At 33.4% G+C, this 72,089-nt stretch overlaps 3 protein-coding genes and 1 long non-coding RNA gene across 5 annotated transcripts; 3 read left to right on the plus strand and 1 right to left on the minus strand.

Moving 5' to 3' along the window:
* The first annotated feature begins 7,721 nt into the window (after positions 1-7,721).
* LOC129893797 (mitochondrial phosphate carrier protein 3, mitochondrial-like) lies at positions 7,722-10,258 on the plus strand. Its single transcript, XM_055969194.1, has 6 exons — positions 7,722-8,126; positions 8,414-8,775; positions 8,875-8,918; positions 9,343-9,557; positions 9,652-9,776; positions 9,892-10,258. The coding sequence occupies exons 1-6, from the start codon at positions 7,851-7,853 to the stop codon at positions 9,929-9,931; spliced, it is 1,062 nt and encodes a 353-aa protein (XP_055825169.1). The 5' UTR covers positions 7,722-7,850; the 3' UTR covers positions 9,932-10,258.
* Positions 10,259-10,260: 2 nt separating this feature from the next.
* On the minus strand, positions 10,261-38,311 carry LOC129893796 (uncharacterized). The gene is made up of 14 exons (XM_055969193.1): positions 38,201-38,311; positions 38,043-38,100; positions 37,857-37,958; positions 33,357-33,454; positions 16,032-16,115; positions 15,798-15,931; positions 15,496-15,568; positions 15,357-15,402; positions 15,005-15,114; positions 14,714-14,821; positions 14,582-14,641; positions 13,565-13,626; positions 10,724-11,033; positions 10,261-10,593 (listed from the first exon to the last, which is right to left on the minus strand). The coding sequence occupies exons 1-14, from the start codon at positions 38,270-38,272 to the stop codon at positions 10,384-10,386; spliced, it is 1,527 nt and encodes a 508-aa protein (XP_055825168.1). The 5' UTR covers positions 38,273-38,311; the 3' UTR covers positions 10,261-10,383.
* A 1,626-nt stretch (positions 38,312-39,937) lies between these two features.
* LOC129896039 (uncharacterized) lies at positions 39,938-44,139 on the plus strand. The gene is made up of 4 exons (XR_008767903.1): positions 39,938-40,007; positions 43,051-43,088; positions 43,795-43,864; positions 44,044-44,139. It is a non-coding gene; the product is annotated as an uncharacterized LOC129896039 (long non-coding RNA).
* A 20,340-nt stretch (positions 44,140-64,479) lies between these two features.
* Positions 64,480-67,388, plus strand: LOC129894969 (transcription factor BC1-like). Of its 2 annotated transcripts, none has more exons than XM_055970573.1 (8): positions 64,480-64,990; positions 65,101-65,256; positions 65,500-65,565; positions 65,720-65,788; positions 65,889-65,978; positions 66,163-66,330; positions 66,804-66,840; positions 66,959-67,388. In XM_055970573.1, exons 1-8 carry the CDS (start codon positions 64,574-64,576, stop codon positions 66,985-66,987), a joined length of 1,032 nt encoding a protein of 343 aa, XP_055826548.1. In that variant the 5' UTR covers positions 64,480-64,573; the 3' UTR covers positions 66,988-67,388. The 2 variants fall into 2 exon arrangements, with proteins under 2 accessions (XP_055826548.1, XP_055826547.1); XM_055970572.1 differs by having other exon boundaries at positions 64,482-64,990; positions 66,706-66,840.
* The last annotated feature ends 4,701 nt before the right edge of the window (positions 67,389-72,089 follow it).

Below are 72,089 nucleotides of genomic sequence, written 5' to 3' on the forward strand. Positions count from 1 at the left end.
TTTTATCAATCATTATGCACATATTTAGTATCTTATTATTTTCTTAAAATACAATGCAATTACAATTAAAAGTTGTAGACAATTAGATTTGTAGTTGTTTTCTAATTCTTAATTTGTCTAATCCATTCAATTAGTATCAATTATATTTTAACATTGAGTTTGTATGTTTGACTTCAATTCTTCGAGGGATCTTGTTAACATTTCAAGCTCAAACTAATTAAATCATCAAATATTTAAATTTAAAAGAGATGTTTACTTAACTTTGAATGTCTTTTAAAGCATATAATCACTACAATATTGATGATTTAGACATATTTTTTGTACTTAAAAGTAGTACAAAATATTAGAACTCTTAATTCTGTTTTAAAATACTTCTATTAATTCTAGAATAATTTTGATAGCTTATGTAACAATTGATTCTATTAAAAAAGTTTTCAAGATTATAATCAACAAAAAATTACCTAAGATATAATCTTTTGTTATGATATATAACGTACAATATTCTATACATATTTATTCATATCTTATGATTTATCATAAAAAATATATTTGAAAATTTATCAAATAAACATAAGATCTCTTTTTTTAAAATTTGACTTTAGGTCTTTCATCGAGCAATCGCGACCTCAATTTGCGATTACTGTGCATTACTGAATTTCTTTTTTTTTTTAGGAAGGATCCCCATCCCCGCAGGCCCCTCTCTGATAAGGAAGGAAACGAAATAATCTCAATTTTACGACAAATTCGGTCCGATGGTTTGTCATTTTGTGGACATTAAATTATATGATAAGTTAAAATTGTTGCATATCTAATGTTAGTCATTTGTATCGATAGACTCTTTCAAATTAATAAAATGTTCCGCCATTTAGTTTAGTATGTTAACCTTGATTTTTATTGTCAAAAACTTATTGATAAATATAAAGATACGAGTATTTAATTCAAAGTTTAAAATATTAGGTAAAATTAAAATGTAACCTTGAAAAGAAGATTTAGAGCTTATTTGGATCGACTTAAAAATGACTTTTAAGTTAAAAATATATTTTAAGTCAAAAAGAAAAAGACAGAGGGACCAATTTTTAATTTTTGACTTCTTTTTGTAAGTAGTTACTTATTTTAAGCACTTTTTGATTTGTCAAATACTTCTAAAAGTTAAAAGGAAATACATAATCTTTAAATAAATTAAATGAAAAAAGAATAAATATATTCTGAAACTAAGATAAATGATATTTAAATACCCTCCGTTATACTTTAAGGTCGTATATAACCTTACTGTTTAATTTTTAGAATGTATATACCCTTTGAATTAATGGAGAGAAACGTGTCATGATCTCAACGCCTACCTAAAATTAAATTATTTTTCACCCACAATTAAAATAACAAATTTTCACCCAAAAATGTCAAATAATTAATACATTGAAATAATAACTTTTTTTTTTATAACAATTGCAACATTTTCTTATTATATAAGAGAGAGTTTGAGGCTGAAGAAAGCGTGTCTTTGTCGATTTGTCTGCTTCTACAAAGGTATTTTTCAAAAAGTAAAAAATAAAAGTGTTTCTTTTGTTCTACTTTAATTTAATCAGGTATAATATTTTTAAAATTATGGAACCCATTTTAGCTATGCACTTTTAGTTTAAATTCATATCCTTTAGTTATAACTTTATTACTTTAAATGTCGCCAATATTTGTATACATTTTGTAACTATTTTGAGTAAAAAATCAAAGGTTGATGAAGAAAAATATTTAATCATTCATCGGAATGAGCCTCTTCACATTAAATTTGCTAGAAAAAAATAATAATTTGTTGTCGCACATATACATATATAATTTATTTTAGGATAAAAGTGTAAAATAACTTAATCTATACCACTTAAAATTTATTAATATTAATAAGATTTATCAAATATTTATTTTACACCTAATAATATGATTTAATATCATTTAATTAACTCCACTTGAAAATTAAATTTGTGAATATAGATTTTTCGTAACTACTTCTTTTGACATAAATGGAAATTTGTGAACATAGATTTTTCGTAACTAGTTCTTTTGACATAAATGGTAGTGTTCAAGGTGGTTATAAAATGTTTTTTTCTGCAGAATTAAAAATTACTCCATCACTTAGAGATTAAAAAGTAGTAAATAATTGAGATAATCTTACCAAATCACGCTATTAAATATATGCCATTTAAACATTAAAAAATAATAGTATTTAATAGTAAAGGTAAAATAAATACATAATGATAAATTATTTATTGATTTTATAGTAACTTATGATATTTAACAAAAAAGTTAAATTTTGGAAAGAAGACGTTACGCATTCTTGTCTCATTATACAAGAGAACTACTCCCTCCGTTTAGATTTCATTGTCAAATTTTGATTTAACATACCACACAATTATTAAAAAATAATAGTTAGTATGGTGAGTTTACTATTTTACTCTTATTAATTGATAGTGTCTCAAACATATTTACTCATTAGATTTTTCAAAGATATTAACTCGGTGTAAATAAATTGAATGTATAATAGGAAGAAGAAAAATTATATTTTCTTGATTTGTCAAAAAGTAGAAATCAAATTATGAAATATTTGACAAGTAAAAATAAAGGAGTTAATAGTTAAAAGCCCACTTAAACTTGATACATTTTATTAAATGCATACCTAAACTATGAGAAGTCTTAAGTACCCCCTCAAATATGGATTCTTGGAATTCTTGTAATACCTCAAATTTTTTTAAGCTAAGACCGAGTCATTCTTCATATGTGTATAGGGTTGAACCCGATTAATTCTACTTGTATATATGCTTTAGGATCAATTGCTAAGTATTTAAAGTCTATTAGAGGTGAATTAGAGTCATAAGGAACATCTAGTACTAAGTTGAGTTCAAAGATCCTTTACCGATTAAGTTTTCGTATAAGATCATATAAGAGTCAACTTCAAATGACCATATCCTCAGCATATTAAGAGTTAGGTGGCTCATCTTATCAAATTAAATATCTACGTGTCCTCTTTCCAACACTACCAAGTTTATCTCATTTGAAGTTCAGAGTAGAAAGTTATGGTTATTTTATTGAATCATGTCCGGACAAGACAATTAGGCGAGCTCACTAGCCAATTGTCACGACTCCGATCCGCCGTGACTGACACCCACAATAACACTCCAGTGGGAGAATCATTTGTACAACTCAACTTATCAAACTTAAGAGAAAACACTTAAAAACTTGCGGAAGCTGGAATAAAGCCAGAAATAATAATAAATTCCCATAAATTCAGCCAACAATTTTAATAACAGATGAAATATGGAAACATCCTATGAACTGAAAGTCTTCCGTACAAAAACTCTAACTAATAGTCAATATAGAAGGAAACACTCCCCAAAACCAAGTCATAATACTAAAATGGTGCCTCGAAAAGGGACTAGAACATAGAAGAGTCCATGGCAGCTTGAAATAAACAACTCACCCTTGAACTCGAACAAACCCACTCTTCTAACCGAGGTCTCTCTGCATCCGGATGAATTGTCTTGTACTCAATAAAAGGCAGAGCAAAAATAGTATCAATACACAAAAACAATGGTGTACTGATAGGGTCACGCGGTTAGCTAGTAAGAGGATCATAGACAAGTAAATTCCACACAACAGGCATATACATATACAGAATAAGTCAACTAATCTCAAGTTCAACTATATTCAGCAATATCACAACTCAATATCTTCCACATTTTATAATTTCACACAAGGGTCCTCTCAAGGGACCTACAAACAATCAACTTTGTGTCGGAACGTGACCCCAGATCCAAATATGTGTTAAAACGTGACACCCGATCTAATATATGTCGTAACGTGACACCTAATCCAAGCATACCACAATCATCAATACATTCAGTATTTACAGTATTTATATCACCAAAATTAGGTTCATCACAAAAATAGGCCAATAAGTGATCATTTCACACATAATCTAGCTTGTTTCCCTATTCATATACATACGTGCATATCATGAAGCAATTTAACAAGTATATGAAACACATACGGGAAACTAGACCATCACGTACCTCAAATTCAAGCTTCAATAATCTTATAATGCAATAGTCTTCCTTTTTCGAGTTTGTTCTTCTCGTTCTTGGTCTAGAAACAGTAAATATACATAAAGAATCAACACAATGACCTAACTATCATGAAAAATAACATAATTCTCATCATAGGCCTAACCCATGGTCCTAACCTAACCCTAGGGTTATTTCCCACTATTAGTTTTCAATTCAAACCCTCCCCAATGATTACCAACCATAGCTCTAGGTTATAGGAATCAAAGAATGAATTTAGGGAGTAAAATCCTTATCTTAAGCATAGAAATCGATGAAAAATTGTTAGAACTCACCCTAGGTCACCTCCTGAAGTCTTACGAACTATTTTTGTAGAAAAAGACCATTCTGACGGGACCATCTCGCTCTGGCGACCGCTCTGGCGGGACCATCTCACTCTGGTGGGACCGTATAGCTCTGGAGGGCCGCTATGGTGGGTTGCATGGAAACAGAGACCTCATAATTTGAGATCCAGGCCTCCATTTCACAACATACCCCTTCCCAAGACGTATTAAGATATACCCTTTACACTAAATTTAATTTTGAGAGTTTTACTCTCCTGAATGCGATTTTGCAAATTCATAAATGCTCTGTATCATCTTGAATATCAGACTATCCAATCAAATTAGAGATTTGACCTCTCATCATTCATATGATCACCCTAGACTTCAGCTGACTCAAAATTCGTCCAAGTCTGATATAGGCTAAGTTTTTCTGAAGTTATTACCCAAAATTTTTTGGCCCAAAATTCTTCTCCATTGGCCTATTCCTAACGATGGGGACATATCATTACAATAGATGTCAATTTACCCATCACTCATCCCGAGTAACTAACTAGGAAAAATACGGCTAAAGTAGAGATAGGGTAGTACTTGTTTTGGCGAACAATTGAGGATACTTGTCTCATATGTCTTTTTTAGTCTCCCAAGTAACTCCTTCTACCAAACGATGTTTCCATTGCACTTTAACCATATTAATCTCTTTAGTCCTCAACTTTTGCACATCACGATCAAGGATTGCAATTGGCTCCTCCTCATACTAGAGTTTCTTGTCTAACAACACCGAATTCTATTTAATAATGTAGTCTCCATCTCTATGGTACTTTTTCAGCATGAAAATAGTGAACACCGGGTGTACCCCATACAATCTAGGTGGTAAGGCCAATCTTTACGCCACTGACCCTATACAGTCAAGAATTTTCAAAAGAGCCTATACAGCGATGACTGAGTTTGTCCTTCTTGCCAAACCTCATTACCCCTTTAATGAGTGACACTTTTAGAAGTACTTGCTCACCAGTATCGAATGTCATATCCCTTACTTTTTGGTCAATATACTCTTTCTGGCGACTTTGAGCCGCTAAAGCTTAGCTTGGATGCTTCGTACCTTATTCTGAGCATCCCTCACTAAGTTTACCTCCAATGACTCCACTTCCCCAACTTCAAACTACCTTATGGAAGACCTGCATCCCCTCCCATACAAGGCTTAGAATGGTGACATGGCAATACTGGAGTGGTAGCTATTGTTGTGGGAGAATTCACACAAGGGAAAAAATTTATCCCAACGTTCCCCAAAGTCTATCATACATGCCCTTAATATATCTTCCAGCACTTGGATAATCCTTCATGACTGCCCGTCTGTCTGTGGATAGAAAGATGTGTTGAAAGTGAGTTAAGTATCCAACTCTTCATGCAACTTACCCCAAAATTTGGAAGTGAATTGCGTACCATGATCTGAAATGATAGAAAGGGGCACCTCATGCATTCTTACTATCTCCTTCATATAAATCCTGGCCAATTGTTATGCATTATAGTCCACTCTAACCGGGATAAAGTGTGTTGACTTTGTTAACATGTCAAGCACCACCCCAAATTGAGTCATACTTTCCCAAAGTCTTAGAAAGTCCCACCACGAAGTCCATGGCTATTCTCTCCCACTTTCATTCAGGAATGGACATTCTTTGAAGCAAACCTACAGGTCTTTGGTGCTCACATTTCACCTATTGAAAGTTTTGACACTTGGCTACATATTCAGCTAGGTCTTTTTTCATACTAGGCCACCAATATAACTATTTCAAGTCCTGATACATCCTAGTCACTCGTGAACCATAGATTCAGACAAAATCTTCTGAATTAGTCCATCTATCCGGGGAACACACATCCTTCCCCAAAAGTGAAACACCCCACTTGCATCAAGTGTTGAGTCTTGAGCCTTTTCCACCAACAATTTTCCTCTAATTTCATTTAAGTTAACATCTTCAAACTGCTTGGTCTTGATCTCTTCTATAAAAATAGGCCTTAGATCAACTCCGGCCATTATCCCACATTTCTCTGAGATGCCTAGCCTCATAAACCTAGCTTCCAAGGCCTGAATTTCTCTAGCCAGGGACCGCTTAAGGGCTCCCAAATAAGCTAGACTGCTCATGCTCACCGCTTTCTGGCTAAATGCGTCTGCTACCACATTAGCCTTACTTGGATGGTACTGTTGGGAGCGTCATGTACGAATGAGCCTTGTAGTGAATGATCCGAATTTAATCGAGGCTCCACGAGCTTCGAACACCAGATGAGAAAAAAATTCAATTATACTGAAACAAAGTTGAAACACGCAATTGTCAATAGTGTGGGAAAGACCTATGAATCAGTATTAGTGCTCCCTTCATTTTATTTATTTGATCCATGTTAACTTGATATATTCTTTAAAATAACTTTAATTATATATGTATTTTATTAGTGATGTTTTGAAATTTTAAATTTAATTACTACTACTTTGTATAGTTATTTAATTCTAAGAATAAATTTAAGAAACTGAATGGAATAAGTAAAATAAAATATCTATTTTTTTTTTTTTAATATAAGAATTAAAAGTAAAATGAAATAGAGGATACCAAAGTTAGGACGGAGTCTGGAGGAAGGAGAAAAGAAGTTTCGAAGCTGAAAAATTGATTAATTAGTCATTGGTCAAAATGGGTCCGCGCATACCGGTTGGAAATTGGAAAAGTGCAAAGTTTCAGCTACTCAATTAAATTATCACAAGGAAGGCAATTAATTAGCATGTGTTCCTACAATTCTTCCACTAGTAAAGGCTGTCCCTTCTAGATTTATTTACGTAATCAGTAACTTTTCAATCGGCCTAAAACCTTTATTCACCAAAATTTGAAGAAAAAAAATGATTTGAACATAAGTATAAAATTAAATTACTACGAGAAAAAGGGAGATTAGTGTTTTGTTACGAGTTTGATAGAATTTTATAGTTTTAATCAAAAAGCTATTTATATTAAGAAATCTAGTAAATATATTTATTTAGAATTTATAAACTATATTTTAAAATAAATTTAAAATTTATAAACTCAAACGTCAAAGAGAAAGCATAAACAACAAATAGTATGAGGGATATATGTCGGCTTCTATACATCCCTTTGTGTCCCTTCCTCCTTAACCAGGGCCTCCAAAGACCAAACTAATAAATAAAATGACAAAGAATTTTTTTTAAAAATATGTAAAGAAGGTCAATGCATAAATAAAATTCAACGCAGAGCAAGTAATGAGACACCTTACCAAATAATGGAGAGCCAAATGGCCACTACTCTTATTTGATTTATAAATTGGTGGTCCAAATTAAAAGCCACGCTTAAAAAGAAAGCCAATAAATTGATTGAACAAGTTTTACACATAACGTAGCCATCTTCAACTCTCCTTCTTCCTTGGAGACTTTCTCTAATTCCTTGTTTAGCTTTCCCTCTGCCCTTTCAAACAATTAGCGCGGAAAAAAATGGCGTTTTCAGATAGAAAATGTTTAATCCCAAGTTATCTTTACAGTACAACATCAGCTAATTATTCCAAGAATGTGAGTACTAGTTTGGAGAATCATCATGGTCATATAGACAAGAAGAATTTCTTGATTGCAGCACCAAAGGAGGGTTCAGGTTATAAGGTAGAAATGTACTCACCGGAGTTTTATGCAGCCTGCACGATCGGGGGTATTCTGAGCTGTGGTCCTACACACACGGCTGTTACCCCTCTTGATCTTGTCAAGTGCAACATGCAGGTATACTATAGCAGAAGATCCCTTTAGTATTTTATAACTTTTTGAGTATTACTAAATAACCTTAGAATTTAATATGTCACGTACATCAAACGTGTAAACATTTGTTACATTATCAAGTTAAGTTGACCTACAACGGCAAATAACCTGAAAGTAGAATAGTAATTTGTTATAACCACTTGAAAGGCAAAGTTAATTATTGTTGGATTTTATATTTATTATTGTTCGTTGTACGTAACTTAAACTCTTGGGATTATAGTCGAAGATAACCATAATGTTTGATTTGTCAGATTGATCCTGCAAAGTACAAGAGCATTTCCACTGGTTTTGGAATTTTATTTAAGGAGCAAGGCATTAGAGGATTATTTAGGGGTTGGGCACCTACTCTGCTTGGTTACAGTGCACAAGGAGCATGCAAATATGGATTTTATGAATATTTCAAGAAGTACTACGCAGACCTTGCTGGCGCGGAGAATGCTATCAAGTACAAGACTTTGATTTACCTTGCTGGTTCTGCTTCTGCTGAAGTTATTGCTGATGTTGCTCTCTGCCCATTTGAGGCTGTCAAAGTTCGTGTTCAAACTCAGCCTGGTTTTGCTAGAGGCTTGTCTGATGGACTTCCCAAATTTGTCAAGGCTGAAGGAGTAGCTGGGTAAGGCCTATTTTATGTTGAACAATTTTTTTTGTTGTTAATGTGAGGGATTTTCTTATATGCTGATGAAAATTTGGAATTTGGTTTTTTGTGTGACAGGCTTTATAAGGGGATTGTACCTCTATGGGGACGACAAATTCCATGTAAGCTTACATATTTCCTCTGATTTTTCATATGGATACTCTGTGTTTTTACTATAAACTTGGAAACCTTCCCAAAGGTGTCATTCAGTTTCTATACTTCCTCTGTTTCATTTTACATGACAGTAGTTACGGAGATTAAAAAACAAAAGAGTTTTAGTACTTACCAAAAGTACTCATAGAACTCGTGTTCATAAACATGCCATGACATTTCTATAGCACGTTAAAGATTTTCCAAAATTGTAAAAATTTCATTCTTTTTGGAACATACTATATTGGAGTGTCGTATAAAATGAAACACAAGGAGTAAAAGTTTTATTCGTCAGACTGGTTGGGATCTGTTTACTAACTCTTTCTTAATTGTTTCATTGCTGTGGGAAATGGACACTGGCTAGATTGACTGAATCTCACTTTGGTTATTTTACAGACACCATGATGAAGTTTGCATCATTTGAAACCATAGTGGAACACCTCTATAAACATGCCATTCCAACACCTAAAGACCAATGCAGCAATACTGCACAGCTTGGTGTGAGCTTTGCTGGTGGATATTTGGCTGGTATTCTTTGTGCTGTTGTGTCACACCCTGCTGATAACTTAGTTTCTTTCCTCAACAATGCCAAGGGGGCAACTGTCGGCGATGTGAGTACACAGTGAACTGCATCCTCTGTTCTAATATTCGGTTTCATTTACGAGTCTTAACAATGGACATGTTCACTTTTTGCCCTTTTTGCAGGCTGTGAATAAGCTAGGACTATGGGGTCTTTGTACTCGTGGTCTTCCCCTTCGTATATTAATGATTGGCACACTCACTGGAGCACAATGGGGCATCTATGATTCTTTCAAAGTTTTTGTTGGCCTGTAAGTGTCTTTCTTCTTTACCTTTTATTTGCTATTGTCGAATCAAGCAAGAGATACTCTTGTAGTGTACTAATAATATCTTGAACTGATGATGCTTATATACCTCGCCTCGCAGGCCAACCACCGGTGGTGCTCCTCCTCCTGCCCAAAAGTGAAGAAAACATCAATGAGTACTTAATATCTTCTTCTTGTTCGGTGCAAGGGCTAGAAGAGAACTGGAAATTCTTTCAATTCAAAGTTTTGATGTTTGCTATTTGGTAGTATTTAGTTTTGGAGGATGAATCATCCTCGGCATTATTGGGTTTCAAGTATTAGTCTGTTAGACCACGTTTTCTGGATTTACAATAATATGTCAAATTTATAACGAGAACATGTTGCCTCTCCACTTCATGGTTCTCATGTTATGAGATCATTTTCCTTTTTTCGATTTAATATATAGTTTGTAACAAACACCAGCAAATACATGATGAGAGTATGCATAATATTTTATCAAAGCTAACAGTACAACTGTTTTTATTGGAAGAAGCTATTTGTTACACCTATCAATTTTCCTGCAAATGATACTACATTCTATTGGCAAAAATACATGACTATACGTTAACAAAATTTAGGTATCATCCCCGCTGATGTTTAGTGGATATATGGTATCAAATACTATCCTTGCAAAGACATATTGGACTTCCTGTAGGCTACCCGAAGCTAACAACTCATAGTCTATCTTGCTACCATGCTTGGCTACAAATCCCTTCTCCTTTCCCATTCTAACACATTGACAAACCTTGCACGCCTTTAAATACAGAGCTAATGGAATAAATACCTGCAAAAGAATGAAAAAGGAAGAGATTAACTTGCCTCTTTCTTTGGCACATGAGTATCAACTTTCTTTTGTTCTATGCCAATATAAAGAAAGAACCTAGGATAAAAGAATATAAGGGAACTCAGCTTACTAGGTCTGAGTATGGTGCTTTAGGGTAGTTGGCCATTGCTCGTGAGACACTATACTCGTCTGTCATATTAGTCAGTGCCCTTTGAACTGAAGTTGCCAGTTCCACAACTTCCTCTTTTAGAGCTGCCAAGTCCAGATCCTGAGACTCCAACTCATGAAAGCTTCCATCATATTGAGCAGAAATCTGTTTGGCTATACTTAAAGCTTCTGACAAATCACCTCCATTATGAACACCAAGGCTAAATGCAGCAACCACCAAAGGGTCCCTCGGTTGATCTGAGAGTGCTTTATGGAAAGCCAAAATTGTGACCCTAGGACATAAAGAATTCAGATAAGCGTGGCTAATTGATCCAACAAGAAAGTTAGTTTCCTAGAATTTCAATGCACTTTGAGTTTGAAAAAAGAAATTTGCATCTACATTTTGGGAACAAACTGAGAAAAACGTGGTCTTAAACCTTTTTTGGCATGTTAACAGGAGACAGGTCAGTTACACTTGAGCTAATGCAGGAAACATACACCCTTCACATTCTTCTTAAATTATTGTTTTTTTTGGCGAGGAATCATGAATTACAGAATATAAGCAACATATCTAGACTAGGTAGACTTTAATTGTGATGACTTATCAAAGAAAAAATGCAGACTGCAGCTCCAATCAATTGAAATTTATATGTATATTAGATGTGTCAGCTCCAAACATCTAATGTTTACCTGCAGGTTTCCATTCAACGACATCAAATACGCCTTAGTCCCAAACAAAGTTTGCGGCTATATGAATCATCATACCATGTTTCTCCATTTAAATTTAAAGTAAATGAAAATAAAAAATACTAGAAGTTCTCTAATTTTCTGTTTTCTATTGGCAAAAGAATATCTAAAAGGCTCCCGAAAAGATAGGACCTAAAGTAAACGTATTGACATGACTAAAACAACAACCCAGTGAAATCCCACAACGTGGGTCTAGGGAGGGTAAAGTGTACGCAGACCTTACTCCTACCAAGGTCGGATGGCTGTTTTCGAGGGACCTTCGGCTCAATAGAAGCATAAAAAGAAGTCAGATAAGGCTAAGAAGTTCAAAGCGGTATGGGAAAATAAATAACGAAAGCAACACAGATAAAATAGAGTAATCAAAGTGCAGAAAGTAATAGATAATAATAGAAATCAGAGCACAAGAAATTATAGTGCGCTAATGCGCCTACTAATACGGAAGAATAACGAGACTATGTACTAGCATTCTACCCTAATATGAGTCCTCCACACCCTCCTATCTAAGGTCATGTCCTCGGTAAGCTGTAACTGCGTCATGTCCTGTCTAATCACCTCTCCCCAATATTTTTTCGGCCTACCCCTACCTCTTCTGAAACCATCCATGGCCAACCTCTCACACCTCCGCACTGGGGCATCTATGTCTCTCTTCTTCACATGCCCAAACCATCTCAGTCGCATTTCCCGCATCTTGTCTTCCACTGAGGCCACTCCTACCTTGTCCCAAATAGACTCATTTCTAATCATGTCGCTCCTAGTATGGCCACACATCCATCTCAACATTCTCATCTCGGCAACTTTCATCTTTTGAACGTGAGAGACCTTAACAGGCCAACACTCTGCCCTATATAACATAGCCGGTCTAACCACCACTTTGTAGAACTTGCCCTTAAGTTGTGGTGGCACCTTCTTGTCACATAACACACCGGAAGCGAGCCTCCATTTCATCCACCCTGCCCCAATACGATGTGTGACATCATCATCAATCTCCCTGCTGTCTTGCATGATAGACCCAAGGTACTTGAAACTATTTTTCTTTTGGATGGCCTGATTACCAAGCCTAACTTCCGTGCCAACCTCCTGAGGTGTCTCACTGAACTTGCACTCTAAGTACTCTTTCTTGGTCCTACTCAGCTTAAACCCTTTAGACTCCAAGGTATGTCTCCAATCCTCCAGCTTAGCGTTAACTCCGCTACGAGTCTCATCGATCAGGACTTTGTCGTCCGCGGAAAGCATACACCATGGCACCTCACCTTGAATTTGTCACGTCAATCCATCCACCACCAAGACAAATAAAAACGGACTAAGCGCTGATCCTTGATGCAACCCCATCACAACTGGGAAGTGCTCTGAGTCCCCTCCTACTGTCTTTAACTGGGAAGTGCTCTGAGTCCCCTCTTACTGTCTTTACTCTGCTTTTGTCAACATGACTAAAACATATTGACAAAAACATATCTGTACTAGCATGGTTTCAGTTACTTGCCAAAAGATTGTTCACTTGCATTTATCTACTCAGAGATCTATTGAAAGAATTACACTGGGAACCAGAGGATGAGTCATTTTATCATATGTGGAACATTTGCACACTTAGACCAGTAATGAAGCCCAGTCAAACTAACTGGGAGAATGACCAAGAGATATATCTGCTCTTTAAATCAGCTGAGAACTTGTCAGATGTACATTTTACATTTTTTTACTTCTAAATAGAGCATTCACTTCTGTCAAAATTATTCTTTAGGGGTACATAGATTCTTTTGAGGTTGTCAAAAGATCACATACATACAAACATATTTGATTTGTCCTTGATCTTCCCATTTTTATAAGGCCTTTTAAAGAGTCCTTTACACATATATGTATAAATTTTGCTCTTTCGGTTCCCTTTTCTATCTAGTATCTTCGACAGTTCTTTAACCATCTTTTTAGAGGAAAGGTCCCGGTTCCTGATGCAGGAGAATTATCAGGCAGAAGTAGGAATAATACTGCACAATTCAGTGAATATCCCATGACATTGAAATTGATACTGATTCATAGAATGACTTACAAACCATCTTACTTGCTGAGCCTATTTAGAGAATCTTACCATAAGCTACTGTGGCATGGCCTATCGGGGGCCACTAATTTATCGAGGTTGGAAAACAAAGACTGCAAAGAAAAGCAGAAACAAGTTAAATCATAATAGTTTTGACTTCTCACTCATCCAACCAAAACCAACATAACATAAGTTCAAGAAATGAGATATGCAAAATTGCTAACATGTCAAAACTTGCATGTGGAAACTAAAGGAGGAGAGATATAATAATTGTTTTCGTGGTATTAAAATAGTCCATCAACAAAAAGATGGGGAACCAGTATAAAATTTGCATCTGAATGTTGGTAATTGATGGTTTGTACAAATAGGATGTCAGGGAAACCATGATTCTCTTCATTGTGTAGTATAGGCCATCTAATTAAAAAGAGAAGTATAAGATAAGCAGGATGACATGTATATTCTAAGAATGCACATGCACCGAATTTGGTATTATTTTCTTAAGAAATAACAATGGCACATTCTGTAAAACAACCATGAAAATGATCCCAGTATGAGATCAACAACCTTATGATTAACCATTAGATCAACCCCAAGTTTTTTTTGTTTTTTTTTTGAAACTGGTAAGGTTGTATTCTTCAGCATTAAGGGCATGCTGGCCACCTCCAAAAAGGAATATATCAATTACAAGTCTCCTAATAAGTCTACTATCTGATCTATGTCAATAAAAAAAACGTAGTTGTCTCTTCTCTCTCCTTTTGTTTTTTTTACAAGAATTTAAGTCTCTCCACATTAAATTTTCAATAAATGAACTTATGGTCCAAAATTTACCTCACCAAGGATTACTCACATGTTAAGCCACAAATGCAGTTAAATAAATCAGTTATGAATGAGCAAAATAACTTATAACCAACATTATTTCCATCATCTAAAGGTTGATAGGTACTACCTTTTTAAGAGGAGAAAATTTTCACCCCTAAAGTACCTTACAGAGGGCAGGAGTCTATGGTGGATCCAAAAGAAGAAAACAAACATCTTGCATCAGAGCAAGATTTATACAAAAAAAATTACCAAAAGCAAGTTAGACCTCTTATCGCGTCTGCTAAAACCATGGCGGACGAAATATGCTGCCTGCAAATTAAGCTATATTAGAAATGTAATTTAACTGACCATAGGGTGAAACAGGATTCAGAATATATTGACCTGAATAGGTAGAAGTATTTCCAGAAGACCAAATTTCCACAATAATCTTAGTGAAGCCTCAGCAGAGCCATAGGCTAACATGTAATTCATTTCCATGAGGAGCCTTCCCTGAAAACCCAAAGCCAAATAAAACATTTGAAATAGTTTTAGTCCTTTGACCTATCAAAAAATAGTTTTAGTGCTTTCGTGTTAGTAACCCAGTATATAATATACATATACACATTACACGGATAAATAAATACACATATACACAAACATAGAAACAGAGGAAAATAAAAGTTCTCCATGTACCTTATCAAGCCTCAGGACTGAAGATGATAAGTTTTTAATAGAAAGAGCTGTCTCCCTTCCAAATCGAAATCCTAGTCTAGCAGCAATTCTAATTGCACGAAGGATTCGAGCTGCAAAGGTTAAAATACATTTGTATTACATAACAAATATAAGACAGAAGATCACAATAGAGCAAAGAAGTTGATTTAAAAAAAAAATGTCGCCAATTTAAGCACTCTTGTGTATAGTTATAGAGAGAGAGAACAATTAAACACAAAGCCAATAGATGCCCGAACAGAAATAGAGGACTTAATTGTCTATCATTTTAAGAGTCGAACTTCATTTAAGGAACAGAAAATGAAAGGGAACTCACCACAATCCTCTATAAATGAGAAACTAGCAGGACCAATTGTTTGTACCTGTAGCACAAGTGATCAAATCAAATGTGGTGGAATGGAGAGGATTATGGTAACAAACTAACAATTACACCTCATTAAATATAATATGCACACTTTTGCTTTCCTGATATCATCCATTCCTCCCATGTAATCATAGACGAGTTTTGAATAAGGGTCAAACATCAACCTGAGTAAAAAAAAAGAGGATAATGTACAACCGTGAGTAGACAATAGAAATTTCAGAAGTTTTTAGATAAAGTTTAGAAGCCTACTGAAACATCTCCAACCCAAAAACTAATTATAGAAAACCAAAAAAAAAAAAAAAAATCAGTATAGCAGAATCAATGAAAATGGTTGGCCAATGTGGGACATCGATAAACACAAAGTCAAGAAGGAGCTAGGATCAGATATGCAACCCGTTTATTGTGAAATCTCTTCGTAAACAATTTCTCCATCGAAAGTGGTCCTTCTCATCACAGTCAACTGGCTTCTCAAAAGATAAACTCAAGTCCCTCACAGGCCTTATTCCTGAGGTGTGAAAGCTTGAAACCTAATTAATAAAATAAAATACACCTCATAAGCAAATAATATGAATTTGGAGTGCGCAAAATGATCCTATGTGGGAAAAACTGATAAAGATCATGGCAAACCTCCACAACTTCATCATCAACATGCACATGGCAGATTGGGAACCGCCTTCCAACCATCTCACAATGAGAAAATGTTCTCCGCACCTGCAATTACATTGATGCTAATAGTCCATTCAGATCACATGTATATTTGGATTCAAAATCTTAGTTAGCAAAGAAGAAACTTATGTACACAAAGTACCCATATCTAGAGTAATACACAAAGTTACAGTCAATTTGGCACACAGAGAAGATTATGAGAAAATATGAATCATGCTATATAAGGAAATAAAGCACTGGACTGAGTAATAAAAATTGAGACCTTCTCCATCAAGATTTAGAACACATCACATCACACCGAAGAGTCGAAGACCAGTGACTTAAAAGGATAAGAAATCTACACAAAGCTTCAGAAACAATAATAGCATGTGATGTGTAAATTCTATGCCGAAAGAAAAAGAAAGGTCAGCTAATACTTTTTATTGATAGAAATTCACATAATACACAATGGTGCGAGATGTTACAATCCCACGTTAGAATAGAAAAAAAATTGGTAATAAAACCAAAGCCTTCCAATTGTCTCTAATTCGTAATATAGCCAAGACAATTTTCCAAGCTGAATTTTCCATAAAAATTCCAACATAGAACCATCAACGTAAACTCCATGTTAAACAAGGCGATGCATCCGGACTTGTAAGTTTAAATCCATCCAATTGCTGAGCTAAGATTCCCCTTCGAGTGACAGAAGAAAAGGAATGGTTCCAGAGAAAATAGTAAGCAAATTAATTAAATAAACTACATAAGGTGTATGAGCTTCACGACTAAGAAGCGAGGTGTTGGTCGAAGCTGTTTCTGCAGGGTGCTGTTCAGCGTCAATTTGCCGAGCCTGAGATGACTAAGTTCTATGGCAGGGGTGTTGCTCAGGGTCCTCTCTTCTCTACCAAAGTTCGTGGGGTATCAATTCATCTGGTAGCTGAAGCTATTGCTCGTATTCTGGAGATTCCTAATGAGGGATGGGATCACTATGTTGAGAATGAATGACCACCCCTGGACAACATGGCCTCTGCACTCTCTATTTCTCGTAAGTTCTCTGGTTGTCCTACCCAGTCTCAACATCGGCGCATTCAAAAGAGGGAGATGTCTGCATTACATCAGTTGTACTTTGATGTGATACACAAGGTTTTGATTCCTAAAAAGGAGATGCGAACTGAAGCAAATTATCTTGACCTAACTTTAATGGAACTGTTGAATACTGAGGTCAAGATAAATTTGCCTAGTCTGATCATTCAACACATGCAGAGGGTGCTTACTAAGGATAAGAATGGTCATGCTCTTCCCTATGGGTTCTGGCTGTCTCCTATTCTTGAGGATTATTCTGTCCCAGTGCAAGTATGGACTCTGCAGACTACGAAGGATGTGTTGGGGAGTGTGGACCAGGTCATTCTACCTATTTCAATGCACCCCGCTCCAACGGATGCAAATGGCCCTTGCGGCCAAAGATGCTAAATTGGCCTCTACTAAGGTAGCTTATGAGAATGAAAGAGTGGTATCAGAGCCAAGATCATGGGTTCGATTCCCAAGAGCAACATGTTGCATAAGGCAGGACAACAGCTGCGAACCAGCTGCTCAACAACACCGACGACGGCAAGCAGCAGCACGGACAGCGGCGTCGACGGCAGCAACACCTGCAACACCGGTGGTGCCAAAGATTCCAGCAGCACGCTCAATCAACAACAACACGAGCAGCGGCAGCCATGATGTGCAGCGGCAGCAACATCAACGGTGGCTTCGATGCTCCAGTTAGCTGACCGGAAACTCCGGCTAGTGACGCCGTCATGATGCAAGTCCAAATCGATTGGAGATTGTTTGTCAAAGACGGATCTTTAAAGATCCGTCCGGGTATGTTCATTTCAATCTCAAAATTTGTCATTTCAAATTTTGTTTCTCTGTTAATTGATTAGAAAATTTTGTTGTTGGTTGATTTTACTAAAGTTTGGTTGATATTTGTCTATCAATTTCCTTCTAGATTTGTATGTTGTCACATATCTATTCAACTCTAATTTTTACCAAAATTACTAATTTCGGGTTCATAGATTTGGTTCATTCATTATGTGTGAAATTTTGATGTATTGAGTATTTGTGTGATTTGTTTTATGGCATTACCGGTGATGTATTTGATGTTAATGATGCTTTCTTATTCTTAAATCTAATTCCTGTTAATTCATTTAAATGTATTAGTTCATGGGTTGTTCATGATTTGCTTTTGAATTTTGAGCCTTACATGCTTAGTATTATTGTCTATTCAAAGTCCTTATGTTGATTTTTCTTTGAACAATACCAAGAAGGTTGATACTTTGTTATTTCGCTTAATTTCGAATATGTAAACAATTTTAGCATATTCTTAATGTCTTAATTTATTTCGTAGTATGTTTAAATTAGCAAAAGTAGCTTAATTATGACATAGTTCTGATTACTTGATTTCAGAAAATAATTATAGTAAGATGTAATATTCCTTAATCAATTTTCCTTTGTCATAGTATATGCAATTGATGTTCTTATAATTGATGCTCTCAATTATTCATGTTATAGTAATCAATTGTTTATTACTACCTATAATCAATTAGTTTCTTCTACATTATTTATGATGGGTCCCTTTGGCATAACTTTTGACTTTTTGAAGCATCTTTTGAGTAATTTTAGGAGCAAATCTTGAAAATTTGATAGAATTTGATTTTGTTGACAAATTTTTCAAAAAAGGGGATCCCTTTTGAAATTGATGGCTATCTCTAAGATTATTTTTTTGACTAAAGTTTGGATGGAAAATCTAGCTAATTATCTTTGTAGATTTCACTGCCTTTTATCCATGGGACTCATCAATATAAAAACAATAGACAGAGAGAAAGAGAAAAAACAACAACAGACACAAAAACACAAAGAAGGAGGAAGAGCAAAAACAAAGAAAATATTTTTACTTCATATTTTAACACCTCCAACAAAAACAAAAGAGTTTCTAGCATACTTTGATATTCTGTTTTCAGTTCTTGGTATCGCTGTTCAGACTTTTTATTTTCTCATTCCTCCCAACTAAAATATCCAGGTTAGTCCCAATTTTTCTTTACGTATATGAATCTATATTTTTTTTTAAAATGTATTCTTATCTTTATGTGATTACTTTGTTTAGGTAAAGTTGTATAATTACGTTATACCTCTATATTATTAGCGTACTGCTTGTATTTTTTTTTATGGTTTAGCAGGATTTGAACTTCAAAGTTCAAGACGTGAAGAGTTGCGAACGAAAGTTTAAGATACCATTATTTTGTTTTACATCCTTTGTATTAGTTTGTAATAATCTTGTAAACTATACTCTGCATAATAATAAATATTTGGGGACTGTCTAAAGGGGGAAGGGAACTACGTGCTACTTGCTACATTTTATCGCAACTTATTTGTGTATGTCTGAAAGTATGCCTAAATATTACTAAAATCCTCAATGACTTGTGCTTAGATTTTATCAACAATGATGATTTTTAATTATACAATTTCTAGTGGTAGACATCAAGATTAGAACTTTTATTTTATTTTTTTTATGTTGTTTGCTTTGGACTTTAAAATCATTTTTAAAAAAAATAATAAAAAAATAAAAAAGGGGGTAAAGTAGTTTATTCTTTAGAAATCATGACCATAAATAAAATTGTTTGTTAAATCAAATCGTAGGGCCACTCATACAACTTGCAATATCATGATCGTGCCTATATAGATATCATGGATTTCATATAAATTGATTTAGCATCTTACATTTAGGTATTATGTTTATAAGATTTATTTAATATTTTTTTTAACATGGTTAAAATCGTAGAAAGATCATGCCACTAGCATCGTGCTTAGAGCTAATTTAAAATAAAAGTATTAATGAGTTAGTTCATTGATTTTATGTTGGTTAGAACGTTAGAAAATTAAAACTTATTTTACTATCCTCATGGTGAATTTAAAATGTATCATCTAGTTTTAACTTTTTGAAATGTCTTTTAATATATATATATATATATATATATATACATGAAAGTAATAATATGCCTAAGCTTTTGCCTCGTTTGAGTTTAAAATTACCAATCCTCATATTCTTGAGTAATTGTTAATTAATCAGTTTATATTAGAACATTCTCTTTATTTGAAATCATATTTACAATCACTAACAACTTCGACGTGCAAATTGTTCCATATCTATAGACTTTGTCCCATATTTTTCAACAAAGTAGTAAAACATGTGTTCTAAATATTAGGAAAAAACTAATATGTGCTATTGTAGTTATCTTGCTTATAGTTTTAATAATTACTTCATCATATTCTTTATAATAGAAATCATATCTATAGGAGTTAATGAATATTTTAGTATTTTATAGAAATTAAATTATGCTTATAAGATTACAAATATTTTCATCATAAGGAAATTATACCTATAGAATTTAATAAATGTTCCAGTGTATACTTTATCTAGAAATCATGGTTACGGAATTTTATAATTTTAATATATCATGCCTATATTATTGTTAATTAATATTTTTTTAATATGTTAATCACTTAGATACTCGTCGTCTCCGAGATTCACAGCCTCAGTTTCCTCTTGATTTGGCTTGTATTGCTTCTCAAATTGTTTTAATCCCTCGGCGAGGTGTTCAGGTATCGTAGCCTCTTCATCATAGTCCTCGAACTCATCACCATCTATCTCATTTAGCTTGTGACATGACATGATATTGGTAGGTTTTAAGTTATTTTTACTGAAAGCATAAGCGAACAAAGTTAGATAAGTAAAATATAGACCGATAATTAAATAATTAGTAAATTTTGCAATAAAGGAGGTCTTCATTTAAACCAAAATAAATACAAATTTTGGCCATGACTATGGGTCAATCTGCCTTCTTTTTCCAAACATTATAAAGGTAACTTAAAGCATAACAAAATAAAAACAAACAAAGGGTGGGTCTCGGGCCTCCTTCGGCCGACCACCGATTTATAAATAATCAGATAATATGTCTTTATCTACCAAGACGAGTGAGGGACTAAGAGTGGTGCGGATGTCCAATTATATAATTGCTCTTCTGGCTCAGCATCACGGATGCCCGATGTCCCTGTTTCTTCCTCTAAGATTGTGTCAACTTCTTCAAAAAGATTCCAGATTCCTTCCCCAAGATTGCTATCACTGACATATTCTCGAACTGGAAATGACATATACAAGTGAGGTATTGGCCTAGCCAGTACCCGATCAATCTTCCTGTTTGCCACATCTACCTCGTCGTCTTCTGTAGGGACATATCCCAAGCCATACTTTAATCCTTTATCGGGAACCTGAATGGGCTCAATGATTCCTTGGAAGTACTTCCCCAATCCGAATCCTGGCTCAAAACCGCTTTGGAGCATGACAGTGGCTATCATTTTATAAACAGAAGGCATAAGAGGTTGTGGGACCGAATCGTCGTCCGCGGCATTCACCAGCTCAACTGTATAGAAATCAGTACATTTGGTAATATCATCAATAATTGACGCGCAACTGTTTGAATGCCTCCCCTCACCATAAACAACCACCTTACGGTCATTCTTCACGAACTTTATCATCTGGTGGAGGAAACGGCTCCAGCCATATGGATCCATGGCCTTCCTAACAGTAGGTTGTAGCTGGCGGTGATGTCCATCACCTGGCACTCTATAATGAAATCAACAGGCCCTACTTGAATATCCAAATTCACAGCACCTAATGTATTTCTTTGATCCCCATCGAAAGCCCTTACATTAACTTGGTTCTGTCAGACTTTCCCTAAATCAAAGTTCAACTGTTTGAGAGTTGATAAAGGGCAAATATTAAGACCCAATCCATCGTCGATCAATACACAATTCATGATCTTTTCCCGACACATAATAGTGACATGAAGAGCTTTGTTATGCATCACACCTTCGAAAGGTAACTCTTCGTCGCTAAAACTGATGCGGTGTCCTTGAACAACTCGACTCACCATAGCAGCCAGATTATCCCCGTCTGTACCCACGGGTACGTGTCATCCAAAGCTTTCATCAAAGCATGCCTGTGCTGTTGCGAGCTCATCAACAATGCCCACACTGAGATCTGGGCAGGTACTTTCTCCAGATGTTTCACTATAGAATATTCTTTTGGCTGCATCTTCCGCCAAAACTCTTCAGCCTCCGCTTCACTGATCGGCCTCTTTTGTTGATCTTTCTTATGCCACCCTTGAGCCAACTCTTCTAGGGTGTAACACCTACCAGACCGCGTCATCCCCTGAGTTGTTGCAGTCTCGATCACAAACTTCTTTTGTTTAGGAATATCTTTCGGCACCAAAGCAACGACCTTTGGAGGTGTCAAAATCACAAAATTCGATTTCTCCTTCATGCTTAGTGAAGACAGCCATTTCTAGATTATTAGGATAGGCTGGGACTATGGCCTTCGTTACACGCCAATCCTCTTCTATCTCAATCATATTAACCCCTCCATGATTTGGCAAAGGATTACTATTGACATTAGGCGTGGCGGTTTGGAGAGTGACGACCTCACGATCAATCAAATCCTGAATCGTGTGCTTCAAATTGACACAAGTTTCCGTATCATGCCCGACACTGTTGGAGTGATACGTACATGTTTTGTCAGCTCTGAAGAATCTAGAGCTCGTATCGGCCGGTTTGGGTGCAATAGGGTGAATAATACCTGCATCTCTTAATCTTTCAAACAGCTTAGTCCGACTTTCCACCAGAGGAGTGAAAGTCCTAGCGGGCCTATTTTCAAAATTGGGCTGGGAAAGGTTATAGTTATTTTGAGGGGGTGGGGGTACATAACGATAACTCGGGCGACTTTGGTGGAAAGGTGCGGGAGTTTGGAATCTTGGATACGGCTGAGTTTGGTATTTGGTTGTGGAGCTTGGCGGGGTATTTTGGTAATGTGGGGCTGGGTAATTGGGAGGTGGAGTTTGATAATTTTGAAACGGGACTTGGTAATTTGGGTATGGGATTTGGTAACTGGAGGGGTGGGGTTTGGTGTAGTAAACTTGATGTGAATTTTGTGGATCTCGTGGATAGGTCTTGAAAGGTGTAGATTTTCCTGGCTTGCTGTTGGCGAACCTCTTCCCTTCAGGTGTGTAGGAGATGGTAGATACATCCTTTCGCTTCTTCTTAAACAATCCCGAAGACACAGTTGAGGAGGCTACACGGGCTACCTTTCCGGTCTTGAGCCCATCCTCGATAGTCTCTCCTACCATGACTATCTCGGCAAATTTTGCTCCAACGAGCAACATCAATCTTTCATAGTATTCGGGCTCTTGCATGCGTACAAATACTTCCACGATTTCTTTCTCTATCATGGGAGGTTGAACTCTGGCGGCCTCTTTCCTCCACCTATATGCATACTCACGATAACTTTCAGTGGATTTCTGTTTGATCTTCTCCAAAGAATATCGATCGGGAACGATTTCCACATTGTACGCAAACCTCTCGATAAAATCTTTGGCCAGAGCGTTCCAATTGGACCATTGTTTCTTTCTTGGGCGCTGAACCATTCCAAAGCCTCTCCGCTTAAACTTCGGCTAAAGAGCCGCATTAAGCAAAGCTTCGTTCTTCCCAACTCCTACTAGTTGATCACAATACGCCCTCAGATGAGCCAAAGGATTTCCGGTTCCTCCGAAAGTATCAAATTTTGGCACTTTGAACCCCTCGGGAAGGTCTAAATTCGGGTGGATACACAAATCTTCATAATTTAATCCTGCAACATCTGGAGTGTAATGAAACTCTTTCATAGCTTTCATGATCTCCTCTTTCATATTCCACTTGGTTGTCTCTTCCTTCGCCTTCCACTCCCTTTCCTGTTCCTCATAGTGATCAAGTTTGCAGGATTAAATTATGAAGATTTGTGTATCCACCCGAATTTAGACCTTCCCGAGGGGTTCAAAGTGCCAAAATTTGATACTTTCAAAGGAATCGGAAATCCTTTGGCTCATCTGAGGGCGTATTGTGATCAACTAGTAGGAGTTGGGAAGAACGAAGCTTTGCTAATGCGGCTCTTTAGCCGAAGTTTAAGCGGAGAGGCTTTGGAATGGTTCAGCGCCCAAGAAATAAAACAATGGTCCAATTGGAACGCTCTGGCCAAAGATTTTATCGAGAGGTTTGCGTACAATGTGGAAATCGTTCCCGATCGATATTCTTTGGAGAAGATCAAACAGAAATCCACTGAAAGTTATCGTGAGTATGCATATAGGTGGAGGAAAGAGGCCGCCAGAGTTCGACCTCCCATGATAGAGAAAGAAATCGTGGAAGTATTTGTACGCATGCAAGAGCCCGAATACTATGAAAGATTGATGTTGCTCGTTGGAGCAAAATTTGCCGAGATAGTCATGGTAGGAGAGACTATCGAGGATGGGCTCAAGACCGGAAAGGTAGCCCGTGTAGCCTCCTCAACTGTGTCTTCGGGATTGTTTAAGAAGAAGCGAAAGGATGTATCTACCATCTCCTACACACCTGAAGGGAAGAGGTTCGCCAACAGCAAGCCAGGAAAATCTACACCTTTCAAGACCTATCCACGAGATCCACAAAATTCACATCAAGTTTACTACACCAAACCCCACCCCTCCAGTTACCAAATCCCATACCCATATTACCAAGTCCCGTTTCAAAATTATCAAACTCCACCTCCCAATTACCCAGCCCCACATTACCAAAATACCCCGCCAAGCTCCACAACCAAATACCAAACTCAGCCGTATCCAAGATTCCAAACTCCCGCACCTTTCCACCAAAGTCGCCCGAGTTATCGTTATGTACCCCCACCCCCTCAAAATAACTATAACCTTTCCCAGCCCAATTTTGAAAATAGGCCCGCTAGGACTTTCACTCCTCTGGTGGAAAGTCGGACTAAGCTGTTTGAAAGATTAAGAGATGCAGGTATTATTCACCCTATTGCACCCAAACCGGCCGATACGAGCTCTAGATTCTTCAGAGCTGACAAAACATGTACGTATCACTCCAACAGTGTCGGGCATGATACGGAAACTTGTGTCAATTTGAAGCACACGATTCAGGATTTGATTGATCGTGAGGTCGTCACTCTCCAAACCGCCACGCCTAATGTCAATAGTAATCCTTTGCCAAATCATGGAGGGGTTAATATGATTGAGATAGAAGAGGATTGGCGTGTAACGAAGGCCATAGTCCCAGCCTATCCTAATAATCTAGAAATGGCTGTCTTCACTAAGCATGAAGGAGAAATCGAATTTTGTGATTTTGACACCTCCAAAGGTCGTTGCTTTGGTGCCGAAAGATATTCCTAAACAAAAGAAGTTTGTGATCGAGACTGCAACAACTCAGGGGATGACGCGGTCTGGTAGGTGTTACACCCTAGAAGAGTTGGCTCAAGGGTGGCATAAGAAAGATCAACAAAAGAGGCCGATCAGTGAAGCGGAGGCTGAAGAGTTTTGGCGGAAGATGCAGCCAAAAGAATATTCTATAGTGAAACATCTGGAGAAAGTACCTGCCCAGATCTCAGTGTGGGCATTGTTGATGAGCTCGCAACAGCACAGGCATGCTTTGATGAAAGCTTTGGATGACACGTACCCGTGGGTACAGACGGGGATAATCTGGCTGCTATGGTGAGTCGAGTTGTTCAAGGACACCGCATCAGTTTTAGCGACGAAGAGTTACCTTTCGAAGGTGTGATGCATAACAAAGCTCTTCATGTCACTATTATGTGTCGGGAAAAGATCATGAATTGTGTATTGATCGACGATGGATTGGGTCTTAATATTTGCCCTTTATCAACTCTCAAACAGTTGAACTTTGATTTAGGGAAAGTCTGACAGAACCAAGTTAATGTAAGGGCTTTCGATGGGGATCAAAGAAATACATTAGGTGCTGTGAATTTGGATATTCAAGTAGGGCCTGTTGATTTCATTATAGAGTGCCAGGTGATGGACATCACCGCCAGCTACAACCTACTGTTAGGAAGGCCATGGATCCATATGGCTGGAGCCGTTTCCTCCACCAGATGATAAAGTTCGTGAAGAATGACCGTAAGGTGGTTGTTTATGGTGAGGGGAGGCATTCAAACAGTTGCGCGTCAATTATTGATGATATTACCAAATGTACTGATTTCTATACAGTTGAGCTGGTGAATGCCGCGGACGACGATTCGGTCCCACAACCTCTTATGCCTTCTGTTTATAAAATGATAGCCACTGTCATGCTCCAAAGCGGTTTTGAGCCAGGATTCGGATTGGGGAAGTACTTCCAAGGAATCATTGAGCCCATTCAGGTTCCCGATAAAGGATTAAAGTATGGCTTGGGATATGTCCCTACAGAAGACGACGAGGTAGATGTGGCAAACAGGAAGATTGATCGGGTACTGGCTAGGCCAATACCTCACTTGTATATGTCATTTCCAGTTCGAGAATATGTCAGTGATAGCAATCTTGGGGAAGGAATCTGGAATCTTTTTGAAGAAGTTGACACAATCTTAGAGGAAGAAACAGGGACATCGGGCATCCGTGATGCTGAGCCAGAAGAGCAATTATATAATTGGACATCCGCACCACTCTTAGTCCCTCACTCGTCTTGGTAGATAAAGACATATTATCTGATTATTTATAAATCGGTGGTCGGCCGAAGGAGGCCCGAGACCCACCCTTTGTTTGTTTTTATTTTGTTATGCTTTAAGTTACCTTTATAATGTTTGGAAAAAGAAGGCAGATTGACCCATAGTCATGGCCAAAATTTGTATTTATTTTGGTTTAAATGAAGACCTCCTTTATTGCAAAATTTACTAATTATTTAATTATCGGTCTATATTTTACTTATCTAACTTTGTTCGCTTATGCTTTCAGTAAAAATAACTTAAAACCTACCAATATCATGTCATGTCACAAGCTAAATGAGATAGATGGTGATGAGTTCGAGGACTATGATGAAGAGGCTACGATACCTGAACACCTCGCCGAGGGATTAAAACAATTTGAGAAGCAATACAAGCCAAATCAAGAGGAAACTGAGGCTGTGAATCTCGGAGACGACGAGTATCTAAGTGATTAACATATTAAAAAAATATTAATTAACAATAATATAGGCATGATATATTAAAATTATAAAATTCCGTAACCATGATTTCTAGATAAAGTATACACTGGAACATTTATTAAATTCTATAGGTATAATTTCCTTATGATGAAAATATTTGTAATCTTATAAGCATAATTTAATTTCTATAAAATACTAAAATATTCATTAACTCCTATAGATATGATTTCTATTATAAAGAATATGATGAAGTAATTATTAAAACTATAAGCAAGATAACTACAATAGCACATATTAGTTTTTTCCTAATATTTAGAACACATGTTTTACTACTTTGTTGAAAAATATGGGACAAAGTCTATAGATATGGAACAATTTGCACGTCGAAGTTGTTAGTGATTGTAAATATGATTTCAAATAAAGAGAATGTTCTAATATAAACTGATTAATTAACAATTACTCAAGAATATGAGGATTGGTAATTTTAAACTCAAACGAGGCAAAAGCTTAGGCATATTATTACTTTCATGTATATATATATATATATATATATATATTAAAAGACATTTCAAAAAGTTAAAACTAGATGATACATTTTAAATTCACCATGAGGATAGTAAAATAAGTTTTAATTTTCTAACGTTCTAACCAACATAAAATCAATGAACTAACTCATTAATACTTTTATTTTAAATTAGCTCTAAGCACGATGCTAGTGGCATGATCTTTCTACGATTTTAACCATGTTAAAAAAAATATTAAATAAATCTTATAAACATAATACCTAAATGTAAGATGCTAAATCAATTTATATGAAATCCATGATATCTATATAGGCACGATCATGATATTGCAAGTTGTATGAGTGGCCCTACGATTTGATTTAACAAACAATTTTATTTATGGTCATGATTTCTAAAGAATAAACTACTTTACCCCCTTTTTTATTTTTTTATTATTTTTTTTAAAAATGATTTTAAAGTCCAAAGCAAACAACATAAAAAAAATAAAATAAAAGTTCTAATCTTGATGTCTACCACTAGAAATTGTATAATTAAAAATCATCATTGTTGATAAAATCTAAGCACAAGTCATTGAGGATTTTAGTAATATTTAGGCATACTTTCAGACATACACAAATAAGTTGCGATAAAATGTAGCAAGTAGCACGTAGTTCCCTTCCCCCTTTAGACAGTCCCCAAATATTTATTATTATGCAGAGTATAGTTTACAAGATTATTACAAACTAATACAAAGGATGTAAAACAAAATAATGGTATCTTAAACTTTCGTTCGCAACTCTTCACGTCTTGAACTTTGAAGTTCAAATCCTGCTAAACCATAAAAAAAAATACAAGCAGTACGCTAATAATATAGAGGTATAACGTAATTATACAACTTTACCTAAACAAAGTAATCACATAAAGATAAGAATACATTTTAAAAAAAAATATAGATTCATATACGTAAAGAAAAATTGGGACTAACCTGGATATTTTAGTTGGGAGGAATGAGAAAATAAAAAGTCTGAACAGCGATACCAAGAACTGAAAACAGAATATCAAAGTATGCTAGAAACTCTTTTGTTTTTGTTGGAGGTGTTAAAATATGAAGTAAAAATATTTTCTTTGTTTTTGCTCTTCCTCCTTCTTTGTGTTTTTGTGTCTGTTGTTGTTTTTTCTCTTTCTCTCTGTCTGTTGTTTTTATATTGATGAGTCCCATGGATAAAAGGCAGTGAAATCTACAAAGATAATTAGCTAGATTTTCCATCCAAACTTTAGTCAAAAAAAAAATCTTAAAGATCCGTCTTTGACAAACAATCTCCAATCGATTTGGACTTGCATCATGACGGCGTCACTAGCCGGAGTTTCCGGTCAGCTAACTGGAGCATCGAAGCCACCGTTGATCTTTAAAGATCCGTCCGGGTATGTTCATTTCAATCTCAAAATTTGTCATTTCAAATTTTGTTTCTCTGTTAATTGATTAGAAAATTTTGTTGTTGGTTGATTTTACTAAAGTTTGGTTGATATTTGTCTATCAATTTCCTTCTAGATTTGTATGTTGTCACATATCTATTCAACTCTAATTTTTACCAAAATTACTAATTTCGGGTTCATAGATTTGGTTCATTCATTATGTGTGAAATTTTGATGTATTGAGTATTTGTGTGATTTGTTTTATGGCATTACCGGTGATGTATTTGATGTTAATGATGCTTTCTTATTCTTAAATCTAATTCCTGTTAATTCATTTAAATGTATTAGTTCATGGGTTGTTCATGATTTGCTTTTGAATTTTGAGCCTTACATGCTTAGTATTATTGTCTATTCAAAGTCCTTATGTTGATTTTTCTTTGAACAATACCAAGAAGGTTGATACTTTGTTATTTCGCTTAATTTCGAATATGTAAACAATTTTAGCATATTCTTAATGTCTTAATTTATTTCGTAGTATGTTTAAATTAGCAAAAGTAGCTTAATTATGACATAGTTCTGATTACTTGATTTCAGAAAATAATTATAGTAAGATGTAATATTCCTTAATCAATTTTCCTTTGTCATAGTATATGCAATTGATGTTCTTATAATTGATGCTCTCAATTATTCATGTTATAGTAATCAATTGTTTATTACTACCTATAATCAATTAGTTTCTTCTACATTATTTATGATGGGTCCCTTTGGCATAACTTTTGACTTTTTGAAGCATCTTTTGAGTAATTTTAGGAGCAAATCTTGAAAATTTGATAGAATTTGATTTTGTTGACAAATTTTTCAAAAAAGGGGATCCCTTTTGAAATTGATGGCTATCTCTAAGATTATTTTTTTGACTAAAGTTTGGATGGAAAATCTAGCTAATTATCTTTGTAGATTTCACTGCCTTTTATCCATGGGACTCATCAATATAAAAACAACAGACAGAGAGAAAGAGAAAAAACAACAACAGACACAAAAACACAAAGAAGGAGGAAGAGCAAAAACAAAGAAAATATTTTTACTTCATATTTTAACACCTCCAACAAAAACAAAAGAGTTTCTAGCATACTTTGATATTCTGTTTTCAGTTCTTGGTATCGCTGTTCAGACTTTTTATTTTCTCATTCCTCCCAACTAAAATATCCAGGTTAGTCCCAATTTTTCTTTACGTATATGAATCTATATTTTTTAAAAAAATGTATTCTTATCTTTATGTGATTACTTTGTTTAGGTAAAGTTGTATAATTACGTTATACCTCTATATTATTAGCGTACTGCTTGTATTTTTTTTATGGTTTAGCAGGATTTGAACTTCAAATTTCAAGACGTGAAGAGTTGCGAACGAAAGTTTAAGATATCATTATTTTGTTTTACATCCTTTGTATTAGTTTATTCTCTTACCCTTTGTTTTAGTTTGTAATAATCTTGTAAACTATACTCTGCATAATAATAAATATTTGGGGACTGTCTAAAGGGGGAAGGGAACTACGTGCTACTTGCTACATTTTATCGCAACTTATTTGTGTATGTCTGAAAGTATGCCTAAATATTACTAAAATCCTCAATGACTTGTGCTTAAATTTTATCAACAATGATGATTTTTAATTATACAATTTCTAGTGGTAGACATCAAGATTAGAACTTTTATTTTATTTTTTTTATGTTGTTTGCTTTGGACTTTAAAATCATTTTTAAAAAAAATAATAAAAAAATAAAAAAGGGGGTAAAGTAGTTTATTCTTTAGAAATCATGACCATAAATAAAATTGTTTGTTAAATCAAATCGTAGGGCCACTCATACAACTTGCAATATCATGATCGTGCCTATCTAGATATCATGGATTTCATATAAATTGATTTAGCATCTTACATTTAGGTATTATGTTTATAAGATTTATTTAATATTTTTTTTAACATGGTTAAAATCGTAGAGAGATCATGCCACTAGTATCGTGCTTAGAGCTAATTTAAAATAAAAGTATTAATGAGTTAGTTCATTGATTTTATGTTGGTTAGAACGTTAGAAAATTAAAACTTATTTTACTATCCTCATGGTGAATTTAAAATGTATCATCTAGTTTTAACTTTTTGAAATGTCTTTTAATATATATATATATATATATATATATATATATATATAAATGAAAAGTAATAATATGCCTAAGCTTTTGCCTCGTTTGAGTTTAAATTACCAATCCTCATATTCTTGAGTAATTGTTAATTAATCAGTTTATATTAGAACATTCTCTTTATTTGAAATCATATTTACAATAACTAACAACTTCGACGTGCAAATTGTTCCATATCTATAGACTTTGTCCCATATTTTTCAACAAAGTAGCAAAACATGTGTTCTAAATATTAGGAAAAAACTAATATGTGTTATTGTAGTTATCTTGCTTATAGTTTTAATAATTACTTCCAACATATTCTTTATAATAGAAATCATATCTATAGGAGTTAATGAATATTTTAGTATTTTATAGAAATTAAATTATGCTTATAAGATTACAAATATTTTCATCATAAGGAAATTATACCTATAGAATTTAATAAATGTTCCAGTGTATACTTTATCTAGAAATCATGGTTACGGAATTTTATAATTTTAATATATCATGCCTATATTATTGTTAATTAATATTTTTTAATATGTTAATCACTTAGATATCATGTTTATAGGATTTAATATTATTTCAAACATATAAAAATCATGCCGGTAAGAATATTTCGAGTCGATTAGGTCAATGGGACCTAACAATATCTTTTAGCATATTTTATCATATAAAAAATCATTTATATATGTATTATAATTCTAACATGCCAATTAAATAGATATTAGGCCTTTATAAATAATTTTTATAATATCATGTGTATAAGCCATGCATATAGAGTTCTAATAAATATTTATCATGTTATTCTATTTTGAAATCATGTCTATGTTTTAATAAATCTTCAGTATATCAACATTTAGAAATCATATTTATAGTATTTTAATAAATTTTCATCATACTCTTAACTAAATCGTGTTAATAAGATTTTAAAATTATTACTAGTTAATAACTAAATTATCAAGCATGCCTTCTTTTATTACAATCGCCTTTGTAATTAACATTGCCTTCATATATCTAAAATAATGAAATTTGTCATCTATGTTATTCAAGTTTTTATATTTACAATACCTACGTTTGATTGTACGCACACACATGATTATTATGACATTCACTATTTATCTGTGTTTTCAAGCATGATAATTAATTGATTTTGAGGCTTACTTGAGATTTTATGTGCTAACTGTCCGTCCCGTCTGTTTTGTTTGGCGATGTGTCTAATTAGGATGACTATATTTCTTTAGTCTAAAACCTACCCTAATAGTATATCCAACGCCTCTTAGACATTAAGTTGGGTCGATAGACACGCTTTAGGACGTTAGTTCCTATTTTCTTTTAGATCGCTCTAGGATTATAATAACAAATTAACATAGGAGGGGTAGGGGTAGATAGGCCCTTCGGAAATGATGGAAATCGACCCGAGCAGAAAACGACAAAATGCTATATTTTGTCTTCCGATTAATAAGTCGGCGCTGATCCAAAGAATATGAGTACATAAATATTTCTACCCTATTTTTAAATATTTTCTGTTTGTATATATTTGAGGTAGTTTAAATATTATTTCGTTTGCCTTTTACCATTATTTAATTAGTTGATGATATTTATTTATCCTGTACTAATGCTAACATTAATTGCTTAATTTAACTTAATTAAATCCCCTAAAGAGAGACCATTTTGTTTCATTGATTTACTCAAATTATCTCTCCTTTATTTAATTATTTTTCATACCAAGTCTATTTTTATCCTAAATATTTTAAAATTTTATATTTTTTTTAAATTGCTTAATGCTTCAATTATTGTTAAAATATATTCTCCCAGAGTTAGTCGAATAATTTTCAAATAGTTGGACAATCGCATGTTAGCGGCTATTTTAAGTGCTAAAACCTTCTTAAAATAGTAATATGAACCTCGTACCTTTTTCTCTAAATTTTTAAGACTTAAATCTGTTAGAGTCTTTTAAATTAAGTTTTCTTAATTTCTTTAAAAAATTAAGTGGCGCTCCTCTTTTATCAAAATTGATTTTTTCTCTAAAAGTTGAAATTAATTTTACACTTTGTCCATTTTTCGACATAACAGCAGTCATGATATCTGCAATGAAACTGATCTACTATGACATCTCATTAAAGATTATCTACAACATCATCTAGCATGACCTGAAATATATGCAGAAGACCAACCAGTATACAGTTCAGACCCAAGACTAACCTCTTTAAGTTCAGCTGTTGTTATAATGTCAAAATCTTTGGGTGTTCGTTTTAAAATAAGATCCCGAACACAGCCCCCCACAAGGTAAACTTCAAATCCTACAAGATAGACGGAAAGAAACTTCTCAGTGTATCAGAATTCAGAGAAGACATTGAACTGATGACACAAAAAGAGAATACTCACAGCCCGTACCACTAAACCATTAGATAACAATTTATCAAGTAAATAAAAAAAGTTCACCAAAAAATCAATATTTAATAGTTATCCATCATCATCTGCACATCATACCACGAAAGCTATCCACTAAGCTTCAATATATTCATTACTAACTCTAGCTGATTGGGCTCAGAACCATCTTAAAAGAATTGAAAGACAAAGAAGCAATTACATATATGCAAACACAGAATATTACATCAATTTTTGTTAAGAAAATATTACATTAAGTATTTGATAGCTGTCTTCAGGTAAAACTTTAGGTCTCAGTGGTTGCAATTTCTCTCTGCTTTTTATTGCTCCGCGGCTGCTCCAGAATTTGTTCATCATGTTATTACTGTTAAGGAGTTTGGAAATTTGTATCTTCAAATAAGCTTTTTGTCTAAAGAATAAAGAGACATTTCCTTCAGGGACTAATAGAAAATTCCCCATTTTGGAGTGTGGGTAGTGGATTTCTTTTACGGTAAGTGGGGGTTCTACTCCTGCGAAGTTAGGCATCTCTCATCAATAACTAGGCAACGTAAAAGGGGTCAGATACTTCAACTACCGGAGCAACCAGTTGGTTGACCCAACACCGACCTAGCGTCACTCATTCCCTAGATCAGAAGGGATGCATAGGATAGATGATCCATTTCTTTTTTTTCTTTTTTTAAGAATTAGATGATCCATTTCTACACACGGTAAATCAGGAAACAGGGAAGTTTTTAATAAAAATGGAAATCAATCACATCACCTAAAGCAGGTCACAAAATAATGAGCATAATAAGAAGCCACGTACCAATTACCAAATGACAGATCCAACATACATTGCATTTCTCTTAACAACTTGTTTGGATGGTGGTTTTCTGTGGTATAGTATAGTATGGTTAGTAAGAAAACCACGTTTGTTTTTGTTAGAATAGGAATAGGTATTTAATCCTACTTAGAGTAGGAATAGAAATAGAAATATTATATTAATAGGAATAGAAATAGTATCCTAGTTGGTAAAGGATTGTATTGCAGTATCTATAAATAGGGTCTCTGTGTAATAATATAGATATACCATTCAATAATATTTTTCTCCAATATTTCTCACATGGTATCAAAGCCTCTACGATCTTGGTAGAGAATTAAAGAGCTTCCGCTACCGTCGGGTGGCTATTACTCATATATGCCGCCTATCTGACCAATGATTATGTTAGCAAAAGTGTGGGTCACCGTATATCTTTTCGGTAACTATTTTCTCATATCTAATTTGTGCAGCACCATACATCTTTCCGGTGACTACCTTTTCATATTTAATTTACGTAGTACCGTGCATTTTTCAGGACTACTTTCTCATATCTATTTGTGTAGCACCGTGCATCATTCCGGTGATTACTTTCTCATATCCGATTTGTGTAGCATCATGCCATCTTTTCGGTAACTACTTTTTCATATCACATTTGCGTAGCAATGTGTCATCTTTCCGGTGACTAATTTCTTATTTGTGTAGGATCGTGCCATCATTCCGACCCTACCCAGATAATTCCTATTTTTCAGTAGGGTCTTGGCATCATTCTGTACCTACCCATATCATTCTTTTTCTCAGTAGGGTCATGCCAACATTCCGACCGTACCCATATAATTTTATTTCTCAGATTGTGACTACTTTCAACCATCAAATCTAATAATCCAGCGCATGAGCATGTTCCGACCAGTTTTACGGTGACTTTCTTGTTTAAGATCTACTCATCTATTGATTCCAAAATGATCCATATATCTTAAACCAGATTTTGAGCACTTTTCGGCGACCACTGCATTGTGGAAAAAAACTAAATAAAGCAACCACCTAGTTTTGTTGCTCAAGGGGAGTCTGGTAGTCTTATATGTCGATTTTGTAAGTCACTCTATGGGACAAAACAATCTTCTCAATCTCCTCCTTAGAGAGTCTGCCTTTGTTGTTGTTGATGGTGATCTTGTTCTTTTGTCTAGTAGTCTTGTCCTCAGCAGAAACATTCAAGATACCATTAGCATCAATCTCAAAGCACACTGTGATCTAAGGAACTCCCTTGGAAGCAAGAGGAATACCAGAGAGCTCAAATTTGTCAATCATGTTGTCCCTACTCCTAGCTCTCACCTTCATAGACCTGGATCAACACACCAAGCTGAGTGTCTGAGTAGGTTGAAAAGACCTACTCTTACTTGGTCCTATTTCTCTCACCTTCATAGACCTGGATCAACACACCAAGTTGATTGTCTGAGTAGGTTGAGAAGACCTGCTCCTTCTTGGTCGGGATAGTGGTATTTCTGGGGATCAACAGAGTCATGACACCACCAGTAGTTTCAAGTCCAGGGGAAAGAGGTGTAACATTCAACAACAACAGGTCCTGCACCTTCCCATTACCTTCACCACTCAAAATTGCAGCTTGTACAGCAACAGCTTCATAAAGTTTGATGCTCTTGGAGAGCTTTTTCCCATCGAAAAAGTCTAGCAGGAGCTGCTGAACCTTGAGAATCCTGGTGGAGCCACCAGCAAGTATAACATCATGGATAGAGTTCTTGTCCATTATAGCATCTCTCAAACACTTCTCAATTGGTTCCATACACTTCCTGAACAGATCCCTGTTAAGCTCTTCAAATCTAGAAAGGGTAATGGTGGAATAGAAATCACTACCCTCATAGAGAGAATCAATCTCAATTGTGGTCTGAGCAGTGGATGAAAGGGTCCTCGTATTAATTACATTTGTAACATGCTAGGGACATATAACTTATATGTACTATCTTGAGAGGGAGTGTTAGAATAGGAATAGGTATTTAATCCTATTTAGAGTAGGAATAGAAATAGGAATATTATATTAATAGGAATAGAAATAGTAAATAGTATCGTAGTTGGTAAAGGATTGTATTGTAGTATCTATAAATAGGGTCTCTGTGTAATAATATAGATACACAATTCAATAATATTTTTCTCCTACATTTCTCACAGTTTTGATTGTTTCTTTAATTTCATGGTATGATATGGTTTAGTTTCATAGTTTTGTAACCATGAAAACACTCACTTTTTAAAACCACCAATTTGGTGGTATACCATTGTTTACTCTCTTTTTTTCAATTATAACCTTACTTAATTTTAAATAATTCTAATTGCTATTCTTATTTAAACTTTTTATGTTTCCTATATTCTTTGAATTCTTTGACCTATATCCTTTTTCTGTTTCCCTCTTATATCAATATTGTGATTTGGAAGATTGGCATAAACATTAACTTTTTCTATCTTGGAAGGAGGAAACTTTTGTGTAGTGGAAGTGACACGGGACTATATGGTTTTCTTTTTTTAAGTACTTATTATTTCAATCCAAGAACTGGGAGACATTGTTACGAGGAACAAAAGTTAATTGTTGCACCCCAATTAGTCATTCATGTTCTGGAAAATGTTTGTAACTTTTTCATGTCTACTCTTTCAAATCTTTCTATTTTTATAGTTGAATCCATTTGAATATGGTTATATCATGAATTTGTGGTGAAAAAGTAGTGTGAGAAATATAGAAGTCTAAAATGGTTGGAGAATATCTACTAACTAGTCGCCTTTGGGGGGTAAGATTAGAGCTGGAAAATGATAAATTTATTATTCATAATAAATAAGGATATTTTTATAAATTTATCAGTTACGAACAGTATCATACAGTCAAACCAAACAACAAAATTATCATTAAACAATAGCAAACTATACAGTCTATCCAAACATAGTATTGTATTGTACTGTAAAGTACCATACCATACATTACCGTACATTATGAAACCATGGGAAACCACCATCCAAACAGAGTGTAAGAGAAGCATGGACCTCTGGTCAATGTTGCTTGGACTCTCCAAATGCTGCCACACCCATGTCGGATCCTACAAAATGCACTAGTTTTGGAGGATCTAACACGCATCCGACAACATATAAGAGTCCGAGAAACATAGTCTCTGGTACATAACCATAAATAAGGAATAAATAATAATGCCCTTAAGGAACTAAAATGATGCTGGCAGTTGGCTAATCAAATAGGTGTCAAGTACTCATAAAAGAAATAGCTATATTACCAAAGATGAAGTTAATGTTCGCTTTTGCTCTTTGCATTGATGTTGATGACAGCAAAGGACAAAGCAGAGTAACAAGAACACTGGAAACTAGCTAGTCCTATTCATTAAGTTATCCCAATAGCTAACAAGGCAATTAATTTCCATTGCTAAAACAAGTACTGCAAACTACTACAGTTATTGTAATTTAATAATCCAAAAGAACACAAGTAAAACACAAAAATCAACTGTGAATTACAGTACCTTTACTTTTGAGACCATTAAGAACAACTCGTGTAGGCCTTGCGATCATCGAACTGCTAATTCCTAGTTCCTTGGAATTGAACCTCTTCCATTCTGCTGGTTCTGGAACGCCACTAAGATTTTATCACTTTTTTCCCCACAAAGATGGAAAATTTAGTAAAACAAAAATTCTCGTAATTCACCAACCTTTGCCACTGTAGATCTCTTCAATGGATTCAATTGCTGCAGCACAGCTCATAAATACCTGTACAATACTTCTTTCAATCATGTTCCAACTCTATAATAGGAAAACGAATGATTATGCATCTGTGTCTCCAGGCGTAATGCAAGAACAAAGGAGGCACCTTTCGCATGCTATGAGACAGAGGAAAATGCGGACGACAAGAAAATGCGAAACCAGTGGAAATGGCCATCATTCTGAGCTATGCTTCTGCAACAATGTACACTGGGGTTTTGATAGGGTTTTTGTTTGATTAGAGAAGAAGAGGTGAAGATTCTGGACTCGGGTTGGGCTTAGTAATATTCAAATCGTTGGGCTTTTCTGATAATCATAATTGGGCCGAGCTAAGATGTCATCCGTCCAATTTGGTTTTTCCATGGGCCCTTAATACAAATGTGTTGGCACTATATGGGGCCCAAATCTCTCATAGCAGGCCTGCAAGCCCCTTAACTTTTCCCTCATTCAACTTATGAACTCGACGTGAGGTTTTTTTTTAAAGATGAAATTACGCAAATTGGCAAAACAACAACAACAACAACAACCCAGTGAAATCCCACATCGTGGGGTTTGGGGAGGGTAGAGTGTACGCAAACCTGACTCCTACCAATGTAGGACGACTGTTTCCGAAAGACCCTCGGCTCAATAAAAGCATAGAAAAAGGTCAGACAAGAATATTAGAATAAATAAGTAGATGACGAAAACGGTCCAAACAATAGTATAATCAAAGCACAAAAAACAGTAGATATTATTATTGGATAATAACATAAATACCATAAATAACATACATCAGAGTACAAGAAATCATAGTGCGTTAATACGCCTACGAATAAGGGAGAATAAAACCATTATGTACTAGCCTTCTACCCTAATGTGTGTCCTCCACACCCTCCTATCTAGGGTCATGTCCTCGGTAAGTCGTAAATGCGCCATGTCCTGTCTGATCACCTCTCCCCAATATTTCTTCGGCCTACCCCTACCTCTTCTGAAACCATCCATTGCCAGCCTCTCACATCTCCGCACTGGTGCATCTGGGACTCTCCTCTTCACATGTCCAAACCATCTCAGTCGCGTTTCCCGCAACTTGTCTTCCACCGAGGCCACTCCTACCTTTTCTCGAATAGCCTCATTTCTAATCTTGTCACTCCTGGTATGTCTACACATCCATCTCAACATTCTCATCTCGGCAACCTTCATCTTTTGCACGTGGGAGACCTTAACTGGCCAATACTCCGTTCCATACAACATAGTTGGTCTAACGACCACTTTGTAGAACTTGCCCTTAAGTTGTGGTGGAACCTTCTTGTCACATAACACACTTCACTGCCTAAATAACCATCAACTGATATGTAATAATATCAACTAGGGCTGTACGGGGCAAATCGATAAACCGCACCAAACCGACAAATCAAACCAAACCGGAAAAAAAAAAACCGACTAGTGGTTTGGTTTGATTTGGTTTGGTGTTCGGAAAAAAAACCCGACCATTATACGATTGGTTTGGTTTTAACTAAAAAAAGTCAAATCGAACCCAAACCGACCCGAATATAGATATATTATTTTAAAATTATATTATACATAAAAATATTTATTAAAATATAATTTATAGATATTATTTTTAAGTTTCTTTCATAATTTCTGTCTAGATATGGACTTGAGCCCAACTAATTAATATGTAAAACAAGGCCAAAAGAAAAGGAAGGTGAAGCCCAAAATCTTCTCAAAAGACCAAAAGGTCCAAAACAATCAGATAAGAGAGCTGAGAGCATATGCTCCTCTTTCACAACCCTAGCTTCCTTTCCATTTTTCTTCCCTCTCTCAACAATATTCGCCGATCCTCTTTTGCTTTCCTCTCAAATTAGGAACAATCAGATATTTTTTACTTTTTGGCTCGTGGGTGTGTAGAGATCTTGTTGTCTCTTTTATGAATGTAGGTATATATCTCCTTCATCTTTTGTCTGCTCAGTTCTTTTGGTTCTTCGTTTAATCGGTCGAATTCATTTCCTTTTTTGTGCATCTTCTGTATGTTTTCATATTTGAGCGAACTGAATTTGGAGGATTTTTGGTTCTTTGGAGGCGCTTATTTATTGGGTTTCTCAGTTTTGTTCTTCTCGGATTTTGCAGTTTCATATACTGCATTTGGTTTTTTCTCTTCGAAATCTTGGGAAAATGTTAGTGTAAGAATATAACGTAAAGGAACCCTATCATTCAACCCCCACCCCCTTTCTTTGTAACTTAATTTCAAATGTGAAATTCCTCTGCTTTTGATTCCTTGGGTAACTATTTTAGATTTATGTTTCAGAAGAAAGAGGGAAAACTATGAAAAACTAGTTTATGCGTCAAAAATATAGCAATTTTTTTCATTTATCATCACTCAACAAATATATTTTGGTCAAGAGCTATAGTTTTGGTCTCATAGTAGCCCTCGTGTATACTTTCCCTTGAGATATAAAAATCCTGGATAGGATCTTTATTTTTGTGAAAAAGCATTGTAAATCTTTTCAGTCTCAAATCTCAAAAGCAAAAATGTTTTCAGAAATGTTCATGCATAAGCCTCTTTTTCTCAATTTATCTCGATGAATGGAAGAGGAGAAAATACTTCTTGCTTGTCATTTCATTACCATATATGTCCGTGCTTTGAAATTTGTTGACATATATTTGGAGAATGGTCCCTTGTTGTCTGAGATAAAACTCGCAGTTACTGTGCTGTTGTTATTGCTAAGTTGTTTGAAATCTGGCATGATGAAACCTGCAGCATTCCTTATATACTAAATTGTTATTGTGCTGTTACTCTATTTGTTGTGCTGCCTTATTATCTGTTGTAATATCTTAGAAATAGTTCCATTCATCTATGTTAGTTGTATCTTAAACATCTATTACAAATTATTACCTTTTTTTGTTATATACAAAAATTGTCTTTCTCGATAGAAGGTACAACTTCTGGAACTAAATCAATAGTGATTGATAACCACCATCCGATTGTGCCAATAAAATCTCAACAACAAGAAGGTAAGAACATTCCTCATCTACGCACTCCTAAAAAGCAAAAAAGAATCACTCCTAAAGAACCTTCTAAATCTGGGAATAGTGGTAGAGAGACTTCTGAGATTTGGGATCACTATTCCAAGTTTAAAGCTAAAAGAGGTAAAATTAGGGCAAAATGCAATTACTGTCCAAAAACGTTTGCTGCCGAAAGCAAGAATGGGACTACTACATTATGGTCACATCTAACAGTTAAATGTAACAAATCTCCCTTTAGAATCGTTGATAAGAGACAAACAATGTTAAAACCTATTAAAGAAGGGTGGACAGAAGGGCTTTTGGATTCTAATAAAAGGGTAGTGTATAATGTGGATGAAATTAGAAGGGCCATTACTGAATTTGTAATTATTGATGAGCAGCCATTTAGAGTTGTAGAGGGAGAAGGCTTTAGGAAATTAATGACTAAAGCCTTACCAAATATTGAACTACCTTCTCGTGTTACTGTTGCAAGACATTGCTTGAGGATTTATCAAGAAGAAAAAGATAAGCTTAAATATCTTATCAAGGACCAACGTATTTGCCTTACTAGTGACACGTGGACATCACTCCAAAATTTGAGTTATATGATTGTCACGGCATATTGGATTGATGACCAATGAAATTTACAAAAGAAAATTCTGAATTTTTTTACAACACCAGATCACAAAGGCGAGACTATTGCTAAGGGAATTGAGGAATGCTTATTGGATTGGGGCATTAATAACTTGTTTACAGTAACCTTAGACAATGCGACTGCCAATGATGTTGCCATTAAGCATTTGAAGGTGCTAATGGATGATTGGAATGGGGTAATACTTGGAAATGAATTTTTACATGTTAGGTGTAGTGCTCACATATTGAACTTGATTGTAAAAGAAGGGTTAGATGAACAAATTGAACCCATTTCTCGTGTAAGGAATGCGGTAAAATATGTTAGATCTTCTCCTTCAAGGTTTGCTTCTTTTAAGTCATTTGTTGAAAAAACTAAGATAGATACTCATGGCCTTGTGAGTCTTGATGTTGAAACTAGATGGACTCGACATATACAATGTTAGATACAGCTTTAAAATTTGAAAAAGCCTTTACAAGAATGTATCTGGATGACCATAAATATCAAAAGTATTGTCGGGAAATAAGTGCATTAAGAGGAAATCCATCAGCAACTGACTGAAAGAATGTGAGAGTTTTTGTCAAGTTTCTTGATCTTTTCTACCAAACCACTTTAAAATTTTCAAGGACTTCGTATGTTACTTCCAACTGTTTCTTTCGTGAATTTTTTAGTCTTCGAAGTTCTATTAAAAAGTATTCTAAATGTGAAGATCTTATTTTGGTTGATATGGCCGACAGAATGAAAAGTAAATTTGAGAAGTATTGGGGAAATTTTGAGAATATGAATATGTTATTGCTTGTTGCTGTTGTGTTAGACCCCAAATTTAAGATGAAGTATGTAAACTTCACTCTTTCCAAAGCATATGGTCCTTTGTTAGGAAGATTAAAGTCGGAAGATGTGGCAAGTGTTTTAACGCGTTTGTATGATTCTTACAAAAACTCTGTCGTTGATGTTTCTTTTAATGACAATATTGGAGGTGATACTAGCATGCATGAAACCGATGATTTATTGGAATCTGAGTGGGAGAAACATTTGGCAGACGAGGAAAATATTTCCAACAAATTTGATCTTCAGATATACTTGATGGATGATGTGGTGAAGAATAAATATTTTGATATCTTGTCTTGGTGGAAAGTTTCGTCTAGTAAATATCCAGTTGTTTCAAAAATTGCGAGAGATGTTCTTGCTATTCCTGTTTCTACTGTTGCATCTGAGTCGGCATTTAGCACAAGTGGTCGAATTTTTGATTCTTACCGAAGTTCTTTACTGCCAAAAACAGTAGAAGCTCTAATTTGTACTCAACAATGGCTACGATCACCTTCTAAAGAATATAATTTTCACGAAAGTTTAGAAGAAGTCCAAAACATCGAGCAAGTTGATGAAGGTATTGTTAATTGGTTTATTGATTTATTCTAATCATAGTTTATTTGCATCTCTTGTACATAGATGCATCATAAGGAAAGCAAACAAATAGTTCCATACTGGTATAACTTTGCTACTGCCTTAGTGCTACTACAGATAGTTGAATCTTTTTTTTTGACTTGGCTGGCCTTAGTGCTACTCCAGATTTATTTTTTTCTTCTTGTTTTTGTTATTAAAGTGCTACTTACAGGGGACTTGTATTAAAGTGCTACTGTAGACACTGTGTTCTAACTTATAAGCACTACTTTAGGCCTTAGTGTGTTATTAAAGTGCTACTGCATATTTGTTTTTTTTTCTTGTTTTTGTTATTAAAGTGCTACTTACAGGGGACTTGTATTAAAGTGCTACTGCATAGTGCAAACACTGTGTTCTAATTACTGCACACTACTTTAGGCCTTAATGTGTTATTAAAGTGTTACAGATTTGTTTTTTTTTCTTATTTTTGTTATTAAAGTGCTACTTACAGGGGACTTGTATTAAAGTGCAGACTGCAGACACTGTGTTCTAATTATTGCACACTACTTTAGGCCTTAATGTGTTATTAAAGTGCTAGAACACTACTTTAGGCCTTAGTGTGTTATTAAAGTGCTACTGCAGACCTGCTTTTGGTCCTTTATTTAAAATCATATTCTCTATTCAATATATTAATTTATTCATTTTTCTTGCAGAGTATCGAGACTCACCTTTGAAAATTAATTAGCCAATTTCATTCACGATGCACCATCTGTGTGAGAATTGGTATGCTAATTGATTACACTATTCTTTTACAAAAGTTAAAGACTTCTTCTACAAAAAGTTGTTTTGTAAAGCTCATTTTTTTTATAGTTATGAATTGGCTGGCATTTATTCATGATGCACCTTTGGAAACCTTTATATCTCCTCTAGAGCTACATTTGACCTAACTTTTTATTTTGCAGATAAGAAAATAGAACCAGATATGCAGATTGCTTCCAATATTATGTTTATTGAGTTTAATTGAGAGATGAAGCAACTTCAGTTGTAATAGTCTAGATGATTTAGAGTGTACTCAAACTCTAAGGTGAATTTTTATTTTTGTGACATCTAACATATCATTTTGTCTAAAGCTGTAGTTGCTTAATTTTATGGAAGAAACTATATTAGTTTTTATTTATGTGTGATTAAGTTAATTGTCAGAAGTGGTAAACATTTGGGTTCATTATGGCTATTTGACATTTTAGTTATATTATAAAGTTAAAACTTTGTTTTGCCTCCGTCTATGAAAAACCCGAAAAACCCGAAAACCCGAAAAATCCGAGAAAAATTAATATTGAAAAACCCGACTTGTATTGGTTTGGTTTGGTTTGGTTTATAGATTTAATAACCCGACACAAATGATTTGGTTTGATTTGTAACAAATCCGAACCAACCCGGTCTATGTACACCCCTAATATCAACTAGCTAGTCACACTTAAAAGTAACAACTAACAACATAAAGTAATGATATCATGGAATTTGATCAAAATATATAAGTAATAAAATTTTACATATTATTTTATATTTATTTAATAAAACTTCGATTCTTCGGTGCACCGTGAAATTATGATTCTAACACCAAACACCAAATCGAAGAATCAAAGTTTTCAAAAAACGAAACCGACATCAAATTGAAACACCAAAAAACTGAATTAATTCCATTTGGTTCGATTTTTCGATTTCTTGATATTTATGTCCATCCCTAATACAAAATAAGAAAATAAAAATACTAAAAGAGCGTTATAAAAGGCTAAACAGCTGCTTAGAAACTAGATATTTATTTTTCTAGATCCCTTTTTTGTGTGTATGTCTTATATCTTCCGTCAAGTCATCCATCATGGATTTCAATATATTGTATGCTATTGGAGTCAAATTTTTTCCAAGTGATCATACATCTTTCCATTTGATTTTAACATCTTTACTTACCATGGTTTCACATCTATAAACCATTTCATCTAGCAATCAACATAGGAAATGACAAAACCATCTCAAGCTAGCGAAACATTAATCTCTCATGTTATATAAATTTGATTGTTCGACGGGTGCTACTTGAAATATGATCACTTCTAATATTAGCTATAATGACTCAATTATATTCACTCTCATATCTTTTCAAGTATATTAAATAGCAACAACTCAACCTTATCACTACATCACTATAGTAGGAGATAAAAAGCTTATTTCACATCAACCATCATCAGCTAGATATGCTTAGGATCCAGCCGATGAACAAATGAATTACGTATCTATTCTAATTCGATCTTGTGCTTCTAATAATTGTCTCTTTCAATGGTTATTTCTCATTGCACAAACCTACAACGTACACTATCGATTAAGACCTCTTAATTTGTCTAATTTATGACAAAAAATAATACGTCTTGTTGCTAGCAACTTTTTTAAAAAAACAGTACTCCTACAAAATCACGTACGGCACTCCTTTTTTGTGTTTTTCCTCATACTTTTGATGATATATAGCCGTAGTAATTATTATCTTTCTTTGTTTCACCAAATTGTCGAGACATCTGACATAAAATTGACATTTTAATTACGATATTGTTTGCATGCAATTTCAGGTTGTGATTTAATTTATTTGCGCGTAAAGGGATAAGTGTATGAAAATGATTTCTTGCTAATGAGAGTTCAAAAATGGTTTGACCTCTTGAAGAAATTTTATTAAAATTCATTATCAGATCAATTGTTTTCTTTTTACAGAGTGGAAATTTCTAATACAACGGCGAAGTTTTGTTTCTTTATAGAAGAATATTCGCTGATAGACTCAAGTTTCTCACTTGCTGAAGTTTAAGGTACCATTTGGTCCTGAATAATTTTTGGGAAAAATTTGAAAATTTTTGGGAATTATGCTTGGCCATATAATTTGTTATTACTTGACAAATATATTTGGCAAACACCCATCATTTATTAATTTCAGTCAATATTTATCTACCAACTTACTCTATTAACGTGGCCAACCAACATCATTAAATAACATATATATCTATTAATAAAAGAATAGTTTGTTACAATCTCCCCCGAAAAAGAATAATTAATTTGAGTGACAAGATTAGGAAAAAAGAATAATTTATTTTTAATGCGATTAATGTATTGCTCTTGTGCATATTATTATTTTGTTGATGTTGATTATTATCAATTATGTTATAAGTTTTTTTAACGGAGCATGTTTATTATAAAATGATAATACAAACTTATGAGTATTTTCATATTTTTTAACACTTACGGGTACAAAAAAATATTTTTTGAAATAGTCAAATATTTTTGGAAAAATTTGTGGCCAAACGCATGGTGAAATTTCACCAAAACATCATCCAAAAATGAAGGAAATAAAACCACACAGCGGAATAATATATGTGCAAGTGAAAGACCCAACAAAGGTTATATAGAAGAAATTTATTAAGCTAGAGAAGAGATAGGAGACTTTACTTAATAACTCAAAACTCTTGTATCTTACTATATAATAAGGCACCTCTATTTATAATTCTAACAAACCAAATTAAACTAGGACTAGAAAACCTATTCCTATATGAACTAGGACAAATAAATTTTAACTAGACATGAATTAAATAAATATCAAATAACTAATCCTAAACAACTTAGGATTTCCATTCTTGGTTTATTTCTAACAAAAAATAACTTGCCAAGAATATTTGAGAATTTGGGGCCAAATGCTAGCTTAGTTTATCCCAGATGTTCACTCAGCTTTAAATGGTTCACCTAAAAAGTCACTCAGCTATTGATTTTTCACTTAGAAAATCACAAAATCAATTCAAATAATTTTATCATTAAATTTTGTTGAAATGTAATTTTTATTCTAAACTAAATTTTTAAAGAATAATAGGATATTCATTTTAATTTTTTTATTGAACTCATTTCAATTATTTAATTATAAATTCCTTGAAAACCGCACAACAACCATTGGCAAAAAATTAAAGGAAAAATTAGCTAACTAGGTAAATTTTACAACTTATTCATTGAAAATAATTACATTGCAAAAATATTATTAAAAAGAATACTATTTTAGTCAAGTAGCAAATTAATGATATCCTAAATTCCTTCCTACATTATCTAATTTTTATCCCACATTTTATGCATAATTTGATTTTTTCCCCATTTTCTTTCAATTACATGATACTTTTTCTCTCTAAATTCAAATTAACTAAAAGGTAAAATATTTTTTTTTCTCTATTTCCCCCATAAGATTCTATGTTTTCTTCCCACGCGTATTCATTTTTTTCTTTCTCTATTTTAAAAAAAAATGTAGCATTTTCTCTTTATTTTGTATTTATTCCTTTTATTTTCTCTTTAATTTGTATCAACTCCAAAGTAATGCTAATTAGAATTGTATTTTATATTGAAATTTATATTTTTAGGCAATTCTATATCCATTTAATCCTTCATACGAACAGCTATAAAATTTAATATCTCTATTTTTTTCATACGAATACTCATATCTTCCCGAATGCATGATCAAAAAATTAATGCTCTCTATATCTAATTGTATTTCAAAAAAAATATATTATAATCAGACAAAAAATGTATTCCAATAGCAGAGAAGCACATTGTATTTCCAAGCCATTATTATACAAATATTCAAATGTCGCACCCCGGAAGGGTACCCTAGACGTGACCGGTACTCAAAAACCATTCCTGGCCTCCAAGCGAACCACTTGGTCCAATCACACTCTCATTCAGTCACGTTCTATCAGCGAAAGACTCAACTCACAAGGATTCTTTTCATAAATAAGGCCAAAGGTCAACCACATATCCAATTTAACAACTAGTAAGAATGAAACTAGTCAAAACGAACAAATCAACACCATCCACACTCTAGTCTATGAAGCCTCTATCAACAATTCAAGAGGTGCCAATGACAAGTTCATGGCTACCACAAATCAAATAAAGGAAAACTAACTCAAAGCTGAAAAGATAACTGCGGTATCCTCCGAAAACAAGGAGGACTCACCAACTAGCTGGAAGCGAATAGATCCTCAACGGTGCGCCTGTTGATGATCTCTAGTACCCGTCTCTGCATCATAAAATGATGCATGCCAAATGACGTCAGTACGTGGAATGTACGAGTATGTAAAATGACAGAGTGAAACATGCATCAAGGTAGAATCAATCAACTCAAGAGAAGAAACAATTCAATTAAGATGTCCTAAGTCTAAACAAGAATAAGATTTAGACAAGACCAATCATGTACAATCCAATCCAATCCGACTCAGAGTACTATGAAGACCTATATGGGAGTTTCTCTTATTCGACAACCATCACTTATGAGCCAGTGATAATACAACAAGCCGACTTTGTTGCCACATCCGTTCATATCTTTTCAAGTAGGAACGAATTAACAATCATGGATCCACAATTAATCAAGTCCTATCATGTCAGGAAAGTAATTTGGGAAACATCCGACTTTAATGGTCAATCCTCTCCTACGTTTGGCGACGTGGTTATTGGGTTCGAGTTATTACTTACTCTTACCCAATTCGGTGCTCGATACTCCTCTCAAGACTCAATGCTCATAAAACTTTATCCAATCAGTTTAATCTAATTATATCGATAAGTCTCATGTGAACCCCTATCAATTTATCAATTTTATCGCAATCAAATCTTTCAACAAATCATACTATCCAATTAGTCTCAATCACATCTTTTAAACGTAGTTAGATATACTTGTATGATAACAATAAGTTATGTTCTTATTTTATGTCATTCACATTCCTAACTATCCCAATTCGTGCTTTTTATTCCAACCAATACATATCATAATCATTTACAATCAATATATATATATATATATATATATATATATATATATATATATATATATATATGTGTGGCTACAATTTATGAAGTATCATGTGAAAAGTAATTTGTTCAAGAATTCAAGTTATGAAGATCATCAATCAATTAATAGTATGTAAAGGTATTCTAGAGTTTTAGAAAAATTTAAAAAAACGTTCATGGAGGGTTCAAGTCTTTCACAATTTCTATCCAACACATCTATGGGGCATATGGAAGAACTCAATCCATATTTTAGGTTTGCCTTACATACCTTAAAAGCTCCATAAATCTTGATAAAAAATCTTAACTTGAAGAAGAACAATCAAGAGACCCTTTCTTGAAATTCTTGGATTTGTTTTCTTGAAAACCCTATGGTTAGGATTGAAGATTTCTCTTAGCGATTCATGAATAGATAAAGAAGTTTGGTTTGGAAATATTGAAATCTATGAAGGAATTACCTTGTTGAAGAATCTTGAAAAAGAACCCTAACTTGATGTTCTCTTGAAAATTCTTGAGCGTTGATGTTTAGAAGTGAATGTGAGGGTTTTTAATGAGGAAAACTGATTTCTACAAGTTTAGGGACATTAGAATAACTCCCCAAAGGGTTATAGGACAAAAATATCCTTAAAAAATAAAGGGGGCGTCGTTCATCTTAGGCAGTGGAGTCTGTGTCCTCTCCGCATCGCGGATCCATCGCGGACTTCTGCCAGGATAGAGCATCTCCAGTAAAATGGTCATAACTTTTTACTTCGGACTCCAAATGAGACAAACTTGGTGGAGTTGGAAAGAAGACTCAAAGACCTTTAATTTGATAGGTTATGGGACACCCAATTCGTTATATTTTAGGAGATATGGTCGTTTGAAGTTGACTCTTATACAAACTCATCGGAAAACTTAGCCGATAGAAATTCTTTGGACTCGGCTTGGTGTTAGGGATCCCTTTTGACCCTAAAACACCTCTAATACACTTCAAATACTTAGGAATTGATCCTAACTCATATATTCAACTAAAATTCACTGAGTTCGATCCTACACGCACATGAAGAATGGTTTGAGTCTTGGCAAAAAAAATTGGGGTGTTACATTAAATCCATTCAACATCTTATTTGTATTCAAAATCATATCAACAAACAAAATGATTAATATACAAATATTCCAAACGTATCACAAAATAAAATGTATCACAATTAGTCTAAATAAGATTTTAAAAAATATTTCTAAAGCACATCGTATTCCAAAATAAAATGTTTTACAATCATTTTGTATTCCAAAACGATTAATATACAAATATTCAAAACGATTCAACATTTGATTTGTATTCATAATCCACATTGCACAACTGATTAGTATGCATATGTTATATTGTTTTTACTATGACCAAAATTGATGGGATAGTAAATTCAGGATACAAATTTGATATCAGAAAAAAATACAATTATAAGATACACATCAAAATGTATCTATATTTTATTTGTATTCCAAACAAAGTGTAACGGACTCAACAGGCGATTTGTATCAAAATTATTTTTTCACAGTTCTGATTTCTAATAAAAAATCACATGACGAAGTAAATTTTGTATCATATAAGATTTGCACAATGCATACAATATTTATTTTGTCTTCACCATCAATTGAGAGAATTTGAAACAAAATTAAATTCGAAATAAAATTGAATTCACAACAACACATTCAAACAATTTTTATTTTTATTTTCAAAAGAGTGAAGCTTTGATTCATTTGCAGTAATCTTACTAAAGCCAATTGCAAATCAAACATCAAAAACTTCCATCTTTTACATTGACCGAAAACCCAAAAAAATATCCAAATTCAAACACTAGTTGCTAGTAAATTTAGTCACAGCCTTAGTTCCTTTAGAAACAACATGCTTAGCCAATTCACCTGTCAAAATAAGTCTTGTAGCAGTTTGAATTTCCGTAGAAGTAATAGTAGGCTTCTTGTTGATTCAAATGAAATTTAGAGGTTCAAAACAAATAGAATTTCAAACAAAAATTAAATTCGAAATACCTGATTTATTTTAGCACGATTTTAATTTGTCAATATAGATCTCCTTCTTTAGCCACAAACTTGATCAATCGAATTGCATTATACAAGAGTTGAATTTCATTAATAGAGGTTGAGAAAGATGATTTAAGCTCTTTAATGGAGGAAGAGAGAAAAGAGAGAATTGAGTCGCTTGTTTTGCTCTCCTAAAAGAAAACGTAACTAAATGAATATTTTTAGGAAAACATTACCATAGTTGAAAGATTCTCTCCCATATTTTTCTCTAATTTATTATTTATTAGTTGTATTCTTTAAATTTATTTTTTAAAAAAAATACAAAATCAAGTGAAATAGCAATTTCAAATATTGTCATTTTCAATAAATATTAAAATATAGCTAGAGAGTCTTATTAAATATTAAAATATTGTTGTTTTGCAAATTTCCTCAAAATTAAAAAGGTGAGAGCTTCCCCAAAAGAGTTCTTTTAAGTACACGAATTTGATTTAGATTTGAGAGGTCACAAAAATATAACACTAATTATTATTGGCGTGATTGGAGATTTCCTTTACAGATTTTGTTGTGTCGTTATGCATATTTGCAAAATGTTATTTCAGTTTGATGCATCGTTACGCTCCTATTACTTCTCTTGTCCTTGTCTTCTCAAGTTGTTGTTTATTTGGTATTACTGAAAAATTCTGAATATTGTAAAAGGAAAAGTGACACATTAAATTTACCTCTTGCTACAACAAGAAAAAGATTAAGATATGGAATTTTTTTTTTTTAATCTGACATTAACATGGAAATAGCGAAAAAGAAATTAATCATCCCTTATATATATATGAAATTAGTTCTTAACCTATATTAATTAGGCATGCAGGCCATTGAGTATTTTTTCTTCTTCTAACAAATAGTCTATCGATGTTCAATTCTTGACTAGATTGTCCATTATTTATACAAGTACAATACATATATTTGTAGGGCATTTATCATTTTCCTTTATTCAATATAAGACGAAAAAATGTATGCCGTAGTTCATTTGTGATCTTCATATTCAAAACAAAACAGCTAGGAAAATTGACCCACAATTTATTGAACCTTCGTTAAAATAAAAATAAAAATTGGAATTAGCAACAAATTTTATTGTTAATTAATTAGACGTTAAATTGCATTGTTTGTAACAAACATAGTATTATGATAGTCTGTCGCCAAAAGATAGCGATGAATTTTGCTGTTTAGCTATAAAAATTTACATAGGGCGTTAATTTATAGTGAAGGATCTCTGTTGAGTTATTAACATGCTAACCAAGAATTTATTTTTCAAGAATAGGTTAATATATCCCTGATTTGAACTTTAATTTATGAGTGCAAAGTATATTTGGAATGAGAAAAAACTACGGAATTCAATTGCATTCCTAGTTTACGATTTATAATGAATATTTGTCCTATTTTTAAGTAATAACTCCACAACTCAATCAAGTTAACTGAACATGAATCAAGACGACTTGATCTTAAACTCTAAATTTGATCGAGCTAAATCGAATCTAGCTAGATTTGATCGAAATCAAACTGAGTCAAATCAAACCTATCTCTTTTAAAACTTGCGATGAATTAACTCAATTGAAATACAGAGTTAGGATCTTAACTTTACGAATATATGATCTTAATTTCTTTATATCCTTCAATCAGAGAGACAAAGTTAGAATTTTAAATTTATGGATTCTGAATTCTAAAAATTAAAGACAAATGGGTTCTACAAAAATTATTTGCACTTATCAAATGAAATTTAATTTTAATACAAATACAACATGTGACCAAAACTATTGAGTTCTGCCTAACTCGTAGATCGTCTACCATCGGTCCATCAATCACCCCACCTCCACAAGTAGTACCATTGTTGCATAAATATGAGCCATATATATTATATCTGGAAGACAAAAGGTAGAAAACCATCAAAGTTGACGTTGGTAAATATCATGCTAATCTCATTTAGCTAAAAATTAACATCAAATTATGAGAAAATTCAATTAGTTAGGAATTTTTTTAGCAAAGAATTAATTAGAAATTATCCATAAATTTCATAGCTAATTTCATATTTTATGTACTGCTCTCTCTAATTAGCTGCACTCACTTATTGCGTCAAACATCTTGCATTTAATGAAACATTTCTTTTTCTATGAAAAGAGAATAACTTGATATTAACTATACAACTATGATGCATTCTGCCAATTGCTTGAACTATAAGTACGTACTCTAGCTAGTGGTTTAATTATTTGCGTCCGTCCTTACCAAAAATAAAAATAAAATGAAATGCATATGCATATGCACTCTAACTAATTACTTTTCCAGCTTGAATATATATTGAGACCCCATTGTCCATTCTTAGTTAAATTCAATCGATCCTAGCTATATGACAAGTTTAATTTATTCTTGTGTTTGAAATTAACTCCATATGAACTTGCATAGATAGTATATATGTAATGAATAGCTTCAATCTAAGTGGTAGTATTTTCTAATTTTGTGACTTCACAAAAAGGAAAACGTAACTCCAAAAAGTATACTGAACACACCCTAAGTCTTGTAACTAAGATGACAATTTTACCGTAGAAAATTAATGTGCAGGTTGTGTTCTACTACTACAACTACTACTATACCATAAATAAGTCTTAAACATTTATGTGATCACAAATCATCCTATTATTTTTGTGCGAGAGGATATAAAAAGATATATGTCACGTAAATTAAAACGATGGAGTAACCAGAGATACTGTGTACATTTTAAAAAAAAATTAATATTCAAGTGGCCTGGGAGGGGACGATTGGTACATTCAGGAAAACAGAGATCCAAATGTAATGAGTGGATAGTTACATGAAAAAGAGAATGGACTAACATTAGTACTCAGTACAGTAGAATAATCACTGACCAACTCTTAATATGGCGAAGGTTTTTTTAGCCATAGACGTTGCCATAGTTCCATGAACTTAATTGATGTGTGTACAAAATTGTGCATAAGATGTAAAAAGTAACTTGACACTAGACTGAAATATAATGTCACTACATGAAAATATATACTCATTTCCAAAGGCCAATAGCGGGAGTAAGACAATAAAGAGTTGGTTGTGGTGAATGTTAGTTTGAGCTGACTCTAACTTTTTGATGATTTAATAATTCTTGAGAACTAATGAGGGACCTGATCCTAGGAGAGACTGAGAATTCCGTTACATGAAAAGGACAGATGTAAAAAGTACTCTGCAATCACTGTCACCACTGCAGTGGTTGGTGCGCATACGTTTGCAGAACAACAGACTCTCAGCCAATGACATTTCTCTAGAGGTGTGTGCCTATCCTATATAAATCTCTTCTCCAATGAAACAACCTTAGTTTTTGCATTCTAGAAGAATCACACAGCAAAAGCCATTCTTTAAAGAAATATTCTCTCGAAGAACAACATGAGACCTGATAGAGTCATTTTCATTCTTAGCTGTTTTTAGGTTTATATTTCTGTGCTTATTATCTGTAGATCTATTCCTAAGTTATAAAGGAACTAGATCATTCTTGGATTTTCTGAGTCATAGCTAGAGCTAGCTATGTTGAGTTCTTGAATGCTAGATCGACTAGAACTATTTGGTTTAGTGGGCTTTAGAGTTATTGCTTTGAAGCTGAGTAACAGAGTTGTTACAGTGAGGGGGAAGGGACTAAGAGTATAACTCCTAGATTTCAAAATTTGTAATCTGAATCTTTGCTCCTTGATAATAATGGAGTTGAGTTGAAATCATGTGATACAGGTCGTGGTTTTTTCCTTCCTTGAGCAAGGGGGTTTCACGTAAACTCTTTATGTTCTTTATTTTAAGTGTTTTATTTCTATACTGTTCTTACGGAGTCAAATGAACTGATCATTGACGTGTGGTGTACACATATAAGCTATCGGTGAGCAAGTTATACTGAAATTATAATACATGAATGAATCAAATAATTAGGAGATTGTTAATACTGAGATATTGTAGAGCAAGGATTATAGAATTCACGGATTATAACACAACGATTATTTATTTCTATCAGATATTTGATTTGTTGTATAAAAAATAATATAAAATATACAATTTAAATTATTTATTAATTATAACCAAAATAAAATATTGTTTACCATATAAAGATTAATAATTTTATCACATTAGTGATTTTAATCTATGTATTATTAATATTTATATTCTTATTCTACATTCTACATATGCATACATAAAATTATATATAGATCGTTGCATAATTATATGTGTGTGAGTTATGCGGAAGAGAAAATCATGAATGGAGCGTTGTTTTAGCTATGCAATGTTTTTGTGTGGATCGGAAAATGAAAAAATAATCAAACATTATAGAACATTATTATATAATGCTAGATTTTATATGAGATTATTTTTCCTATTTTGCAAATTGTAACCAAACGACACCTCATAGCCAGTCAAATATTTGACGGACGATGACCCGTGGGCTAAATTTTTCAACAGAAAGACCATCATTAATTTTGAAAAAAAATTGGATTTTGGTGGGAAAAAACTCAAAAACGTTTTCCACAAGTGTTTACTACAGCTAACAGTTGAAAATATTAAACAAATATTGGAAAATGGATCAAATTTAGCTTTCTACTCTGCTACAAAATTAATTTTACTAGTTATACTATCGGTCTAGAATATTTCCGTCAATATTTAAATAGTTCAAATATGCTTCCTCATTCGTTAAAGTTATTCAATAAGGACACTCAATCCCACATGACACTAACAATTTGATAAGGTGAACGTCATGTGTCATGCCACAACCTATTTTACCCCTCCCTCGATGTATTCTTCCGTCACTAGCATTTCCTTTCCCTCTGTTTGTTCTTCCATTACTAGTATTTCGCTTAGAAGAAATTAAAACGTTTTAGAATGAGAATGAATTAGATCAATTAACTCCCAACATCCTAGGGGAATTTGGGTCGCTGTCTATCATCTAATTAGAAATTTTGATAGGATCGATCAAAAGTTTCCCAAAAATAATAATAATCGATTAATTATAAGTCCCCAAAAGGACAATATAATGATCTATGAATGTGTTGAAATAATATGTTCATATTACGTATCTTTTGACCACGAGTATCACATTTGCAATAAAAATTTTCTTGAAATGCACAATATAACAAAAATTAGTTTTTATCAGTAATAAATATGCACATTAACAAAGAGTTTTAAAGTCCTTATCATTATTATTAGTTAATTGTCATTAGATTCAATATCGTTATAGAGTTGAGCTGCATTTACAAAGAGTATTAAAATGTTATTTTCACTAGTAATTGCCTCTAAAAAAACACATATAAAGGCAATTAAGCTATTGACGTTGCCGCTAATTTTTTTTTTTTTAATTTGGTGTAGTGGCAAGACCAAGAGAGAGGTTTTTTTCTTTCTGTTTTTTGTGGATTCCAGTTGACCAATCACTGTTTCTTGAACATAGAATTTGAATTTTGAAATATGATAATAAGCAAATATATACTATTTCATATCAGAATTGTATATTTTATCTGTGTCTTATACTAATATTCAAAAAATATTCATTTGCTGGCTATTATTTTGATAGGCGGTATTACGTCAATTTCTTAAAACAGAAATAAAGGTTCTTATTCTTTTCTTGAAATGTTGAATCTTTATGAAAATCTTAGAATGAACATTAAAAAAATTGACGAGGCATGTATGCTAATAATTTAAGACGATTCTTTTTGTTTTGTTCTTTTGTGGAGGAAATTAGAGCAATTGAGCAACGTATACACGTTGTTACACTAATAATGTACATAATTAAACTTGAAGTGATTATAGCAACAGCTAATAATAGAGTCAAAGATTTAATTAAGTGGGAATGTGTTTCATGAACATGTTTGATTATTCAAAAGTATTACCAGAAATCACTCCAAATTAACTTTGACCTAATTACTAATTCGTGTTATTAAGCACGTGCAAATAGCTGGTGTATGGAGCAAGGCTAAAAAGTCAAACTAAAATGACTTTTACTTCAAAAAATAAAAAGTAGGGCGAGTTCTACTTTTGATTTTTAACTTTTTAAAAGTCATTTTAAATTTATTTTAAGTTATTTTTATCTTTATCAAGCACTCTCAAAAACTAAAAATGACTCAAAAGTAGATTTGACTAACTTTTAATTCAATCCAAACAGGCTTTAAGTACAAAAACTGCTGGAAATTAAGGAGCCATTTAGCTGACCATGAATAAATATTCCAAAATATTTGGAGGTTATTATTTGAAACAAGCTATTGGTTATACAGTCCTATGTCACGATCCGAATCCGGGTGTGATGGCACTCAGCTCAACCCATCGAGACAAGTCGGCCTAATACCCAACGGAAAGTAGATGTGAAAGAAAAGAAAATAAATTAAATTTAACTTAACCGAAAACACGTAAAACAAACTCAAACTCCCCCAATATTGGTTGTCATGTATACAAGCCACTGATACATTAACGAAGTACGAAAGGAAAATACAGTCACAATGCCTTTATCTTTAGAATAGGACTAAAAACATATTAAAAGAGTAAGAAGTGTCCGCTAGATGAATGTAACAATTACCTCAACACTCGAAATGATAGCCTCGAAAGTGGTATAAAACACTGAAGATTGAGCAGGTCCGGGCTCACAACCTACACAAGTGTAGAAGTAAGGGGTGAGTATCAAACAACACGGTACTCAGCAAGTGGATAACTAAAACTAAGCAAAGATCGATAGATACAAATACTCCTGTCATCCCAACCGAACCTCCTCAACTACAACCTGCATAAAACCAGCCCAACTCTACACTCTCCACAATAATAACAATACAGTCCACGAATATTCATCTGTAGTCTTATTAAGTGAATCATATCAAGTCAAATTCAACATATATAGAGCAATATGTGGTAAGCACGAATTCACAAATATCAACAAAATGCTATGCAATACGATGAAATGATGCATGTCTGTCCTATCGGTACACATCCGCTAAATTACAGTCCGGAATCCATGGGGGACATTTCTGTCCATGTTACCTTCCACGGAGTGTGTGACCCGTTCCCTCAATATACGTATCCGGCCATGGAGCGTGTGGCCCAACCCCTTTGTTTCATAATACCTGTCACGGAGCGTGTGGTCCGACCCCTTTCGTTTCATATCATTTTCAGTCTCAACACAATGTCAGATGCAATGCAATCAATTCATGTTCATATAATTCACGATAATAACATGACAACAACAATAATATTTCCTATCTCACATCAACGTAGTCATTTCACATGTTCAAAATAAATCCATAATCACAACATATCAATTCCACCAATACATGTCATTAGATCACTATTTTATACCCCTCATCTCCATTTTTAATGCTAATCATACAGTTAATAATCCACTCCAATTCTCATTACTCCCAGTATACATAACACGAAAATACAAGCATCTACAAGCTTAAACTGAAGTTTAGAAATTCACTTGCTTCAATTAATTTGAATAATCACTTTAAAACTTGAGCCTTTCGTAACGCTTTCGAACGATCAAAATCTGTTCAAATACATAATATTCATAAGAATACGAATTCAATGACACCCATATTGCTATATTTATTTTCGGATAAAAAATTGGGTCAAAAAGTTATCACGGGTCATTGAAGTCAAATCTGAAATTTTCTTTCCGATTATGTTCATCGTGATAAAATAAACTCACATGTCAAATTTCAGCTAAAATGGATCGTTATTCGACCTCCAAGTCAAGATTTTATGTGAAGAACCCTAGGGTCATATTTTCTTATTTCAACGTTATTTCTCCACCAATATACCCTAAAAATATGTTCATAATCACATAAAAATTTAATGGAAAGGATGAGAATAATTACTTTGACTCTTTGGAACGAAAATCCTTATTTTTCTCTTCTCCTTTATTTTTCTTCTCCCCTTTCTTTTTTTTCTTCTTCCGTATTTTTTTCCAGCTTCTGCATTTGTCACTGTTCTCCTTTTTTATTTTTTTCTCAAACTAATTATGTATTAAAATTTACAAACCCTATTAACCTATTTTAATAAATATAAGAGAAGTGGTATAGGGTATTAAATAAATTAACACTTTAGCCCACCAATTAAATTAATTCTCTAAAATTATCCCTCAACTAATTAACCGAAGTTACCAAAAGGTCCAAAAATTTCAACTTAAATTTACAAAAAGGATCTTCTATGAAAGGAGGAGGACTCGTTCTCAAAATTACCTAACGGGTCAGTAACTTGAAGCTTAGAATATATAATTTAACGTGACTTCAAATGCTATACTACTCAATCTATTTCAAATTATATAAGTGGTGTTTTTACTTTTTTATTTTATTTTAAAATAAATGGTGTTTTACCTAATTAAGAAGCATTAATTTATTTTCCTTCCAAAATTACCCTTGTTTTAATACATGAAATTTTACATTATTAAAGAACCACTTCTTTTTTCAAGGCTTTTAATTAACAATAAGATAGTAAACAGTTTTTATTTTCTAGGAATGAATAGTTTTCTTAAAAGATATATCGAAGTTAAAAATATCATTTATTTTGAACCAAAGAGTATATTTTTGATAAATCTCAATCAGTTCACGTGAAAACATGTCCCCAATATATATAAATTAGCCTATAGAGCTTTGCTTTTACCATATATGTGTGTTGTGTCACTAATTTAATTAAGTACGTGTGTGTGATAGTGAGAGAAATTATATTATGGTCCCCGAGTTGAATCTGATCTCTAATAGGCCACATTTTGATTATCATCTCGACAACTGGCACAAATTTTATTTTTACTTTTCTAAAATTAAAGGCGATTAATAATTAGGAGGGCGTTAATTGCGCTTAAGTACCAGCACAAAATGTGCTAGTATCAGTTTGTTTTTTTCCTTTAGAATAAGTGATTTAAAGTTAGGTTGCCAAAATTGTAACTTTAATTTGTTTAATTTTATTAAATAAACATATGCATGAATTGAAATTAATTATCAATCAACACAAATGAGAAATTTAGAATCCATTCGGAGTTGATTAGGGGAAATTCAAAGGTGCTAAAAACAGAATGTGCTGGCTCTCTCTCTCTATATATTTTGGATATTGCTGGCTCTATATACATATATATGAACAGACACATTATAATTATGTTATGTATGCAAAATTTCAAATGTATGAATTTCCAAATTAATGTAACAAAGAATAAAGGTAAAAAAAAATTATATTTCCTTGTGTCAGTGTTCTTAAAAGTAACTTACAAACGTTATACATACTAGCTCCTTTTGTTCTAATTTATGTTGCACATATTTCTTTTTAGTCTATCTAAATAAAAATATCACCAGTGCGGAGATGTGAGAGGCTGGCCATGAATTGTTTCAGAAGAGGTAGGGGTAGGCCGAAGAAATATTGGGGAGAGGTGATCAGACAGGACATGACGCATTTACGACTTACCGAGGACATGACCCTAGATAGGAGGGTGTGGAGGACACACATTAGGGTAGAAGGCTAGTACATAATGGTTTTATTCTCCCTTATTCGTAGGCGTATTAACGCACTATGATTTCTTGTACTCTGATGTATGCTATTTATGGTATTTATGTTATTATCCAATAATAATATCTACTGTTTTTGTGCTTTGATTATAATATTGTTTGGACCGTTTTCGTCATCTACTTATTTATTCTAATATTCTTGTCTGACCTTTTTCTATGCTTTTATTGAGCCGAGGGTCTTTCGGAAACAGCCGTCCTACATTGGTAGGAGTCAGGTCTGCGTACACTCTACCCTCCCCAGACCCTACGATGTGGAATTTCACTGGGTTGTTGTTGTTGTTGTGTATTCTTAATGAAATTATTTATAACCAAACAAATGGCCAAGAAGTGTTTTATTATTTTGCAAAATTTTTAAAATCTTCATTTCTTTCTTAAATTTTGTGAAAAATGTTTCAGTCCTTTAATGAAATCATTTATTGTGCTGGTTGGATCAAATATTTACTATAGTAGCTAGTTTCACGTTTTAAGACTGATGAATATTGAGCTACAAGAACTGGCTGGACCTGAACAAAGACAACAGTTAGCCCAGGTACTGTGTTCATTGTGGACCAATAAATGGTGTGAACACTCCTATAATTCCATTTATAATATAAATGGTGTGAACACTCCTATAATTCTATTTATAATATAATTTAGGTGAAGAATATTGAATATATATCGTCCTCAAAATTCTTGTAGGGACAAAACATTCATATAACATATATATAGAGAGGAAGGAGGTAATGATAATGGATCTGAGAAGGATATAAGCCTTAATTAGACTCAAGAATTACATGTAGAGTTAGTTTATATGATCAAATTGTGTTCTCCTTATATAATGTTTCAGCAATTTTCACTCACGAACTATTGTGTAGCGAAAGCTTTCACCCAAACCCCTTTGGCAATAAATTACGTTATTGTATATATAAGGACACACAAATTGAAATGACCAAACCATGTGATTTTTATACCGTGAGTCTGTGACTTATTTAATCAGTATGAACAAAGGTAAAAGAGATAACGAATATAGAATGAAATCGCAATAACATGTAATAAGCATGAGGTCCATTGTTGATGGCTGACAACGTCACCGGATAAAACTTGATGTTATTAATATAATGATTTAGAACAACAAATCGTAGAACACAAGAGCTTAAGAATTTCAAAAAAAAAGAAGAGTATATTGTTTAGTGGGTATAATAATATTCGATGATCTTTCACAAGTAAAATGGAAGACTATTTATACACGGTTACGATAAATCATAGGGAGCACTAGTCGTGAATCTCATTCTCATAAGTTTATTATTTGCATGTTTACTTCAGTTACGTAATGACTAACGGAGATCTCAGGCTTTTTTACAACGACTAGATTCTTGACCCTATTTTGATCGATGGCATCCTGGTACCTAGTCCCATACTTTCTAAGCCAGGAAGGCTTTGATTTGTCTATATGACACTGCCCTTGATTGTATTGACTCCGAATCTTTCACGGATAGGGTTATCCTTTCCAATCATAGATTGAGCCAGGAGTGGCCAAGAGGTTCATCCAAAGTTTCTTCGGCAAAAATTAAAATTACACTATTTATATGTGGTTAAATTTTTCTTTTGTAGTAAAGTTGAATAACCTTTGACTTTTTTGTGTGTTTATTCTTCATCTTTTGAATCTTTTTTGTAAAAATCTTGATTCCGCCATTATTTTCAATAACTTTTTGAGGATAGTATTTGATGTTATCCCTGTCGAGTCACTCTCGAGCTATTTTTCTTGTCACATATCACTTCCTAATTCATCCATATGGCATGCCCAATATATTTTTACCCTAAAAGCCTTCTTTTTATCTATAAATCTAATTTTTTGAGGATAGAATTATTCATACGTCTATGGTAATAGAGTAGTAATTACGGTAAAATAATGCAATTTTCCTCTTTTGCTTTAATCACGAATGTAGGTAAGCTATTTCACGATACGGCCATGACTGAATTAGTGCTAGAAATATTAGACTACGTATAGGACTTTGTGATGAGTACAATAATTTAAAGATGAGAAACAGAAGTACAATTAATGACAGCAATAGATAGATGTTTTTATTACGTTTCAACTCTTATGAATTGTCATATTTACATAACTACTGACTTGAATCATCATATCCTCAGAGTTTGCATCACTGATTCACGGAAGAAAGAGCCATTCAACGGAAGACCAAAAAAAGCAACTGACATTTTCATTATAATTTGGGGTTGTCGTGCATGTTTGAGGAAAATTTAACACAAACAAGTAACAACAACAATAATACAATCATCTTCATACCATACAGCAAGGTCAGTTCCACTATAATGCCACTAAAACAATAGCTTAGAATCTCGGTTTTTTAGGCCTTCACTTTTTCTTAATATATATGTATATATAGTTATAAAAGTTCTCATATTAAATTTGAAAAGAAATAGTTGGGTAGATAATATAATAATTTTTTACCTTATTTAATATAAGGATCGATATAATAATTGAGAAATGTAATAGTTTTTAGGTAATTGTAGTATCTTTTCTTATACGATTACCTATTTGTTGTCTCATTTATATACTAACAGATTTCATGAACCCCGTATTATTCCTACATTTACCTTTTTCATTATTTTTATTATCTTTGTATTGAATATTCAAAAGTCTCTCAACTGGTGATCAAACTTTCTGCATTATGAAAAAATTATTGTTGTCTGTTTATAAAAAGATTAATTGGTGTCTTCTTTTCAAATTTCAAACACACAATAAGTCAATATTATTTCAATATCATTATATCAACTTATTAAATTCAACGCAACACTATTTCGATATCATTATATTAACTTTCCAAATTTTTGAGTCAAGTTCTATTATTCTAATTTTATATTATATTTTTAATTAAAGATTTCTTTTCTTTACCTTCTTACTTCATAAGATTTGCGTATATCCTACTCTCTCTAAATCTCACTATTAAAATTATACTAATTACATTCATGTTATTCAGTTTATATTGTATCAATTAGAAGAAGAAAAATAACACCTCAAGTTTGATTTTATGCTCCAATCATGTTGAGATAGCCCATGTCACAAATAGGTTGTGTGGAGCACATGATGTATGCACCTTATCCTTATTCTTACAGGGTATGAGTATATGGTTTTTTCGATAAACTCTCAATTTTAAGATAAAAAGATTTTGATACAAAATTACAAGAAAAATATAATAACAAAAATAATAAGACAAAGCAAATAAAATAATAAATAGTGATACACATTGAAAAATTAAAGAATACGTGACTAATAATACTACTAATACTGAGAAGAAGAGACGAGGAGGCCTAACCCTCTTAACTCTCCTACAAAATATGTGACAATACTCGATTATAGCTACTAGCATTCTATTTTAATACACAATCTACATTGCTTTTTATGTAAGATAATGTCCTCAATAAGCTAAATTATGTCATATTTTATATAATCACTTTCTCCCTAATATTTTTTTAGACTATTTTCTATCTCTTCAAACTCATGCTATGGTCAAACAAGTACACTCCATTTATAATGATACTCTGTTCCTATTGTTCTAATAGCATTATCCATTTTGGTTTCTTATATGTGTGCTCGATATTTATATTAGGGTCCAATTAAATTTTATTTTCATCGAAAAGTCTCATATTGAAGTAAAACGCTCCTTAACAGGCGACTATCAAACAATACTCAAACTCGAGATCATTGATTAAGAACGTAAAAATACTTATCGTTCCCAATAATGGCTTATTAATTCTCATTATCTACTTAATTATTTAATATCTTAAAACATAAATTTCATTTTTTTCTAAAACAGTGAGTTGTCTATATATAAAAGCAACCAGCAAACTTAATAGACCCCACTTCACCCCAAAGCTTTGATAAGACCAGTCAAATGCATGGGAATGAGCTAGAAAAATAAATAAATAAAAACATTTCAATTTTTAGCTAAAATAAAATAATGTCCTATCTCTCTCTTCATCTTTATATAAACCTGACCCTTTGAGATTTTCTCAGACCCATTCTTGACTTACTACCTCTGTTTTCATTGAGAATTCCAAAGCAAATCATAAACTAAAAAAGATGTCTGCTTTTTCATCACACCAATTACAATACAATAACCCTTTTGTTCTTGATTCAGTATTTTTGCCAAGTTCTCCTATTAAGATGTCTGGCCTTTTTGAGGAACCAAACAATCCTTGTATAGTACAGAATTGTTTTCCTCAATTTTACCAACAACAATTCCCTGCCAATAATGTAATTGTTCATGAAAATAGCTTTTGCCTTCACCAAACCACAAATGTTAGCCATGATGAGCCTAATTCTGTACACACTAACAAAAGTAGCAGCAGTATAAGCTTAGATATGGATTCTTCCTCTGTTACTGATAAAATTGAAAGTGGGAATAATAATAATAATAATAAGTCTAATGTTACTCCTATGGACAAGAAAAGAAAATTCAGAGAAGGGTCTTCTTCTATGACTTCTGCTCATTCTAAGGTAATTCAAATTTTCCATTTATGTGCTTTAAAGTTATTCATCTTCTTGATTAATTTCTTGGAATTGGGATTAATAATTACTCTGTTTTTTTCTTCTTCTTTTCTTATTAGAATGTAAAACAGAGTGATAATGGGAAAAAGAAGAAAATCAATAGCAAATTAGTAGCTAAAGATGAGAAGAAAGCTAATGAAGAAGCACCAACAGGCTACATTCATGTTAGAGCAAGAAGGGGCCAGGCAACTGATAGCCATAGTCTTGCTGAAAGGGTACAATTTTACTTTTGCCCCTTTAATTATTACTGAAATTTACCAATGTACTGTGAAAATTGGGTTTGTGTTGAAAATTCCAACATTGGATAAAATGCTTCGCTTGAATTCAAAACTTATAATTAAAAATAGAGGAGTATTTATCATTTTATCATATTGTAGAAAAATTATTACTAGTATTACTACAACTTATTATTCATGTGCTACAGTTTTTTCACTGTTTAACTTGTGATATGATTTCAGGTAAGGAGAGAAAAAATAAGTGAAAGGATGAAGATATTGCAATCTCTTGTTCCTGGTTGTGACAAGGTAAATGACAAAGTTAATTCAGTAATTTATTTTCTTTTATTTGTCTTTCCATGTACAGTGGAGTGGCACTTTTTCAAGAAATTAGTATTTATATCTCTTTTCATTTTAAATTATAATTCTTCTGACAATTTTCATGTGACTTGAATGAGATCAGGTAACTGGAAAGGCCCTTATGCTGGATGAGATAATCAATTATGTCCAATCTTTGCAAAACCAAGTTGAGGTAAAGAGAGATAATTAATTAATAATTTCTTTTATATTTAATATTTTATAATTAAAATATTAGTACTAAATTATTATATTATGTGTTTCCCATGTTTCAGTTTCTCTCAATGAAACTTACTTCTTTGAATCCAATGTACTATGACTTTGGAATGGACTTAGATGCACTCATGGTAAGACCTGATGACCAGGTAAGCTAGCGTTTGACAATAGATTTTGAAAGTATATTTTTAAATTTTTTGTTTGATCATGAAATTCAAGTTTTAAAAACTTTAATTTTTTTTAAAAGTAAAATATTATGTTCAAATATAATTTCAAATTTTCAAGTTTCAACTATTAATTGACTCTTTTCTTTTATGATTTCTTTTTTTCCAGAGTTTGAGTGGCTTGGAGACACAAGTGGCAAATATTCAGCAAGGTAGCACAACTACTACATCACAGGCAGCTGAAGTTATTGTTAACACTAATAGTGGCTATCCAGTTTTGGATAATTCAACATCACTCATGTTTCAACAAGCCCATTTCCCTAATTCTATTCCTCAGGTATTGCCTATTCATTGAATATACTTATAGTTTTTATTATACATAGTCACCAAATAGACAAACACCTAAAAAAAAAAAAAACTAATGATGGAATTGATATCAAACATTTTGATGACACATTATAACATGTAATACTTAGGTTAGTTACTATTTTTATCAGGCTATCAACTAATCATATATAATTACTATAAGGATTTACCTGTAATTACCTTACAAGTAGTATATAATTTTATATTTATCAACGTCGGTACATAAAAAAATACTGTAGAATATGATTAAGAAATAGTATAGAGCTAGGTAATATACATGATGTGAAATTTTCTAACATGGAAAAGTACATATATATATATATATATTATATATATATTTTTACAGGGTAATGGACAGCTCTTATGGGGTGCAGATGACCAAAGACAAAAAATAATAAATCAGTCGGGATTCATCAATAACTTTTGTTCTTTCCATTAATGTAGCACCAGGCCCCTCCTGCCCTGCCCTACACAACATTTGGTGAGCTATCCATCCTTGTTTTAATTAGTAACAATTCAAGTGGAAAAAAAATATCACAACATTTTAATTTATCTCTACAAATAATTTGAGCTGACAATTATTTTGTTGGTTTGTGCAGGGAGATCCACTAAACCTGACAATAGCTAGCTAGCTAGCCTCTAGTATATAATAACCTGTGCATGGAGATTATATTGTAAAATCACCCTATTATCAAGAAATTAAATGAATGGAAGCCAAAAGAGTACTTAGAAGTCATCAGCTAGCTGAAGGAAGAATTATTTGAGACAGATCTTTTTGGGAGATCCTTTTGATTATTGGTTGTGTCCAATATTTGACTTATAATTACTGAATCTATTGCAAGCACAACTTCCTAGAGCCATGTGATGATGATGGTGGTGCGTGGTTAAAATCCTAGCTTAGCTAGATTAGAGAGAAAAAAATGTACTATTTTTTTTTACATCTTCTTCATCTTGTATTACCATGTGTACTTAGTTATGATAATATGATTGTTGCTTTAATTAATGATGTTATCTTTAATTTTTATGTTATTACAATGAGTGATTGAGACAGAATATTTCACCAAGAAGATACAAAATATAAAAAAGGTTAGAGTATATATTTAAAATTGATATTAATTTTATATATACGGTATAATTTTTAATGAACCTCTTATTATCACTGGCGGAGTCACCTTATAATTAGGGGTTCATTCAAATCACCTTGATAGAAAATTATACTATTTATATATAATTAAAATATTTTTTTTATTTAAATATAATAAATGTCGAACCCTCTTCGATTAGTTCGTACGTCTACTTTTGAACCCCTTAGTCAAAATCCTACTCCCCATTGCTTACTATATATACCCTAGAATTTGATATGTTTACGTTTGTAGTTAGTAATTTATATTGGTATTTAGAGGCCGTTTGAATTGGCCTATAAGCTGTTTTTCAACTTTTTTGAGTGTTTGGCTGGCTAACTTAAAGTCATTTTGTGCTTAAAATAAGCTCAATAAATAGATGGGTTTATTTGGATGAACTTATTTTAAGCAGTTTATAAGTTGAAAACAGCTTATAAGTCAAAAAAAAAGTTGGTCTACACCTACTTTTTTTTTAACTTATAAGCAGTTTTCAACTTATAAACTGCTTAAAAATAAATCAATTCAAACATGCTCTTAATGTGTTATTTTGGGATTAACATGATTGGTGAGCATAAAAGATGGAGAGTTAGTTGTTTTCATATCTATGGTTGTACGATGGAATCTTTGTGTGTTATGCTACATTAACCCTAGCTAGGCTCTAGGTTAACGGATCTACTGTGCCTTTACCTGTTCACCCGCTATCTTGGAGAAAAGACTTAGTCAAATTCTACTGTTTTCTCTAGTACTATATTGCATTAATAACAACAATAACAACCCAGTGTAATCCCACATCTTGGGGTCTGGGGAGGGTAAAGTGTACGCAGACCTGACTCCTACCAATGTAGGACGGCTGTTTCCGAAAGACCCTCGGCTCAATAGAAACATAAGAAAAAAGGTCAGACAAGAATATTAAAAGTAGGAAAGTAGATAACGGAAGCGTTCCAAATAATAGTATAATCAAAGCACCAAAAAACAGTATATATCGTCAAATAATAGCATAAATACCATAAATAACATAAGATAACACAGCATAAATAAATAAATAACATAAATCAGAGTACAAGAAATCACAGTGCGTTAATACGCTTATGTACTAGCCTTCTACCCTAATATGTGTCCTCCACACCCTCCTATCTAAGGTCATGTCCTCGGTAAGTCGTAAATGCGCCATGTCCTGTCTGATCACCTCTCCCCAATATTTCTTCGGTCTACCCCTACCTCTTCTGAAACCATCCATGGCCAACCTCTCACATCTTCGCACTGGTGCCTCTGGGACTCTCCTCTTCACATGCCCAAACCATCTCAGTCGCGTTTCACGCATCTTGTCTTCCAACGGGGCCACTCCTACCTTGTCTCGAATAGCCTCATTTCTAATTCTGTCGCTCCTGGTATGCCCACACATCCATCTCAACATTCTCATCTCGGCAACTTTCATCTTTTGCACGTGTGAGACCTTAACTGGCCAACACTCTGCCCCATATAACATAGCTGGTCTAACCACCACTTTGTAGAACTTGCCCTTAAGTCGTGGTGGCACCTTCTTGTCACATAACACACCGGAGGCGAGCCTCCATTTCATCCATCCTGCCCCAATACGATATGTGACATCCTCGTCGATCTCCCCGCTACCTTGCATGATAGAACCAAGGTACTTAAAACTACTTCTCTTTTGGATGGCTTGGTCCCCGAGCCTAACTTCCGCGCCAACCTCTTGAGGAGTCTCACTGAACTGGCACTTTAGGTACTCTGTCTTGGTCCTACTCAACTTAAACCCTTTAGATTCCAAGGTGCGTCTCCAATCTTCCAGCCTAGCGTTAACTCCGCTATGAGTCTCATCGATGAGGACTATGTCGTCCGCAAAAAGCATACACCATGGCACCTCACCTTGAATTTGTCGCGTCAATACATCCATCACCAAGGCAAATAGAAACGGACTAAGAGCTGATCCTTGATGCAACCCCATCACAACTGGAAAGTGTTCTGAATCCCCTCCTACTGTCCTTACCCTGGTTTTGGCACCCTCGTACATGTCCTTGATCACCCTTATGTACGCTACAGGTACACCTTTAGCCTCCAAACATCTCCATAGTATCTCTCGTGGGACTTTATCGTAGGCTTTTTCTAAGTCGATGAATACCATATGTAAGTCTCTCTTTCTCTCCCTATATTGCTCCATTAGTCTCCTCATAAGATGGATGGCTTCCGTAGTTGAGCGTCCCGGCATAAATCCAAACTGATTCTCTGAAATAGGCACGCCTCTCCTCACCCTCATCTCCACCACTCTTTTCCATAATTTCATAGTATGGCTTAGAAGCTTGATACCTCTATAGTTGTCGCAACTCTGGCTATCCCCCTTGTTTTTGTATAGAGGGATCATGATGCTCGACCTCCATTCTATGGGCATCGTTGCCGTCGTAAAGATGACATTAAATAACCTAGTCAGCCATTCCAAACCTACCGAGCCCGTACTCTTCCAAAATTCTCCAGGGATCTCGTCAGGTCCGGTCGCTCTTCCCCAGCGCATCCTACGAACGGCCTCTTTAACCTCATCGCCCGTAATACTCCTACAACCTCCAATATCGTGACTACTTCCTGTATGTTCCAGATCTCCCAACACAATTTCTATGTCCCCTTTGTCATTCAAAAGTTTATGGAAGTATGACTGCCATCTTTGTCTGATAAGGGTCTCCTCTACCAACACTTTTCCGTGTTCGTCTTTAATGCACTTCACTTGATCCACATCTCGTGCCCTTCTCTCCCGGGCCCTGGCTAACTTGAATAATTTCCTATCCCCGCCTTTCTCTTCCAGTTCAGCATAAAGGCGTTCAATATCTCTAAAGTAAGCAAATTAACTATTCTTACGAGGATTAAATATCTCTAAAGTAAGCAAATTTATTACTGGTATGTTAATAGTTTAGCATAATTATGCTTCTATTGTTATTTGTTAATAGTTTGGTATAATTATGCTTCTATTGTTATTTTATATTGGTTTTTCATGTTTATCAATTTTAAGAACTTTTATCTTTTTGCTTCTGTAGTGACTCAAACTCGTTAATATTGTGACTCAAATTTATAATTTTAAGATTGAAAGTGAAAAATGCTTATCATCCAAATATTCTTAATTATTTCACATAAAACTCAATTAAAGGCATATTTGACCCTACATGCCCGGTATATTTGATTCAATTTAGTTCCTATACATTTATAGTCATTTTAAGCAACTTAATATATGTCATTTTGTACGATATAAATAAAATTTATTAAGTAAAAATAGAACAATCATGATATCATAAAACAAGAAAATTCACTAGATTGCTCCAAACCACAAAGTATCATTACATTCCATCAAATCACCTAATGCCATAAGATTCGTAAATTTGCTAATACAATCACATTGCATCAAAATAACATAATTAAATTGATCAATTGCTTCAAATGAGAAATTGTCTTTACATTCCATCAAACCACCTAATGCCATTAGATTCCATCATTCCTGAACATGTAATTTTTTTCTTTTTAATTAGGAATGATTACGGACACAAATAATTATTTGTGTTGCAAATTTTTTTATAAACTTTCCATTAGTTGGGGAAAATGCCATTTAATTTAAACATAAATACGTCCTTACGCTCTAGGTTTATTTTTCGGACAATGTAGGAACAATCATAATATTGATCAATCAACCCGTCCTTTCCTTTATCTCTCTTAATTTAAGTGGTTTAATAGAACGTGAAGATATAATTTTGTGGTTTGATACAATAAAATAACGGCGAGGTATAGTTGAGTCAAACTATTAATGGAGAGAAAAAAATGTAATATGATGAATTTCACATATTGTATGGACATTTTTAACCCTTTTTCGATTAATTATTATTTCCTCCATTTTATTTTAATATATGATATCGTTTAGAGTACGGAAGTCAAATAATCTATATTATCCTCTGTCTTAATTTAAGTATATTGGTTTGACAATACATATAATTTTTTTAAAAATCTTTTAAATATAGCAGTTTTAAATTAAAAATATGTGCAATGTTAAAATATATTTAAAATTTAAGATCTAAAATATATCGGAAAAATATTGGAATTAATTTTTTACCAAATATAGAACAAGATCTAACGGACTAAAAAAAGGAAAGTAATACACAAAGTCTTTATTTTTTAAAATTCAAATATACATAATTAAAAGTTATATAAAAAATATTATTAATTACAATATTTATAAATACTACCAAAAAAAAATCACAATATTTAGAAATACTACCAAAAAAAATGTGATCAAATAAGAAAACACATTTGACAAATAGTTACAGACTCACAAATACTAATTGCAATTGATTTATATATACACCTCACTCACGATTTATACCAAACCAAAAAAAAAACGAATTACGATTTTTACCCTAAAATATAATACTAAAAAAGATACCTGAATATGTATATCTATAATTCATTTCAAATTACAAGTTTCAAAAAAAAAAAATCTAAACTTTCTACCCAATTACATACTATCATATAAATTGAAACAAAGAAATAGATAGATCTAAGTACTTTTTTGTTATTATTTTTCGCAGAACAATGAAATAAGATTGACAAGACTGCATCCCAC

Source organism: Solanum dulcamara, chromosome 7 (genome assembly GCF_947179165.1).
Source record: "Solanum dulcamara chromosome 7, daSolDulc1.2, whole genome shotgun sequence".
In the NCBI taxonomy this organism is placed as follows: Eukaryota; Viridiplantae; Streptophyta; class Magnoliopsida; order Solanales; family Solanaceae; genus Solanum; species Solanum dulcamara.

Bases quoted from the DNA above. Each gene is read 5' to 3' on its own strand.
- LOC129893797 (XM_055969194.1), top strand. From the start codon at position 7,851: ATGGCGTTTTCAGATAGAAAATGTTTAATCCCAAGTTATCTTTACAGT. The intron at 8,776-8,874 runs GTAAGGCCTATT...TTTGTGTGACAG, and splicing joins AAGGCTGAAGGAGTAGCTGG to GCTTTATAAGGGGATTGTAC. The intron at 8,919-9,342 runs GTAAGCTTACAT...GTTATTTTACAG, and splicing joins ATGGGGACGACAAATTCCAT to ACACCATGATGAAGTTTGCA.
- LOC129893796 (XM_055969193.1), bottom strand. From the start codon at position 38,272: ATGATGGCCATTTCCACTGGTTTCGCATTTTCTTGTCGTCCGCATTTT. The intron at 15,403-15,495 runs GTGTGCATATTA...CTTGTGCTACAG, and splicing joins ATGATATCAGGAAAGCAAAA to GTACAAACAATTGGTCCTGC. The intron at 10,594-10,723 runs GTAAGCTGAGTT...ATTCTTTTGCAG, and splicing joins AAGCACCATACTCAGACCTA to GTATTTATTCCATTAGCTCT.
- LOC129894969 (XM_055970572.1), top strand. From the start codon at position 64,574: ATGTCTGCTTTTTCATCACACCAATTACAATACAATAACCCTTTTGTT. The intron at 65,566-65,719 runs GTAAATGACAAA...GAATGAGATCAG, and splicing joins TTGTTCCTGGTTGTGACAAG to GTAACTGGAAAGGCCCTTAT. The intron at 66,331-66,705 runs GTATTGCCTATT...ATATTTTTACAG, and splicing joins TCCCTAATTCTATTCCTCAG to GGTAATGGACAGCTCTTATG.